This window comes from Bactrocera oleae, chromosome 5, assembly GCF_042242935.1.
Source record: "Bactrocera oleae isolate idBacOlea1 chromosome 5, idBacOlea1, whole genome shotgun sequence".
Taxonomy (NCBI): Eukaryota; Metazoa; Arthropoda; class Insecta; order Diptera; family Tephritidae; genus Bactrocera; species Bactrocera oleae.
Genome location: NC_091539.1, coordinates 28,998,422 through 29,070,510, shown reverse-complemented (window position 1 = coordinate 29,070,510; position 72,089 = coordinate 28,998,422). Strand labels below are relative to the sequence as shown.

The following is a 72,089-nucleotide window of genomic DNA, read 5'->3' as shown; positions in this document are numbered from 1 at the left end:
GAATATTGGAGTTTATCAACATGCTGGGGCTAGATGAGTCAATATGACTTAAGAGAGGGCACAATAGACCATAAATCGCGGTGCGTACCTCAAAATTAGTCTATCTATCTCCGTAGACCCGACTGTCGTAGAAACAGTAGGTCATGTTGTTGTTGTTGTTGTAGCGGCAGAATTTTGTCGAGTTGACAGTCCTTGGCCGGAAAAAATCCGGGTCCGTTCCGGTTACGTAGTCCCGACTGTTATGGAAACAATAGACCATAAATCGCGGTGCGTACCTCAAAATTAATCTATCTATCTCCGTAGACCCGACTGTCGTAGAAACAGTAGGTCATGTTGTTGTTGTTGTTGTAGCGACAGAATTTTGTCGAGTTGACAGTCCTTGGCCGGAAAAAATCCGGGTCCGTTCCGGTTACGTAGACCCGACTGTTATGGAAACGGTAACAGGTCATCAACTACTACGCTTCATAAAAGAAGTGGGGAGAGCCACTCTCCCTTGGGGGCATCGCTTTATGGTTATCATTTGAATAATTCCATATTCTCTCATTATATGCACCATCACGGATGTCAGTTGTTGTTCTTCGTTTTGTAAAAGTGCTTGCCATATACTATCTATTCCTGGGACATACATTTCTCAAAAGAGTTTATTGCCCACTTTACTTCTCTATGTATGTATGTACATACATATGTATTAACACATTCAAATGTGAAGCTCATGTAACCTTTTTAACTGTAATTTACTATAATTTTTCTACTTGAGAGTGCTGTAACCACACACCTAATTCATTTCAGTCGAGTTTATGGTAGCGTGCCGGTTGTTGCTTCGCTAATTTATAAAAAGCTGATTACTAAAAAATATTATCGCATTATACGTCATTTGTTGTTATTACAAAATAATGAAACCTATAGGATCAGGATTTTATAACTAATTTATATGTTCTTGTAACAATCTCTAAACATATTTAACTATTCCACACCTTTTCAATATACCTAACTTCATAATCATAATCTATACTTCTATACTAATATTATAAATGCGAAAGTCCGTTTGTTTGTTAAGCTTTCACGCAAAAACTACTTAACAGATCATCATGAAATTTTGTACATATACTCTTAGAGGTGTCAGAATGAACATAGGATACTTTTTATTACAAAATTTGTAAATTTTTTACGGATTATTAAAAAAATTATTTTGGAAGATTATATATGTTTGGAAAATAAATTTGAAAATTTTGAAATTGAAAAAAAAAAGTTTGGCAGAAATGATTGTTTGTCGAAAAAATTAAAAATGAAAGAAAACATAAATGTATAAAAAACGTAAATCAGAGAAATAACACAAATATTATTAGTTACTCTTATTAAATATAAAAATGCCTCGAAAGCGGAAATCGGCGCTGTCAAGAAATTCTACGCCGGTGCGTAAGGCTAAAGTTACACGAAATAAAGAATGTGAAGGTCAAGCAGAGCTGAGAAGGCAACAGCAAGCAGATCGACAACGTGTTTTGAGAGCAGCTGAAACTTCTCATCAGGCACGAGTACGTTCGAAAAGACAAGCTTAGCAGCAGGAAGCTAGAAGAGCAACGGAAACGCAAGAACAATTGCAGGCAAGAAGAATTAATGATGCAGAAGTAAGAACCACGCGTCGTCGTAATTTCATAACTAAGAATTGGAATATATATAAAATATATTCTTTATATGGATCCATATCTACTATAATGATATCAGTTATTTATTTGATGGATTCGATGCGAGCGAAGCCGCGGGTAAAATCTAGTAATATATAAATACTCTTAAGTTACATAAGCATCTTTCATACATCACATTTAAAAGCTTAATTTCGAACTCTTAAATTATAAAGAAAAGAATTATATATATATATGATATAATTTAAGTATAATTGCAAATTTTAAATATCTTTTATTACTCAATAGCTGGGATTAAAAACTGCGTTTAGCGCCCGATCTATGTATTTGTGATTCAAAAACGATTACATATATTGTATAAAAATAAATTTTTCTTTATTGGTGCATAAATTAACATCATATTATACCTGGTCTAACAGTCAATGTTTGTCAATGGCGGAAAAATTACGATTTGCCATTTATGAAAGTGAATTAATTAAATCCTTTATTTCATTAATGCATGTACCACGGCGTTAACGTTTAGGGCTTTAAGATCTGAATAAGTTTGTCCAGTTCCAACAAATACAATCGGCTGACCAGTAATATAGGTCATGGAAATGGCTGCCCCCACTTTATCATCGATTGTATCGAATTTTGTAAGGACAATTCCATCTATTATATGAGGATTCTCATTTGAAGAATAATCTGCTAGAGATTTATTAAATTTAACAAGTTGGTCAACAGCTTCATTCCCTACAAGTGCTTCGCCAACAAATAAGACCAAATCGGGATCGTTTATTCTAATTAATTTCGATAATGATCTCATAAGAGGCTCATTGTCTTGCATGCGACCGGCTGTATCGATTAAAACAATATCTATAGTTGTGTCATTGGCATATTTAATAGCTTCCATTGCAATCCCCGCAGCATCTTTCCCATAACCTTTCTCATAAAGTTGAACCATGGTTCGATTGTTATGTCTTTCTGGAGGGTGTAAAGCATTCAAATGGCGTGTATGTGTTCTAAGTTGTTCCACAGCGCCAGCTCGAAATGTATCGCAAGCTGCAATTAGAACACTAAAATCGTTTTCAATTAGCCAAAAACAAATTTTGGCCAAATTTGTTGATTTTCCTACTCCATTAACGCCACAAAATGCTATTGTATATGGTATGCCGTTATTTTTAGCTTCTAGTGCATCCCGTATAATATCTATTCTCCTCTTAGGTGACAATATACGTACTAATGAAGTAGTTAAAGAGTTTTTCACCAATGATGCTATCGAACCAAATGTACCCAGTGATTTGCCCTCCAAATTAGTAGCTACAGAATCGCACAACTTGTATGCAATGTCGGCAGCAACGTTCTTCGATATCAAATGATCTTTCATTTTCTCAAGTGCTGACTGCAGTTCCGCTCTTGATAAAGTTTTGGAGCCAACGATTCCTTTAAAGTAAGACAAAATGCCGCTAGTTTTTGCATAGCTATTGGGATTAACACCCTTTTTTTCGTCAATTTCTAATGAATCATCATCGCTGTCAACTTCTAGGTCTTGAATGCGGCCCTGCATTGTACCAACAATCTGTAAGGAAGGATAACTTATTAAATATTAGCATAACAAGAAAAATTGAACCACTTCTTTATAGTAAATATCGTAATAAGCTTTTATAAAAAAGTATATTTGTATATCTGTACTCATTAGTTCATTGGACATTAATTTTCGTATTGCTTCTACTAATTTGAAGATATATTTTTGGTAATAGAAAAAAATTGAACTTACATTTGTTTGTACTTTTTGATATTTAACATCCTGGGGCTGATCTTTTGATCTATCCAATATTACTGCATCTTTTGAACTACCTCCTAAGTCCCATACTCTTGGTTTTTTTCCAGCTTTTTCTGTTGCAGATGCTTTTGACTTCGGTTCTGTGGGACTTTTTCTAGCAGCCATTTTTTCTTTTAATCTCTTGCGGTTTTCCAAAATCAAATTTTCTGTTGTTAAATTAGAGTCTTTCGGCTTAGATGTTTGCTGTATGACAACTTTTTTTACATTTTCATTTTTGGTATTATCTTCATACATCGACGCAACACTTTTCTTAGACTTTGTGGACTCATTATATGAGCGCATTTGTTTCGGTGCACTGCTAACTTGATTTGCTGACTTTTCCACTGCTGCCAATGTATTTCGAAATTCTGCATTAAAATCGTATTGTGTAGGAAGTCTTCGCTCTGATGATAGAACCTCATCAAACTTTCTCTTAAATTCCTGCTGCAGTTTTCCAAGAAATGCATCTAAATAATTTAATTTAATAACTTTTTGAAAGACAGCCGCATATACCAGTTCCAATTCGTTATCAAGTTTGTATTGTACTGCTAAATTATCCTCTTCAAAATATTTAGATTCCGTATTGCGCTCCTATAAATATTTACTAATAATTAGGGCTTGAGACAAATACAATAATCAACATACCTCAAGCATGAAACTTCTAATAAGATTATTTATGCAGGCAGAGTAAGTTATTTCCGAGGAATTATACTCCCACAGGATTATACCCCCTTTCGTGAACACTACTACGTAATCCAACATATCAAATAAATTAAATATGCATCCCCTGACACGTCACAGCAAAAACAACCAATCTTCGTAAATTCATATAAACATTTCAATCACGTCAAATATGTCACTAAGTAAATCTTAACTGTCAGCTCAAGGGATGCCAGGTAGCTGATATACGAAAAGGCGACAACTTGTAAGAAATAAAGCTTGGTACTGTGTAGAAAACTTTAGGTATCGGGCTTATTCGATAAATCGTCTTCGTTAAAATCCTACTTTGAGTTTAATCATCATCATATATTTCTAATTCATACAATTTACTGCTTTAAGCATGATTACGATTTCTTTGGCGTCGCGATCTGATGGTATTATAAAATGTATACCCACCTCAGACTAATAGTTTTCGAGATATTTATATCTAAAGTTCAAAAATTTTAATAGTACTGCACGCTATTTCACTCTTGTAACACACTTTGCATACCTTTTTTATACGTTGAAATATATATCCAAAATATGGTTTTATTATGCGTTTTTTAAGAAAATAAATGTATTTTGAAAATTACTTGGCCCAATCACAGTTTCGCGAGATTTGTGTGTTTACATTTATAACACAATAGATATAAGTAAAATATTATTTCGCGCTGAACTCTTTTCTTCAAAAAAATAATTCTGGTCGGTTCAACAACGGGGTGTCTATAGTTCTTTTGCGTTGAACTTCTTTCTTTGAATTTCAAAATTTTAAACCTGATATAATGTAACGACAATACATTTAGAGTATTTATTCTGAATTTTTATATAAATTTACGGATAAATTTCTATGAAATAAAATGCAATTCAATTTCTGATTAACTTTTTTATTCGTGAGTGCAATACTGATAAATAATATTTTATAACAGAAATAATTGAATATTGATAAGCTTTTTTTTGGGAATTTTCAAAGCTCTGTTGATTTTTTGTATCTTTAGTAAAATGAATCTTTTATGTAAAACGCTGTAAAAATTGCATAATTTTTCTAATTTTCTTTTCGATGATTCCGGTGTTTTATAAATCATGGAGAATTAACATATATAAATTGATATTGAGTATACATTTAAAATTCATCTTTTTGTTTGTGTATAAAAATATTTTTTTCTTCAAAATGTTTCCTATAGAATAAAATAAATGAATATATTCATTCCATACCCAATTTTGGGAAAAATAAAAATAATTCAAAGAAAATGAAAATTTAATAAAATTGATGTTTTATTTTCGCAATATTGTTGAATTATATTGCTGCGAGCAAGCAAATCAACCAAATTCCAGGCGTAAAAAGAGAGCAAAGGGAGAACAAATCATGGATTTCATCAAACAACATCCTACAGCACCAATACAACATATCTTGGATACATCAATATGGCTGTCTTCACCTTTTAAATTCTGGGATACAAATAGTATTTTAATTAAAATTTGTATTAAAATTATAAATAATTGTATTAATAATTTATCATTTCAAGAAATATTTTTATATTTTAAGTCAATTGAACCACAAAATTTAATTTTTAATGCTCCTATTAATAATTTATATGATTACTATTTTAGTCAGTTTAGTTTCAATTTTCTAATAATGAAGTAGAAATAAAATTATTTTTAAAAAATTTGTATAATTAATTTATATTTTTATGAAATAAATATTTTATCTAAATAATATGAATGGACTCAAACAAATAAAATTTCTTACTTTGAAAAGGGCGGCTTATCAGACAGGGTAAAAACTTAATCCGCCACTGGTCAGTATGACCTTTTTCTATTAAAATCTGATTTACAACTGAATTACATTTTTTCCTTAAGGTAAAAAGTAACTACTTGTTGTTCTATCCCAAATTTGTATATTGCCGATTTGTTGATGCGGTGTCAGCAATTAGCATTTGACCGGGTACATGTGCAAGCGCTATTGCTGAAGTTGCGTCTACAGTTGTATCGACCGGATAAAAAGTTGTTGCCTGATTATTTTTCATATTCAACTTTATAGCTTTTGTTATATTAACTCCTCCGTCCTTAAATTCGAGAGTCCTAGTTCGATGAAGTTGAGCAAAATTTTGGTAAATCTTTTATCCCGATTTCTATAGTGTCTTGGTTGAGGTTTCTTTCTATATTTATTTTAAGCTTCTTTTGCTTAAGTTTACTTAGAACAATTATGAATACATTAACAATGAAATTTTTTCAGTCTCGTTTGACTTAAATTCTTTAATTTATTTTAAAGATTTTTTATTCTGCTGCATAGCCATTGGTTGTAATATTCCTGACAATTTTGTTTTCTATTTCAATGCTCGTATTGCAATGCTTGATTAAATACGATCCATTTAATTTAATTTTTTCACTTACAAATTTTACATAGCCATTAAATTCATTTAAAAATATTATATCATTTGTTACTTTTTCTATACTTTTAAAGTGTTGGTTATTTATTTTTGTGCAGCTGTCGAACTTACTTGTTAACAGATGTGCTATGCAAATTAATTTCCCGGCGTTGATCGCATAACATCATTTGTTGATTTAATATATTCATTTACAAAAAATGGCTTAAATTTTTCTTCTCTTAAATAATTAAAAAATTTTCCAGCAATCTATTGTTACATTATCTTCAAAATATTATGTTTAACGGATACTTTTATAGCTCTGTCTTTTACAATCTTTGTTGATTTATTCTACTTTAATTTTTGTACAATTAGCGTGTTTATTATTTAATATATCTGTGCAAGCATGTGTTATTCCTTTTCATCTTATAAGGTGCATTATTTAATTCTATTTTACAAAATTGGACTGAATAAAATTTTTTTTCGCATTTTTTATTTTTTCTGCAATTATCAATTTTCCGTCAGTTTGTGCCATAAAGGGGCTTACCTTCCTGTGATAACATAGCACCTAAAACTAATGCATCGATAGATAAAACAATTTTTTTATTATAGTCACGTTGCGTTAGCTCCTCCTGTTGAGATAATAAACTACGTTTCACAAGCAGCTATCCCTTGTTGATGAAGGTGTAACATTTTTCTTTTTGAGAGATATTAGGAAACTTTCCGTTTTCCCCTTTCAAATGTTTTGTTAATAGTTTTAAAATAGTGGCATAGTTTTCAATAAATTTCCTATAATAACCTGTTAATCCCAAAAATCCTCGCAATTGACGCAATGTCTTTGGTATATTGGATAATTTCGTATGTTATTTAATTTGTGGCTATTACATATCCTAAAAATTTCACCTCCCGTTGGTAAAATTTTGACTTTTCAGAAGTTATTTTCATATTTGCATTTAATATTTTAATTACTAAATTCAAATGTTTTTTCTGTTCCTCCAAACTTTTTAAAAAAATTATAACGTCGTCAACATAAACATGACAAAACTTTCCTATATAACCTCTTAATATATTATCCATAGCTCATTGGAAAATACTTGGTGCATTTTTTAGTCCAAACGGCTTTCGTCAAAATTTATATTTTTCATTGTTTATCGAGAATGCCGTTTTCTCTATAACTAATATATTACAAATCTCAATTTCGGGCTGCCGTCATCATTTATTCCCTTTTTTGGAACAACCCATACAGGAGAGTTGTCAGAACTTTTACATTCCCGAATTATTTGTTTTTGTAATATGTTTTGAATTTCGTTATTAACAAAATTATTTACAAGACATTGTATAAGGATATTGTTATTCTAATTTCCACTTTAACATCGGTACGAAAAGGTAAATCTAAATTCACTTCACTATGTAGTGTGAAAATTTCATTAGTTATTTCATCCTGTTAATTTTTAGGACTTTCTTGTCCCAAGGTGTTGGTTTTAATTAAATCATTGAGAAAATATAATTTCTCTGTTTTATTATTATTGTAAATCAATTTTCTACTTGGAAAATCGATTGTGGCACCGATTTTGCCATAATAGTCTATTAAGGATTTCGATCCTTGTTGCAAAACGCTCATTTCCTGATCAATGAATTGGTCTTCTATCAGCTTCTAGGTTTAGTACTGTCCCGTGATTCGTCAGAATCTCCTACAATTTTATTTCGTAGGATTGTCAGTGCATCGAAATATCATTCTATATAAAGGGTCATTGAATTCCTCCAATTGACGTACCAGAAAATTCTGGCAAATATTTGACAATATCTAATCTGTCGTTGCAAGTTATACAGTCAGTTATTGTTTGAGTTTCGTTTTCTGTCACCTGTGTAGGATTTGTCAATGTTCTAACTTTGTTTGTTAATTGAGCTGTTTCAGCTCTTATATTAGCCGTTTCGGCAGCTACTAACCTAGCTATGTCCTCTGGGGTGAAATTTCTACCTGAAATATGCTACAAGGCAATAATGCAATCTTCGAAGAAATTGTTCAGATCGGATCACTATATTAAATAGCTGCCATACAAACTGAACGATCGGAATCAAGTGCTTGCATGAAAAACTTTTTCATTTGAAGAGATATGCTTATGAAATTTGGCATGGGTTATTGTCTAAGGCAATAATGCAATTTCCAAAAAAATTGCTCAGAACGGACACTACAAACACAATTGTTATACAAACAAATATGTTAAGAATATATACATAAGAGTAAGGAACAAAAATATTATTTAATTACCCATAAACTAAATAAATCCCTAATTTTCCAAGATATATTCTGATATATTATTAATAATAGAAAACTAACTATGTAAACATAATTATCCAGTTTTAAAACCCTAATTAATTGCTGGGTAGGTACAAAACAAAACATAGGTAGAAGAGTAGGAAGGAAATAAACATAGTTCGAAGAGCAGGCAGAAAGTATAACCTAGGTAAAAAAAACCTCTACAATACACCTTTTGTAATTAAAGTCTTAATATTACTTCGAAAATTGCTTGATGATAGCAATAAAGTCAAAAGAGTTTACAGATGTGAGGTCGGGCTCAAAAACATTGAATAAATAGGGTGCAACACATCAACAACGAAAAAAATCCTTTTTAAATAATAAGCATTATTTTAATTATATAATTATTCTTTCATAATAAGCATTATTTTATTTACAATATATTATTATTCACTGTTTATTTTTAGTATAATATTGTATATGTAGTATATATTTAGCATTTCTTCATTACACAGTAGTTACGATTTAAGTATTCTATTGTAAAGTCTTATTACATTATGTTTAAACTCTCAGCAATATTGATTACTAGTCTTAACTAGTCGTAAATAAAAGCACAAAGCTTTATTTTTGCAATAACAATCTCACGCGTCTACGTAAGAAACCCACATTTTGAAAGATCTCACGTGAAATTGGGGGATCAGGGAGGGGGTTACGACATCTCCCCAGGGGACGAGGGAGGTACAGAGAATTAAAAAAAACAACTCACGTAATTTTTGGACGCCCCTAATCAGGATATGCTAAAATGACCTTTTTCGATGGCAATGTGGATTTTATTTTATTAAATGTTGCTTTACTTCATCGTTAATTGGATTTGAATTTTTTGGAAACATTTTTTGACATTCTCCTTCTTCGCCACGAAGTAGAGTGGTGGGTTGTTTCGCATAATCTTTTATAAAGCGTCTATCAGGATACAGTCCTAAAAAATTATCTAAGGTCTTTAAGTGTTTTGGGGTATGGAAAATTTGCAATAATTTTTACTTAAGATGGGGTTGTGGAAATACCGGCATCAGCAATTATGAATCCTAAAAATTCTACTTGCTTTTTATGGAACTCGAATTTGTCTGCTGGTACTTTCATATTAGCTTAACGGAGTGTATCAAAAATCATCTCGATATGCTCTGAATAAGATTTTTTATCTTTGCTAAATACTATTATGTTGTCTATATATACATAACATATTTTTCCTATTTATTGTCTCAAAATGTCGTTTAATATACGTTGGAAAACATACGGGAGTTTCTTCTTCAGTCCGAAAGGTAGTCTTGTGAACTCATATTTTCTGTTGCTCACTGAAAAAATTGTCTTCTCCACGTCAGATTCCTTAAGAGGAATTTTATGGAATCTTAATTTTTTCGCCTACACACCCATATTGGTGAGTTGTATTGTTGATCAACCAAGGAAAGAATGAAAGCTATGCGCGCTTTTTTAAATTGTTATTTAATTTTTTTATTTATAAAAATAAAAAATTATATAAATGTATGTATTACATGTTCGAGAGGATTTGAACTCAGGCAAAATATTTGATGCTGCAATAAGGAATTGTGCTATGCAAACAACACCACAAACATTATTGAACAAGGAGTGTTTAATGGGTGAACTCAAGAGCTATCATCTTTTCCTTGTTTCGAATGATCAATTTGTATGTGAATATTCCCTGAATTGCCTTTCCTTTATGCGCATGTCCAAATATGTATATAATATATAATTGCATGTATGTGCACATACATATGTAAGTATGTATGTCCCTCACTCAATATGCCATTTGTAAAAAATCAAACATTCGCGCAAGCGGTACAAAAACTCGCAGACGAACCATCATTGACCAAGATTCGAGCAAGCTTGCGACATATTTTCTAAGTAATTCATATTACAACGACAACATTTTTCATAAGAAACGCTCGTATGCTACAAAACAAAGTGCGATAGTTTATAACTCTGCACTGTGTTTTTTTTCACATTTGGTTTTCATAGGGAATTCCAACTCGAAAATGCTCATATTTTCATGTGGACTCTTCCTATATAATAACGGTACATGAAAATCGATTTTCCAAAGATATCTTAATTTATGGGTTATTAGTAAGTTATATTTCTATTCCGTAAACTTTCAGTCGTATTATTATATGACATTGTTGTTGAACGGTTTTCCAGACTCTGTTTGGGCAACAAGACGTAACTTCATTTTCATCAAAGTCATCTAACGGGCGGTTCAGAAAATAGGAAGAGGAGTGTTAGATAAGTAGGTGTCATAGGGTATGCAAAGAGGAGGTTAAATTCACGCGAGGCTTGTTGCATACTGAACATGGATTAAGTAAGTCGGGTCGATTCTGGAAATGGCGTTCAGTGCATATCTGAAATTCGTTGCCCCCGTAGTCTGGTCTCTTGATGCTGTTGTTGTTGTTGTAACGGTTATTTAGTCCCTGCTTGGATGATAGGTTATAGTTTGGTTTTAGTCGAGGGCATCTAACGGGAGGCCCAAGAAACAAGCTGTTTCGACGGGGTCGGACCATAGGGAAAAGGGTGTTAGATGAGTTGGGTTTGTTGGGCATGCAAAGAGAAGGTTAGTATCATGCGGAGACTCATTGCACGCAGGACATACACTAGGTAGAAAAAGTCTCCGCTCACTAACCCGTGGAATGTGTTTCAATAAAAATATTAATAAAATATATTCGTTTTTGAAGTTCTTTTCAGAATATCAGATACGCATGCTAATAGCGTTACAGTCGCCAAATATCATGGAATTCCTATGTGCGTTTGCAAAGTTAACGGCATATTTTAAATTCTACTAATGGAGAATAAGCAGAAAAAGTATCCGCTCACTGCTTATTACATTAGTTTATTGTAGTTTCTACGCGTTTAAGACCTGATAATTTGAAATGAGTGCAAAAGGCAAAGAAATATGTGTTGATGATAATATTAAAATTAAGGGAGGACGGTAAGAGCTTTCGTGAAATCGGACGAGTTGTCAACAGAACGGAGTCATCAGTGCGATACGTCAACCAGACTTTCAAAAAAACGGGAATTATTACTTCAAAGCCTCGATCTGGACGTCCGATAATATTTACTGATCGGGAAACACGCAAAGTATATCTCTTGTAAAGGTTAATCCGCGTTTAACCGCTTCCCAAATAGCAGAAGATGTAAAAATACGACTTAAAAAACCATATGCGAGGAACAGCAAGAAAAATATTAAAAAGAGTTGGATTTCATGGGCTCGTGGCACTCAAAACGCCATTCATTTTCTTAAAAAACCGCGCATTGTATTCGCAAACGAACGACTACCAGCATAGAAATGCTCAAGACCGTTATATTGGACGAATGGAGTAAAATGTCAGCCCAAGATACGAGAAAATTAGTACATTCCATGCCTAAACGTCTAGCAGAAGCTCTAAAATTTCGAAGCTACCCCACCAGCTAATAAACTTTTTATAATTACTTGATATTATTGTGTTATGGTTGATGAGCGGAGACTTTTTTTGTTCCAGTTAATTGTTTTTAAAATGAAAATGAACGCTGTGGCTTTTGTTTATTGAATAATTTGAAAAAAAAAGTAAATTATGTTAAGCGAAAAGATATGATTTAATAGCACAAAAAAAAATTTCTTAATTGGTCAACCTTTTTTGTTTGGAATGTCGGGGTCTATTCTGGATAAGTAGGAGTTTAACCTGCTACAATATCCAGAACGAAGTTGCGCGAGGGTCACTTTGGTTTCGCGAGGCAACTCGAGCTCTACGTCTGTTATGAGTGATGGTTTGACTCCTAGTACGCCATTCACTGAGAGGGATTCGATGAAGGTGTTGATGGCTCATCAGGAAAATCAAGGAAGCACCTCTTGATGTTCCTAGGAGGCGGTTTTTCTTCAAGCAGACGACTGCAGCAGAAACTGCTTGGAGAGGAGCTCGTTATATTCCTTAACTGGAAGCATAAGTACCTCACTGTGCAAGTGTTCTATTGGGGACATCAAGAGACATCCCGTGATAGTCCGGAGTGCAGCTTTTTCGCCTACGTTGCACTACATCCAGGCGACCATATTGGTGATGCATAGTTTAGGATCGGCCGGCCGATTGCCTTGTATGTTGCCAGTAACGTTTCTTTGTCTTTTCCCCAAGAGCTGCCGGCAAGCGATTTGAGGATTTTGTTGCGGTTCTGTACTTTGGCAGTTATCGCGGTCGTATGAGGAGTGAAGGAGCACAGGCTGTCGAATATTACGCCTAAAATTTTAGGGTTGTTGACTGTCGGAACTTTTGTGCCATCGACTGAAATGTTCAGATTCAGCCTGTACTCCTTCTTCTAGTTTGTGAAAATGGTCGCTGTGGGTTTAGTGGGGGAGAGTGTCAGACTCCTTGCAGAGATCTCTTGATGATCGCAGATGATTGCAATGATGGTTTCAACGAAAGCATCCTAGTATAAGTTGCTTGGAGAGAGTATATAGTGTTCCTTAACCAACAGGTGTTCGATGGAAGACATCAAGAGGTATCCTGTTTTTGTTCAGATGACCATACCGGTGATGGTAACTTATGACCGGCCGGCATTGCAGAGAGGAAGCCAAAAGGATCCGTGAAGGAGCGTAGAAGTTCGTTTTAGTGTCAAAAGCTTTTTGAAAGTCTTCCGGTACTAGAAAACTCTCACAGGTTGATTTTTCATTTAGACCACAATGACTCGGCGTTTATGACTGTAAGTGCTGCAGTGGTGCTCTGCACTCTTGGTAGTGCGCTGAAGGTGCTCTTAGGAAGTTCTGTGAAGCATACCCGTTTATCTTTGTTATAGTAAACAAAGGTGAGATTGTCCAGAGAAATAGCCGGGGGGTTTCTCGACCAAGGTGGTAATGGTTTGATGCGAGAGTTAGCATAGGTCGCTAAGTTTTACTATTTATCAGACAACCGCTAATGAGTCATAGGTGCCCATAATACTGATGAGGATTTTGTTATTTACAACCCTAGTGCTATACATTGTTCCAAGGATGACAAACTTGGTACTTACCGATCGAATCAGAGTAAGATCGCCGATCGCCCGCTATTGTGCGAACTGTCACCATCTAAACTATCTAGAGTTAGTATTAACCCTACATTTTTATACTCTCGCAACTTGTTGCTACAGAGTATAATAGTTTTTTCACTTAACGGTTGTTTGTAACACCTAAAACTAATCGAGTTAGATATAGAATTATATATATATAAATGATCAGGATGAAGAGACGAGTTGAAATCCGGGTGACTGTCTGTCCGTCCGACTGTACAAGCTGCCCCTTGAGTAAAAATTTAGATATCTTTATGAAACTTGGTACCGTAAGACGGTTGGTATTGCAGATGGGCGTAATCGGACCACTGCCACGCCCACAAAACGCCATTAATTAAAAACAAATAAATTGTCATAACTAAGCTCCGCAATAAGATACAAGACTGTTATTTGGTACACATGATCACATTAAGAAGCTGCATCTGTAGTTAAATTTTTTTTTAATAGGGCGTGGTCCCGTCCCTAATAGGTTTAATATGTACCGAATATGTGGACCCCAGTGCCTATAGTTGACTTTTTACCGAAAATATCGGTCAACATAGAACAAGGCGGCAAGATCCACAAAGAAATCTAAAACGAGTATACCATTTGACTTTGCGAGAGTATAAAATGTTCGGTTACATCCGAACTTAGCCCTTCCTTACTTGTTCCAATTGAGTTTGTCACTATACACTCATCTTAATTTGCTTTAGATTAAAGATATTGAAAAAAGTCAAATTAATAAAAAAAAAAAAAAAATTGTATATTGATCTTCCCCTATTAGAGATTGAGGAATAAATGTTTTATTGAATACATTGAAATGCATACATGTTTTTAATAAATAAGATACATATATTTAGCATATTTGTCGTGCAATTTTGTAAGCAAAATTTAATATTATTATTAATAATGAACGTCCTCACTTTATTTTTTTTTAAGAGTAAAGAAAGATCTGCGTTTTGGTTCATCCTTCTGAGAAGTAGCTGGTAATGTTTGGGATCTGCTTTCAGCAACGGTTGCTGAATCACTTTGGGCCTTCAAGGAAGACACCCACTGAGACATTTCATCATCATCATGCGCTTGTAATAAAAATTCAGCGCCCCCAGAAAGCCTTTGAAATATGAAAACACATACGAAAAATATTGCATTTATTTAATTAAACCCTTGTTTATACTTACTTTATTCTTAGGACATGCTTCTTTTTGGTATAATCGGTAGCAATTTGAATACCTGCACCTTGTAAATCATAACATGGTTCTCCACGGAAAGTCAATTCAGGATTACTTTTATAACCCTTTTGATCTTTGTAGAATGATAAATGCCCTATTTTTGCAACTACGTATACCTATAAAATAAAAATAATTCAGAAAAAAAACCTTGATATTTTTACAAAGCGAGTCATACCTTATCCCACGACCTATTTGAGGCTTTTTTCGTAGTAGATTCCCATTCATGTTTTCTTGTGAGATAACCTTCCTGTCCTTCACCAGCGGACAAAGTTGAATGTTCTGAGTATTAAAACAATTTCATTTTAGAGTTTTTACAAACATATATGTGCATACATATTGGATTTGAAAATTTTTGAATGAAAGTACATACATTTGTATATACGTTGGAAGCATAATATCTAGTTTACTTGTGGCCATACAAATAAAAACAATTTGGTGCCTAAAACCTTCTAAAAAATGCAGCAAAAAACATTTAAAGCGCCAATACGACACGAACGTTGTTGTTGTTAATCCCCGCTTGGATGATGAGGGTCAGGTTAATTGTCGTCGAAATCAACTAACGCCCAGAAAACGTGCTGTTTCAACGGGGTCGGACCATAGGGAGAAGGGTCTTGTTGTTGTTGTTGTAGCGGCAGAATTCTGTCGAGTTGACAGTCCTTGGCCGGAATAAATCCGGGTCCGTTCCGGATACGTAGACCCGACTGTCATGGGAACGGCGTTAGATGAGTGGGGTTCATTGAGCATACAAAGAGGTGGTTAATGTCATGCGGGGACTTATTGCATGCTGTACATATACGTATATGTATACGACATATACATACGTATATATATAAACGACATATATAAATATATATAGAGGCATCCCGTGATAATCCGGACTGCAGTGTTTTGACATGTCTGTAGCTTCTTCGTCTAAAAGGTGATGAAAATCTCTCTGGTGGTTGAGGAAGTTTCGAAATATAGAAATTAAACAGTACCGGGGAGAACATATTACCCTGCAGAACCCCCTGTTTAATTTTTCTTAGTTTGGAGTTATGACCTCGAGATAGTACGGATGATTGCCGATCGCACAGGTAATTCATAGTCTACCTCTTCAACCCTGAAGTGAGCGTGATTGTTCAATATCTTAAAGTAGCGTTATGTGCTTGACTGTGTCAAAAGCTTTTAACAAGTCTAACGCTACGATCGTCCTCTCACAGGGTGGCTTTTAGCTTATGCCATAAACTATCTGGGCGTTTATGAAGCTAAGTGCAGGGAAAGGAGAGTTATCAGGCGATAAGACTCCCCTTTGTTGACGGTTACCCAGGTTACAGTAGTGGAACCACTCCTCCGATAGTTAAAGAGTGGTCAGCGACAGGTTGAGGACCTTGATTCGAAAGCTTACTCCCGTCGAGCCTCGGTGCTTTAGCATCAGCATGTTTATTCCAGATAATTTTGTCTTGTTGATGACACTCCGAACCTCCTCATTGGTGAAAGGGGCGCACAGGCTTTTGGCATTTAGCGCAGCGGGTAACACACCGTTTGGCCTTGTTAGTCGAAGGGTGCAATGTAAACTACCGGCAAAGTCGGGAGGTTTCTCGATCGAGATAATTATGGGCAGATTGTCTGATGCGAGGGTTAGCATAAATGAGATAATGCTATTTATCAGACCACCGCTTGCGATGATAATATTGTGATCATTTGATAGGCAGGAATGCCAAGGATCGAGGTGCGCGTTAAAGTCGCCAAGTACCAAACGGTTTTCACCACGAAGTAGCGCCCCTGTAACATGTAACATAGGGGATGTATATATTGAATATTTCAAGCTCGACATCGCCTCACCTGATATTCATGGGTACAATCCCTGTGGTCGATGTCACCATCGACAAGACAATATTGCATGGTGTTGTGCAGTATAAAGGCTAGGCCTTCACCATTATCTCGCTCGCAATCCTTACATAGACTGGGAGTCGTGCTGCCTATTTTAAGTCCCTTGGGACCGGAAAAGTACTTTATTGACCACTCAACAGAAGTGGCGGCGCAGTACGCGAACAAGGTGCATTTTGCACAGCTGTTGAGGCAGGTGTCGCATTAGTGAGTGGTAGCATAAGGCTGCTGCTAGCAATGGCTTCAGTGAAGACAATCTTAACCTAAACTCACCGATCCAAACAGCGTTAGTTCCCCGCCAAAATGACAGCTCGGCTGTTGTGGGAATTGGCGAGACAAACGTTAAGTGTGGGTTGTTAATAGGAACAAGTGACTATGAAAATTGCGAACCATACGAACCAACATGCAATGCATCTAAAACCCAATCATTTAATACTTTTCCTATTGTACTTGCGCTACTAGATATTTCTTCTTCTTAGACCTAAACTTTAAATATATAGAAATATTACACTTTTTTAAATTACTTGAATGTCTTCACTTGTTTTAGTTATATGGTCAATATCTGAACACACTTTTATCATTGATTGATTAAAGTACCTGTTTGTTGCTCTACAGTACGTTCCATATCAACAGATGCATCTACTACGACTTTTCCAACGCAGCAAAAATATTTAAATAAAATATGAGACCGAAATTAAACAGTATATATAAGTAAAAATTACACATTTAGTTGACAATGTTTATACTTTCCTTGGTGCAAGTATTTGAGTATTTATTTGAGATCATCAAATAAAAGCGTATGCTTGTACTTGTATATAATGAATAAGACAAAACGTGAATCATAAACTCAAACATAAAAACGAGTTTAAGGTTTCTTTATTTCATTTTCATTTATTTAAAATATTTAATCTCAAGAATATTCATTTCTTTAATTTTCAACTTTTATTTAGTCTACCCGTAGTTCCTAATTGTTTGAGGTTTCGCGGGCAGAAAAAAAACCTAATTTTCTAATAACCACCGCCATTCGATTGCCAATATCTAGTAAAAATACATCAGTCACTCGAAAACAGATAACATCAAGATGCACACAATGAACTAAGAGAGAGTTTTGACCAATACTTAGCAAAGGTGCAATTACTTCTTCGTGGCATTAATTGAGAATATTATACATTTTTTTGCTATATGTATTTGAAATAAAGTTCAAGTAATGCTCTGAGAATAATTTCGCCTAGGTTAAAACCTTTATATAAAAGATGTGAGCAACAAAATAAAATTCAAGAATACAACTCTTTTAATAATCGTAAAAAATGTTAATTGGGCTAAGTTGTCTGAATAATATAGCTGTTATGAAATTTTAAAAATTACCTGCTGATTCTTCAGCCGCCGCTGCTGTGGCATCGACAATATCGCGTCTCTCTGCTTCCCGTTTAGCCTGTTCAGCGGCTTCCAAAGCTGCTTTGGCCTCCAATTCCTCTTTTACTCGCTGCCTCTCTGCTTCCTCCGCCAATTCCTGACGCCTCTTGATTTCCTTAAGCTCAAACTAAACAAAAAAAAAATATATATATATATACATATATATTTAAACAATATATATTATATGTCAAGTCATTGAGTAAAACTAAGTTATGGATAGTTCAAAGAATACTGTTTACAACGCTATAAACTATTCTCAAATACTAATTACTGATTTATATCTCTGAATAAAACGAAAATACCAACACCTTTGGTTATACATTTCACAATTCTATTGGCACGATTGCAGGACTACTCAATCTCATTCCTTATAACTTGTGCAATTCATTATTGTGGGGATGCGTTGTAAAAATACTTACTGTTGTTAAGCGCTCAAGAGCACTAAACCGTTCTTCTTGGGCAGCAGCAGATTTTTCGAATGCTTCATGTTTTTTAATTAGGTTCTCAACTTCATCAATGGTGTGACCCAATTCTGAAGACAAAAGATAAGGTTCTTGGGCAATAAGCCAAGCCTCAGCAACGGCAGCATCTCTGGCGAACTGGTATACCTCTAAAACTATATTTAAAAATTCCAAATGAAAAGAAAGAAATAAAAATCGTTTCAATTGTAATATAATATATAACCAATTTACTTAGTTGTAAATTCTCCCATCTCTCTTCCCAACGTCGTAGCAAGCCATTTCGACTGTTGTTCAACTGCAGAAGCCTATCTTTAATATCTGCTGATGCATAATGACTTCTTGCCAATAACTCTTTACCAAGAGATATACAGGCGGCAAAGTTATCTTCTCTTGTATCAATTTCAGCTTTAAGACTTTGGTGATTATTCATAAGTAGTTCAACCCCCGAAACATCTCTAGGTTTCTCAGATGTGTTCATTTGTCGCACGAGATCCTCCATCCATATCATTAATATACGAACCATATTGAAGAATCTAAATAGATCGCCAGTGTCAGCTAGTTTTTGCTTACGAGCATCACACATTGCTTGCAAATTAGACCAAGCGTGTAAAACCTCTTGCTCTCGGTTAGTGATTTCCTTTGCTTTGTCACCAGCGTATGAATCTTGCAGTTTCGCTGATTCGTCTTGAATTTGTTGTACTTGTGAATAAAGTGTCATAAGATCTTGCATGAAGTTGTGGTGTTTTCGTTGCAAAGTTGATACAGATCCTGCATCTCGTCCCAATTCATCCGAAACACCATGTTGCTTCTCAATAATACGACTAAGGATATCTTTACAGTCATGGAAGAATTTGTGAAGTTCCTTGGACGCAGCCAACATTTGAGTTCGTGTTTCAATCAGTTCCAAAAGGTCTTGCCAGGATTCATTCAAATTATCTTTCCACTCAGCAATTGTAGCCGAGTCGGAATGACCAGCTTGAATTAAGTTGTCAGCAATATTGTTAACCTTAGCAACTCGTTCGCCGCCAACGGCTTCAGTATCACGTGCAAATTCATCAAAGCGCTCCGAAAGTAATGTTACGTGATCATAATCTTGTCCAAGTTCTTGGGATCCAGCAACAACTTCCCGGTCTGTAATCCATTGTTCCAAGTCATCAACTTCTCTGCTCAACATAAATAGTTGTAGAGCTTCATTCAAGCGCGCCCGACGTTCGCCAGCCAAATCCTTAAGGCCAGCGTAAAGTTTGTCCAATTGAGATTGCTTAACGGACACGGCATCACCACTACCACTGTCCTCGGTATTGAATTGTCTTGCAACTTCGCCTAATTGTCTAATTGTATTAGCATAGTCTTCAACAGATTGTTCTAAATTTTCATGTTTTTTCATTAGATTTTGTGCACTGATCTCATCCTTTCCACGATCCTCCACCATCATGTACAACTCCTGTTCGCTCATCCACGATTCAGCCTCTTGCGCATCGAAAAAGTATTGTTGTACCTTCTCTGATTCTAAAAGATTTCTCTTACGATTATCAATAGCATCTTTAAGTTCTTGCCATTTTTGAGTTAGATCACTAATCAGACTTTCAAACTTTTTAGCATCTTCATGACCTTCATCTATTAATTTTCTGCCGTTATTGCATATAGCCATTATTCTAGGTTCGTGGTTATCAATTTCAGTAGCAAGAGATTGATTTTTCTTTTTCAATACATGAACATTAAATAATGAGTTACCATAATCTTTTGAAGTAGCTAAAGGTAACTTTTCGTCAATCCACAACTTTTCGTCTTCAACGTCCCGGCAGAATTGGAATGCTTCCTTCTTCTTTTCCAGTTGCTTTTGGCGTTCCACAAGTGGTGCTTTGATTTTCTCAAACCTATCAAGAACTGCCGTTTTCTTAGTAACAATTGGTTCGATCTTCTCTAATGGAGTTGTCTTTTGCAAATATTCAGTTTGTTTGTCGATCTCCTCTACCTGCCGTTCTTTAGCTGCCATTTGAGTTTGTATGACTTGTTGCTTCTGCATAAGAATATTAACTGACGTGAGGTCATTGCCTGTGTCAGCATTGACGATTTGTTTTTCCAAGTCGGTAATATAGGAATCAATATCGTCGCAAGTTTGTTGTACCAGAACTTCTCGATTTGCATCGAATAACATTGCGCCTTTCTCTTTTGTGTGCACCTCTAAATCTTCGAATTGCTTGGCGAGTTCTTTTAACTTTGGTTCTATAATATCTTTGAATTCTGGTTTCTCTTTAGACAAATCCTGAGCTGCCTTTTCCGCTTCAAATAAACGTTCTTTGTTGGCCGCAATCTCTGCTTCGAAAGCTTGATGTCGTGTCCATTTGGAATGAATTGTCTTAGCACTCCTGTAGGTCTCATCCTGGGATGTTACATATCTTTCCTGTACCCATTCCGCCAATTCTTCAAGATCTTGTAAAAATTCATGCAATTTGACTTGATTCTTTAACTTCTCGTGCTGATCCAAAGCTCGTTGGCGATTATCATCACGACGACTTGAAATATTTTCGGCTCGCTTTCCGATTTTCTCAGCGTCGAAATGTTCTTTCTCCACAAGGGTGTCAGCTACTTGCAACAAAGTATTTATCTTATCATCATTTGCCTCCATGGTAGTGAGGAATGCTTCATGACGTTTAAGTTGATTTTCAGCTTGCTCTAAATTAACTGGAGTATCATCCTTACTAAGGAAATGTTCTTGTTGACTTAATAGCACTTCTGTTTGACGTGCATCTCTATTGAATAACTGTTGATCTAGGCTTTGTGAGAGCAGAACTTGTCTATTTTCCCACATTTGATGCAACTCTTCCCAACCATCCTTCAAAGCATTTAATCGCTCACGAAGGAACATATATTGTGGATCATCCGACGTATTCGATTCTGATGTTAAACGCTCGCCATATTCCATCATGTTCTTATAATCTTCAGTGTAATTGTCAATTTCCTCGCGAATTGATTGATGTTGATTTAAAAGCTTCTCAGCTTCCGGCAAGGAAGTTGGAGTATCTTCAGATGCCACGTCAGTTTGAGTTTTAGTTAACCATGTCTGGAAGTGGTCCAAATCACGCAAAAATCTGTGCAAATCACCTGCTTCTTCCAATTTAGAGTCACGTTCTTTCAGCATTTGGGTTAGTTGCTCCCAAATAAGCTCAATTTGAGAAATTCTATCCCGGATTATTTGTGCCTCTTCTGGATGTTCATTCTCAATACTATCGGCTTCTTTGCTTAAGCTAGATAGTTTAGCTTGAATAGCTGCCAAATCTCTTTCCATACCACTAAGACGTCGTTGCAAAGTCATCACACCAGTCAAGTCCATTTCTAGGCTGTCGGTTTCAGTTAAAATGCGTTTTTTGTCTTCGATCCATGATATTGTTTCTCTGCATTCAATATAGAATGTTTGCACTCCGTGGGCGGATTTCAAATCATCCATTTTAGCTTCTGCTTTTTCACGTAAGGTAGACCACTCTTGATTAAGATGGTTCTGCCTTTCCAATATTTCATCCGAATTAGGGTGTTCAACATGCAACAGTTGCCTAGCTAATTGATTAACAACGGCAACACGAGAAGCATTGGCATTCATCTCTTTGTCAAAACCTTCGAAGCGATGCTTCATTATTTCGACATCTTCAATGTCTTTTCCAGGCGTCATTGTATCTAACATTTTGGTCTTTTCCTTTATCCATTGCTCAACACCGTCCGCTTCAGACATCAACTTATAGAGGCTGAGGGCATCTAATAGTCGTTGTTTGCGCAATTTTGCTAATTCAGTTAACTCCTTGTATCTAGTATCAATTGCTTCTAGACGCTTATCTACATTTGCCTTTTCTGTGTCGTTCAATTTAAGATCTTCAGCTTGCTTGTGTAAAGCGTTTATAACTTCAGCGTAATTTTTAAGTTCATCAGCAACATCCTTATGCTTTTTAAGTAACGACTGTACGTTAGCTTCATCGCGTCCAACATCTTCGCTTGAAACGATTCTTAGCGTATCAAGCATCCAATTGTCTACATCGTCAGCATCAGCAAATAATTGGAAGTATTCTACGGCATTTTCTAGGCGTTGACGTCTGTACTTAGTCAAATCTAGCAGATGATCCCATTTAGAAAGAATTTCCTTCAAACGATCCTTAATACGATCAGCTCCAAAGTGACCTTCAGTAATTAATTCGGCACCTATTTTAGCAATACCTTGCAATTGAGGATCATGCGACGTAATTTCCGATTCCAATGCCTTATGTTTGCTCAATAATAAGTTTACTGTAGTTAAATCGTGTCCAATTTCATCGGTGGATACAATTTGTTCCTTTTCTTTTATCCAATTTTCTTCATCAGCGGTATCCCAATAGAATTGCCACAATTTTCGACTTTCTTCCAGACGGCTTCTGCGCTCCACAGCTAGACGGACTAATTCAGCATATGCATCTTCTAATTGTTGCACACGACTAACAATGATTTCAGGGTCACACGGTTTATATGACTCTGGGTCATCACTTAAGAATTTCTGAGAATTTTGGACTACAACTTTAACACGCTCTCCAAGAATGTTGATATCTGCTTCGACAAGGGAATGCTTTTGAAGTAAGTCTTCTACACCCATAAGGTGTTTTCCATAGTCATCAGTTAAAAGTAGCTGCCTGATTTCCTCCATGTTATCCAAAATATATAGCATTTCTTGGAAGTTTTGTTGCAATTGCAACGATATTTCTAACCGCATTCTACGTGCGCGTAATAGTTCTAGCAAGTAGGTCCATAATCGCATAACGTTTTCCTTGCGCAGCAATATTCGCTTAACATCATGGTAACGTTCTGATTCTAATTCATCGCACACAGCAATGACTGCTTGTACACGTTCTTCATAAGCAAATATATCTGTTTCAATAGCTTCGTGTTTCTTTGCCGCAGCTTCTACCGCTGCTAAATCGAATCCAAAGTTATCCTGGCTAACTAGCCTTTGGTTCTCGGAAAGCCAGGTTTCCCTCATTGAAGCTTTTCTATCAAAACGAGCAGCCAGTTGTTCCAACTTCTCTTGGCGAATGAGCTCTTCTCTTAACGCTAACTCTCGCTCATGTTCTGCTTTTTCTAAACGCTCCCAAGCTTTATTTATATCAGAAATCATTTTTCCTTCTCTAGGGGTATAGGGTTTCTGATTGTTTGCCCGCATTTTCGATTGAAGCGTGAATAATAACACTTCTAAATTACCCTTTTCCACAAACTTTGGAGGCTTTTCAATAGTTCGATAATTTGAAAACTGCGCTAATTGACTTTGCACTCCCGCTAAGGAGTTTTCAAATTCTCTTTCTCCAAGGGCTTGGATAGTTGTTTCGATCCATTTTAATAAGTCACTTGTGAAATGTTCATAGTCATTAATCATTTTATCGTTTTCCATGGCAATTCCTACAACTTTTCCGATTCGTTTGCCTTGCACTGTCTCTTGCTTTAGCTTGCTGAAGTAATGATAATAGGTAACCACATATGTGATTATAGACTTTTCATCAGGATGGTCGACAAACACATCTTCAGCATCGAGTAACTTTGCAAGACCCAATTTATCTTCGGCAACGTCGAAGGCATTATTCAGATTGTACAGGGGGTTCGCTTTGGACAGCTTTTCAAATTGCACCAAATCAGGTCGGTGTTTATGAATTATTGCATTGAATGCGAGTCCGTCACGCCAAGAAGTGGTAAAGTTTCTGACATTCACATTATTGTATCCAGCAGTTTTCATTTGACACCACAAAAGTAACGCATCTTTAGCAGATTTAGTCTCCTTGTTGTCAACTTCTTCAATTGTAATATCTTGAATCTAAAAATTAATTAGTTGACACCATTTAGATATTTAGATATTAAAGTGTAAGATAATAATAATAATTTACCTGGAATCGCAAAATGATAGTCCAAATTAAACCCAAATTGAGAGAAGCGTTTCCATCCACAATGTCATGCGATCCTATGTTTTCTAAATGTACGCGTTGCTCACGTAAAAATTGCAGAGCTTTGTCCACATTTTCCAAACAATGGATCCTCATTTTTCCTTTTGTTGGTTTTGGTAGACGTTCACCAGATAATACTTCTAACAGTTTTATAAGATATTTTCCGTCACGCATATCTACATACAAATCCCCTATTCTGCAGTTAACTCTACACAAATGTGAATTAACCCACTTTGTAAACGTTTTCTTTTGAACGTTTTCTCGTTCTTCAGCAAGAGCCTTTATACGCGATCTTTCAAAAAGTCTAGAGCTGGAATTCCCTCCGTCATATTCGTATTCATCGATATATTCGTTTCCAGGACCCTGGCTAGGATCCCATCGAACAATTGAAATGTCGGTCGTCATTTTGTCGAGAATTTATATCTAAAATAAATATTTACCAATTTATATTAAATCAAAAAAACTTGTGTTCAAGTTGTGAGAAGCTGTATTAAAAATCTATATCTAAGTGGTAATTTACTTTTTTTCGTAATATTTCTATACTATAAACTTAAAATAGAGGAAATTAGTATTTCTCTATATGCCGTTCATGCTATTCTTACAAATTAATTAAGCGAATTATAGTTTGTACAACGCCCTGCTGTGCTTACGCATGTAGTATGTGAACGGTGTATTAAAATCAAATGTGTAACGCATAAGATAAGATATGGATAGGTACGTCAACAAACGTTTTAAGGCACATAAATTTTTAATAAAAAACTTCGCCAAGAATTAAAATTTGAAAATTTAATGAATTATTCTTATATTTGTATATATTTTTAAAAACTGCAATTACATATACATAAATTAGAAAATTGAGTAAATCCTGATGTACTGAATTTTTTTTATGACGCGGAACATGTTTAACTGCTGATGCCGCAAAGTTTGGTGACTTGAATACATAGTTGTACAAGCTCTTAATGTAATCTACAAGTAAATACGAATGACTGCGGTCATTATCAATTACGTAATTAAATATTGATCACTAGTGAATAAATGTATAACTCCTGTATTGATGTTTAGAAATAAGAGGAAATGAGGAAATCCGTATTTAGTTACATTTTCGACTGCATATGTATGCATACATAATTATGAATAATACCGAAATAGTATATGTATTTATATTTATTTAAGGGCTTTATATATCAGCTTTTATCAGTATTAATTTTAAAATTATCTATTCCGACCAGAAAACCACATCCAATTTCCACTTTATTTTAGTATTATTATATTTTGCCCAAATAAAGTTAGCACTTTCACTTAAGTACCTAGATTAAACTCACAAGTGCATTGGTAGATTTCTATGTGTAAATTTAAGCCCAATTATATTTTGATTTTCATAATTTATTCACTGTCTATAATTACCTTTAAATTTTTTTTAATAGAAACACTTTTTAAATTAGGGTTCCTAGTTCACCAATATTAAATATATTAAATGTTCACGACCCATGATAATATTACAGAATGAATAAAGCGAGGTGATGTCATCAATGACAGTGAACAATTTTATAAACACCATTCATTGCTATTACTATACTGTGGATATTACATACTTCTGTTCCAATTTTCTACCACCACAGCCTCTTCAACACTTTCCTGGGCGTTGTCTTTTTATGTTTTAATGATCAGCAAAACTTTTGAATAAACATTAACAATACATACCGCTCTCTGTCTTCTGTATTTTATGTATTAATTGTCACTTCGTTTGATCAAAATTTAAGCGTTTAATAAGGAAATATTCTTTTAAACATTCAATTTCTTATAAAAATTAATTTTCGGAAACAACAGCAGAACGACAACTAGAGAGAAGTGAAAAATTATGTATATGTTGTCTTTATACGACATAGTCTGCTTTATCGACAGTATCCATGGTTGCAATTTTTCAACCAGAATTATGCTTCAAACAGTCACCGACGCGAAACCGTGGACCGTATTAGCTGACATGACCTATCTTATGTAAGCGCAATGTAAATGTACACTCACCTGCTTGCTTCTACCGTCCGCTTCTACAGACCGTACGGTAGGATATCCGCGAAAATTGGATTTTTCCTATAGGAACGAGTGAGCTGAGAATGAGAGAGCAATCGCTTGCAACTTAGGGTTGCCAGTCTCAATATTTTGTAGGAATTAAAGAATAAACTTATATATATGTGATATTTTCTTTATACAACTCAAAATCACAGTCGAATATATTAATATATAAATCGGTACACTATTTTTAACAGTTGGATTCTAGTTTTGAGCTTTTACGTTATAAAAAAATTAGGGTCGGCTTTAGAATAACGTCCCACGCTTTTGTGGATAAAATGGGTATGGGCGGATAGAAGAGATCCTCCAGATCAAGAATATATATAGATATAGTCGCGGGAAACTTATAGTTTTCGAGATATTTACGTTTAAAGTTGAAAATTTCAACTATTTAAAGTACGTATTTTTGCGATTTAAAATTAATTATACACTTATATTTTTCACTTTTATATCCACTAACACTTGAATAATTCGTTTTTAGAAATTTTTTTTATATTAGATGCTGCAAAAATAGCTTTATTTCAATATTTAAATCATTCTTTAATTACAATATTACAATAACAAAATGGTTGTGAATGTCAAAACATCAGTGTTGCCATACTAATATATTTCGTAAACGAAGAAAAATAAAATAAACAGAGAGATTGTACCCTAGATACAGGAAACAACGCAAAAAGAATTTCTGCGCGTTAAAACTTTGGTACACCCCGGTGTTGGATCGACCAGGGTTATTTTTTTTTAAGCGCGGCCGAAGGCCGCCACCGAAAAAGAAGTTCTGCGCGTAAAATATTTTGATACACCCCGGTGTTGGACCGACCAGGGTTATTTTTTTTGAAGCGCGGCCGAAGGCCGCCAACGCAAAAAGAAGTTCTACAAGAAAAAAGTAATATTGTCATAGAGGGTATAACATAATACTTAACATCAATGCTTTGTAATAGTTCATTTCTCTAGGTTTTGGATTCTTGTATTTGGGGTATTATATGTTTTAATTTCTTTCAGTTCAATTACAAAAGATGTCGATAAGGTAACACTGGTTATTTGAAATTTTGCAACCCTTTTGCTATTGTCAGAAATAATAGTATTTAACTATTATTGAATTAAACTATTTTTGCACTATATAATGTAAAATAAATGTGTACAAACGAATTAGTGAAGTGTTAGTGGATATAAAAGTGGAAAATATAAGTGTATAACTCATTCGAAATGGGAAAAATGCGTACTTTAAATAGTCGAAATTTTGAACTTTAAACCCAAATATCTCGAAAACTATAAGTATCTATATATATTCTTGATCTGGAGGATCTCCTCTATCCGCCCATACCCATTTTATCCCCGAAAGCGTGGGACGTTATACTAAAGTTTTCCCAAAAATTGTAACTTAAAAACTAAATGTGTGCAAAATCGTATATACAGATAGAATAATGGCAACATTGGTTAAATGAAAACAAAAGAGAATCACCGATTTCTGCGTTGCAACTACAGGCATAACTTTTGACATATTTGGTTTGATACGGGCGGTAAGTGCGGAAGGGTGGAATGTCGGTGACTGTTTGAGCTATTAAAGCCAATACGAAAAGCCCTGTTCACGTGTTAATAAAAATATTCTTACCACAGTTTGTACAGGCAATATAAAATATCAATACATAAAACCAATGCTACGATTTTGTTTAAAATATTGCGACGAACACCGTGCCAGAACAAAATAGAATCGACCATAAATAGCCAGATTTAACTAGACAGCGATATTCGTAGTTGCCAGAATGTTCGACTGGCCAAGTTAAGTTAGTCGGCGTTCACATGCGGACTCTTTTGTCACTCATTATGGAGCGAAAAGAGTTCAGGGGAAGACTTTGGTATATCACCGTCCGGATTCGGGGAAAGTTTTGTTAAATTTTACTTGTTTACACAATAACAAAATGTTTCCATACCAATATTATGCAAATGAACAAAAATAAACAAAAAGGAAGAGATGAAACTGCAAATATAGGAAACAAGAGGAATTGTTATAAAGAGAGTTATACCCTCCCTGACCTTATAAGTCAATATTCGATCTAAACCAGGGATGTTCATACTTCTTACGTATCGAACACTTTCTGCATTGTCGGCCTTCGGCCGCGCCTCAAATAAATAACTCTGGCCGATCCAACACCGGGGTGTTCCGAGCTCTTTCGAGTCAAACTAGTTTCAGCTTTAGCGGCCTACAGCCGCGCTTCGAAAGAGTTACCCTGGTTGATACAACGAGATTTATCAAGAGAAGGGAAATACTGAAAGATTTTACATAAGCCATCACACTCTTGTTGTTAGTTATACAAGAATGAGAGTGTAACAGATTTTTCGATAAATCGTTTACCTTGTAACGTACACTTGAGTTTGATCACTGGGTTGTTAAATAAAAGTCCCAATTTAATGGCTATACACTTATCTTTATTTCTAATTCCAACAACTTAACTTTACTTAATCATCGAGTTTACAACTTATTGCTTAAAGCTCAATTTCTCTTTACACGGCAACACTCTAATTAAAGCTTGCTTGCTGCACAATTCGGCAGCCTCTACATAGTAAGTCGTTGCCACGCCACGCCACCCGAACATTCTGACTTGTGACGTAATCATTTTGAGTCGAGAAGAAGAAGCATGCAAATTGTAAACAAAAACGTAAACAGTTTTTTTATTCGTTAAATATACTTAATTTATTAGTTTGTAGTGAACAAGTTTTAGTGAAATTGATAGAATAATGTCGCGGGAAAATATTTTGGTAATTTTTTTATAAATACTTAAATCTATTGACAACATAATTGCCATTAAGTAAATGATTAAAAGGGATTGTGATTGTGATGTAGGGAAAACTCTAGTTTAGCACCCCACGATTTCAGGGTTAAGAGGGGTATGGTTGGATAGAGGAGATGCTCCAGATCTCGAATATTAGGGTTATTATTTGACAACATGGAACCCATTTGTTATTGTTCATATTACGAAAATTGTGTAAAAATTAAATGCTTATTTAAAGCAAATACTTAAATATTTAATATAAAATAAATATGTAGAAACATTGAAGTGAAAAGTTAGTGTATAATAAGTGCATAATATAAAAGAAAAGATAACCATAAATCGAGAAATTGTAAAATGAAGTTTGTGAAATTTTCAACTTAAAATGCAAATATCTCGAAAACTATAAGTTTCCGGCGGCAATAATTATATATATTCGTGATCTGGAGAATCTCCTCTATCCAACCATACCCCTCTTAACCCTGAAATCGTGGGATGCTTAACTAAAGCCCACCCGTGATGTATCCAGCAGTAGTTTATTTTATCATACACAAATATATACATATATTAATTATAGTTCTGATGTATTTAAGTGAAATTTTTCTAAAATTATAATTATTATGATTATGAAATTCACTTCGCCTACAAAAAACTAACCATTTATTGGAAAGTTTTATATCCGAAGGAAAACTGGAAAAACTAGTTTTTAATGCTTTATTTGCGTAATAGCTTAAACACAATACGGGCGATGACGTCGGTGATTAGAACACACGATTGTATACGAAGATACGCGACGGCGGCGAATTTCAACCACCATGGCGATTTTTGAGATAGAGCTATTTCTAATTTTATCGCAGATCGCGGCATCACCATATCAAAAAAAGATTATTTTCAGTGAAAATCTTAAAGGTTTTCAAAAAAAGATTTTAAAATATTTCTGCGTTGGCGATATTAAGATTGTTTATGTTTGGTTTCGTCATTTATTGTGATATTTTTGAGCGCGAAATACACACTAGCTGTAACGAAAATCTTCCGTATTGTGTTTTATACGGCGACAACACTCAGCGAAAATTATTCTGGCCTCGTCGCCGAGTGCGACGATAAATTGCTAGAGCAACTAGACAACGAATTCATAGTTGCCAGAATGTTCTAGTGGCGAACTTTTGCAGCAAACAAAAGTTGTTGGAATTAGATATCAAGAGTAAAGTATAGCCATTAAATTGGGACTTTTATTTAACAATTCAGTGATCGAACTCAAGTGTGATATACAAGGTAGACGATTTATGGAGATACGTTACAATAGTTACTGCAAGTCGCCACTGCATACTAAAGCTGCAAAACTATCTATAGTCGGATCACTCGATAGTTTATAAAATACTATCGACAATTTTTCATCATGAAAATTACTTACTTTTCGCTGGTATAAATTAAGAGACATTGGCTTTATACATTATAAAATAATATTTGAATTTATTTATTAAACAAACCATGGGCAATAAAGGAAAACACAAAGAGTTTAGTAAAGTTACATATAACATTTTTCATGTTACTATATAAACTGCTCTGAGAGCTAATAAGTTCTAAAAATGTAAATTTTTTTATACATTTACTAATGTATTATGAGAGCAAGAAATGTTTACTTAAAATACGTTTCGGTAGATTACTCGATTCAACAATAATGTACTTGTTTTTGTTTAAAAGTAGTAGTTTGTTGATGTTTTTATCCTTTAGTGCCGTTCTCCTATCAGATATTAGCAATACAGCCTGGTTAAACATTTTCTCCGACTCTGTATATCGTCTACCAATAGGGATAATGTAATTTTATAGCTCGGCGCAGCCATGTTTGTTAACGGATTTGGGTAAAATTTAGGCAGGGTGTTCAGTATTGTTTGCATTTTATTATGTCACGTTTCACTTTGGTACAACGATTGGAAATTGTCCAACATTATTACGCAAATTTACGTTCATCGAAAAATCATCCGCCCAGATGATTCTATTTTCTGGCTTAATTACTTCGTCAACAAACAAAATTGTCACTCTTGGGAGCACATGTCTCATAAATGGCACACAATTATCTGCATGACAAAAAAAACAGGACCAATTTTGATCATGCCCAACACACGTGGCAAAGAAGACATAGGAGTTATTTAACTCCCGACAGACTGAGTTAATTCAGTGGCCTGTCTTAAAAACAGATCTCAATCCCATAGAAGATCTATGGAGAATCCTTTCCGCCAAAATATTTGAATATTCGAAGCAATACGACAGCTTAAAAATGCCAAAGTAGATGAATAGGAAAAACTGATTTGTCTGCTCCAAAAAACAAACTGATGGAATCAAGGCCGTCGTATTCAGTAGGTAAAGATAATTAAGGATAGCACCATCTCATATTAATTTAAAAAAAAAATTTTTTCACATACCAAATAATTTATTTCACCATACTAAATATTTTCTATAGACCATTCAAGTATTAATGTTTTTAATACTATGTTAAGAAATAAATTTTAATAAAGTTTTGTTATACAATCCTTAGTTATCTATAAAAGCACTAACAAAAATTAAAAACTTGTCCAATTTTTTATTTATTTAAAACAGGGTTGCAAATAATGCATTAAAAAAATATTTGAATTAAAATTTGTTTTATTTTGTAACCCCAAATACCAGATTAAAAAAAATATAATCCCACAAACCAGATTGAAAAATAAACAAGCAAGGAAGGGCTAAGTTTGGATGTAACCGAACATTTTATACTCTCGCAAAGTCAAATGGTATACTCGTTTTAGATTTCTTTGTGGATCTTGCCACCTTGTTCTATGTTGACCGATATTTTCTTTAGAAAGTCAATTGTAGGCACTGGGGTCCACATATTTAGTACCTAGGGGCTTGAACAGTTTTGGTTCAATTTAGATAATTTTTGGTCACAAGGTAGCATACTTTAAACGTATTATTCACGCAAAGTTTTACGCCGATATAATCATTGTTGCTTGATTTGCATATTGGAAAGTGAAAAAATCAATATCGGAAATAGGCGGGGTTGTAATCCAATTTCGCCTATTTTCGCACTATAACATAGAAATATGAGAAGAATGTTATGTACCAAATTTAGTTGACATCGGTTAAGCAGATCTCAAGATATGGGCTCTCACCTAAAAGTGGGCGGTACCAAGCCCACTTTAAAAAAAAAAGTAACTGCAGCTGCCCCTCCCTAATGTGATCCTGTATACCAAAAAACAGTGTTGTATCTTATTGTGCAGCTTAGTTATGTCAATTTATTTGTTTTTGAATAATGGCGATTAGTGGGCGAGAAACATGTGTACCAAGTTTCATAAAGATATCTCAAGTTTTACTCAAGTTACAGCTTGCACAGACGGACGGACAGACAGTCACCCGGATTTCAACTCGTCTCTACATCCTGATCATTTATATATACTGTCAGCGTCAAAAGAAAGTGTACACCTTTTTCTCATACATTTCACTCTTTATTTCAATATAAAAATATTAAATTTTTTTCAAATCAATTATCATTTATAAATTATTGAATATTGTTCTTACAAAAACTTAACAGCAATCCAAAATAAAATCGACAAGTACAAAACAACACATACAAAACCAAATATATTCAATATTTCACGCGTCAAAACAAAGTGTACAGTTTAAGAAAAATTTAAAAATTCAAAAGCTAATACTTTGTTTGTCTTCCCTTTGCATGGATAACTGCTTCCAACCTCCTTGGCATTGATTCCACTTAGTTGGACACTACTTCCGGGGAAATTTTGGACCACTCCTCTTGTAAAATGTCCTTCAGAGAATTTTTACTGGTTATGCTCCTTTTTCTTACTTTCCGGTCCAAATGTTCCCACAGATGCTCAATGGGGTTTAGGTCCGGTGATTGTGGAAGACTATCCAGCTGTTTTGGTGTACGGTAAAGCAACCATTCCTTTATTATTCTTGCCGTATGCTTAGGATCGTTATCCTGTTGGAAGATCCAGGATTGATCTAAGTCCAATTTTTCAATACTGGGGAGCAAATTTTCTTTTAAAATGTTTAGATAATTTATTTAGTTCATTGTGCTATCAATCAGCACCAGCCTTTACACTCCACTTGCCGCCATACACCCCCAAACCATCACCGAACCCCCACCATGCTATACAGTGGATGTAATATTTTTCTGTTCAAACTCTTGATTTTTGTTTCTCCAAATTTTAGTACTTTTTTTCTTCCTGAAACCTTCGAACGTGCTTTCGTCAAAAAAAATTACGTTATTCCAAAACGATTTGTCCTTATTTTTATATTTTTCCGGAAATTGCAATCGTCGCTTTTGTTTCTGTGTAGAGATGTGTGGTTTTTTCCTCGGTACCCGGCCATAGAGAGCATTGGCATGCAACGCTTGCCTGATCGTGCTGGCATTTACGTTCAGTCCGGATATTCTGGACATTTCCTCAGACAATTTTACGGCACTGACAGTTGGATCTATCTTTAGCTCTCACAACTGATCGCATTTCTGTATCACTGAGCCGCTTTGGCCTACCCGAACGTGTCGGATCTTCTAATTCTCCAAACTTTTTTTGCTTATCAATAATTTTTTTCACTGTGTTATGCCTTCTTCCAATTATCGAAACAATTTCGCGGAAAAATTCTCCGTCTTTCCTAAAATTGATCACTAATTTTCTTACATCCAATGAAGTTTGCTTACCCATTGTCAAATTGATGTCCTCTTGGCAAATTTCCAAACGCAAATAAAATTCTATCTACACAAGGATACTAAATAACATTAGAATGAAGCAATTACAAAGAAAGAACTATGGATAACGATATATTTTTTTGCGTAAAATAAGTATGCGAGGCCTATTACCGTAACTGTACACTTTGTTTTGACGCGTGAAATACTGAGAATATTTGATTTTGTTCGCATTGTTTTTGTATTTATGGATTTTTTTTGGATTGCTGTTAATTTTTTGTAAGAACAATATTTAATCATTCATAAATGATAATTTATTTGAAAATTTTTAGATATTTTTATACTGAGATAAAGACTGAAATGTATGAGAAAATGGTGTACACTTTCTTTTGACGCTGACAGTATATAACCCTATATCTAACTCGATTAGTTTTAGATGATACAAACAACCGTTTGGTGAACAAAACTATTATACTCTGTAGCAACAAGTTGCGAGAGTATACAAAAATATTTAATCCCAAGCATATAAAATAATAATTACAGTTGAAGGCTTGCACATATAATGATTTGACTGGGGTACATATTATGACGAACACGGATGATAGAACAAAATCGAATCAACGAAAAAACTGCCAGAAGCAACTAGTTAGCGAATTCGTAGTTGCCAGAATGTTCTAGAAGCAATGTTTTGTTACAGATTTACTATATAAGGGCTGCCGGACTGTGCAGCAAACACAGTTCTAGTTGGAGTGTTGTCGTGATAAGAGCAATTAAGCTATAAGCAAGAAGTTGTAAGCTCGAATAACGAGCAATAAGTGTTAAGTTGTTGGAATTAGAAATAAAGATAAGTGTGTAGCCATTAAATTGGGACTTTTATTTAACAATCCAGTGATCGAACTCAAGAGTGAGTTACAGGTAGACGATTTATCGAGAAATCCGTTACAATATATTGTGAAATTCGACCACAACAGAATATTTGCATAATATTGTAACGGATTTCTTGATAAATCGCCTACCTTGTAACTCACTCTTGAGTTCGATCACTGGATTGTTAAATAAACAATTTAATGGCTATACACTTATCTTTATTTCTAATCAAAACAACTTAACACCTTACTAGAACTGTGTCTGCTGCACAATCCGGCAGTCCTTATATAGTAGAGATTTAACCAAAATTCCATATATGTAATTGTCTTAGACAAGGATAGTTAATTTCTCTTAAACACGGTATATTTCCTTCACTATGGAAACAGTCATTTATAATTCCGTTGCATAAAAGTGGATTTAGGTGGATTGCGATTGAAGCTATAGAGGTATTTAGGATTGAAAACCATAGAGGTATCGCAAAACTATCAGTTATACCTAAAATTTTTAAAGCTATCATCATTGTCCATATAACATTTTCGATTTCTCCGCTAATTCCCTCATCTCAGCATGGATTTCGTAAAGAGAAATCGACTCTAACAAATTTGCTTGAATTTGTAAACCACGTATCATTGGGTTTTAGGGAACATAAGCATGCGGATGTTATATACACAATCTTTAGCAAAGCTTTCGATAAAGTAAATCTCTCGATTCTTATACATAAGCTTAATCTGCTGATCTTTCAGGCAAGATTTCTTTAATGGGTAGATTCTTATCTTTATAATAGAACACAACGAGTGATATTGGAGGATACTCCTTCAGATACAATTAATGTCTCTTCGGGCTATGCTTGGCATAATATTCTTTATGAATTTCTTGATTGAAAAAGTTTGCTGTTATTTTCTCCTGTCTGAAATTAAATTAAATATCCCGGATCGCTTTTCGAGGCAGCTTAGACCTTTACGGTTAAAATCCTGTAGATCAAATTTCGAACTATTCCGCAGTATATGTCATGATTTTAATTCTCATTCCAGCACATTTAATTTATCTGATTCACTTTTCAAAATTGAAAAGATTTTATGAAAATATAACAATTTATTATATCGTAACTATAAATCTTAGCTGTTGAAAATTTTTGTTTCTGTAGCTGAGCAGTTTTAGATCTCAACACTTAAAAAACTTTCTTGCCTTTTCTGACTCGGCTAATTCCGCACATATGCGGATTGCGCCCCTCGCGTCCGTTGGGCGGTTATTCGAGTTTACAACTTATTGCTTATAGCTTAATTGCTTTTTACACGGCAACACTCTAACCAGAACTGTGTTTGCTGCACAATCCGGCAGCCCTTATATAGTAGATCTTTAACAAAAGTTCGCTACTAGAATATTCTGGCAACTACGAATTCGCTAGTAGCTTTCGGATATTCTTCTAGTTGCTTTTGGCAATTTATCGTCGGTTCGATTTTGTTTTTTATCATCCGTGTTCGTCACAATATGTTATTTTTGTGTGGCAATAACCAAGCAACCTGTTAAATAATATATCAACTTATTATGATATGATCGACTAAAAAAGAAGTTTGATTGTGATTGCCTTTTAAATAAAGAAATTATGAGTTTTCATGACACCAATGTTAATAAGAGTAAATAAAAAATCTGATATCACAAATAACCCACTGTTTTCGAAATTTTTTTCTGCGGGCTAGTTAGTGCCGTTTCAGACAGGGACGCAAAAGAGTCTGATGTTTTTCAAATTTTCTTTTGGTGTCGCTCTGGGCATTCACACGGTCAAAAAGAGTCCAGCAACTCGAGTCTAGTTTTTCTGCATTCCTTTTCACAAAATGTTCGTAAATATTTGTGCGGTTCGACTGCGCAACACCGCGCAACACTGCGTGCTGCGTATTTCATTTGTATGTTGAGATGATGGTCACACATTTTGCTTGCAATGAATTACCATGAATATGGTAGAACAATATGCATAATACAAGTACCTACCCGCTAAATAGTTTCAAAAAAATACTAAAGACGGGAATTCCCTAATCCACAAGAATGTATTGAATATCCGCTACTAATATTTTCAAGGCCAAATTTATAATAGGAATTTCCTAATCTTTAAGTATTAAAAACTCATAATTTCTTTACTCCGTATTAAAAATTCATAATTTCTTTACTCCATAATCTATATCTTAATTTTCTCCTTATTTACAATTTGTCATAATATTTCTATTATTCTATGCATACGTATTTGCATATTACATACAAAAATAGATAACAGAACTCAAATTTGCGATCGAATTCATTTGAAACCGAGCGCTCTTGCAACCATTCAAAGGATTTGAAAGTGAAAAGGAATGCTGAAAAGGGTAGCAGCGAGCTGTTACGAACAAGAACACAAAGCGTGCCACCCGAACACGAGTGGCACGGTCCCTTCGTCTTTCCTCGTCGTCCCCTCGCCCACAATAAACTGGTTTGAGACTCTTTTGCGTCCCAATGTGAAACGGCACTTAGTGGTAGTTTGTTGTTTTACTTGTCATCTGTTCAGTAGTACACATTGTATAACCCTACAAGAAACCAAAGAATCAGCAGTTTTCCTATGTGTGTGAAACAGCCGTGATCACCTGATCGAATATGCCTTTTTTTTGACACAGAGATGTAAATGAAAGGCTTGTTTGTGAACATGTATTTGTAATGGAGAATATTAATGAAAACTTTCAAGAATATTTTCGAAACAAAAGATTATTATATATTTATTGCTTTTCCTCACAACCTCTGAGCTTGCAATATAGGTGCGTTACCGATCATTTTTGGGTGTTCGGTTCCCCAGGAACTTAATATTCACCCATATAATATATACAGTTCTAAAACAATCTACTTTTCATAACAATTGTAACTCGAAAAGATATATACATAAAATTAGGTTCATGAATATTAATTATTTGATTTGAACAAAAAAGAAATAAATATAAAAAATATTCTAAATCACCGTTACACAATAATATATTTGATAAAATTGGAAACATTTAATAATATTTCAATACAATAAATGATATTTTAAATAATACTATGTAAATTTAATCTTTAGGAATTAAAACAACCCAAAAATATTTGCGTATGGAATAAAGAGAATTAAAGTTATAAATTTTAAAACATAACACGGCAACACACTAGAGCAGATTTCTGTCATTTGGACGTTTTAGTAGTAGAATATTGGTTGGCAGCCCGTACAAAGTGTGACTTTAGTAGCAGAATATTGGTTGGCAACCCGTACCAAGTGTGATTTTAGTAGTAGAATTTTCGAGGCAACCCGTACCAAGTGGGATATTTTTGCGTGTGTTAGTGAAAATCTTAGGATTAGTTACTTGTAGATGTATACAATGGTTTAAAGTAATTGTTTCTTGTTGTAAAGATTTACACCGCATTTAAAAACGAAATGGCAAATATAACATCAAGAGTTTTTGCGGCAATGCAAAATTTGGATATCGCCGCTCTTTCCACTTATCCATCTCATGAAATACGTCCGGTGTTACCTTCGCTAGTAAGAATGAGTTTGCTGTCCCCTCTTGATAATACGGAGTCATCAATGGAATCGCGAAAACAAATTTTAGCTGTTCTTATTGGGATAGAGGTTGTAAATAGTATAGTTTCATACTTGCAAGTGAATTACCATGAATTAGAACAGGAATTAAAAAAAGAGTTGCAAGCACGGCAGAAGTCGATGTACTTCGAAGGACAGCAGCATGAATATGGTTTACAAACCGGTATAGCTCTTGGATTTGAGCGCGCCGATGTTACTCGAAAGGTGCGAGTTGTTTTATCTGAGATTTTTAATATTCAATGGCAATTATCGGATCAAAAAACATTTTTGCAATCAGAGATTCTAGACGATGGAATCTATTTGGAGGAAGTTGTTGATATTTTATGTATTGCCTTGGCGGAACTTCCTTCATTATTGAATATTTTGGAATTAGCTGATGCACTGGTACATGTGCAAAACGGACAACGTATTATTTGCGCTTTAGTCGCAAATTTTCCTGATTGTTACAGGGATGTGGTGGCTCATGTTATTCTCAATTGTGATGAAGAAAGTAATGAAGGTAAACTAAAACTCTCATTATTAATGGCGCTAAACGAAATGAACCCATCCCAAGCATTGCCAACGCGGTCTATATGTGTAGAGATTTTAAAAGTTCCATCTTTTATGCTCAAACTTTGTTTAAAGTTTCCCGAAGACTTGGTAAGTAATAATTAAAATTTTTTATTGAGTTTTAACTATTCAAAAGAGCGGCCGTTCAGACAGAATTTGTCTAAAACAAAGTATTTATGATTCGGGGGAACGAATAATTTTTTCATATATATAACCTGGCCCCGTTTGCATGCTCACGCCTCCCCGGATCGACCAAGGACTTTGTTATGAAGTTTGACCACAGGCCACCAAAGCAAAAATAAGTGCTTTACGAAAGAACTAACTACTCCCCCAATCTTAAATACATTTTTTTGACATATGTATTTTAACGATTAAAAAAAAAATCGGTTTTTCCGCTCTCAAATAAATTAACACTTTTTCATATAAAATGTATAGTAATACAAAGATATGTAACATAAATTTTAATTGACGAAGTGGTGAACTTAATATTAATTAATATTTAAAGTTGGAAATATGCAGATATCTGGAAACGCATTTTCAAGTTGTAAAGTTTTAATTAGTTTATTTTTATGAAATATGCATTTGTACATAATATTCAATTTTTATCATTGGGAGTTTGTAATCTAATGAGAAAGAATAAGCTAATCCCTACGTCATTTAATATATTATATAATATATAAAATACCCCAAGAGTACCAAAGTTATCTTCATATGCCAATAACAGGTAGCCATGAGTTTACATTAGTTTAACTTCTTACGACTGCTACTTTCACAGTAGCTTTTTGGGGATGTTGTGAGAGAAAACTCCACTATAAAAGGAGAAATTATTTTGTGTATAAATGTATGTTTATTTCATATGTAAACGTACGTATATATTCTCTTAGGTGGCCTTTCTCACTGGTATGCTACTCGGCAACGATCAAAATATTCGGACGTGGTTTGCTATTTATATAAGGTCCAGCCAAAAAAGAAAGAGCGACGCATTGAATTTAGTACGAGCAGAGCTTTTGCAACAGTTGCAAAAAAATGTGCAAAAATCCTTAAATCCAGGAAGTGGGGAAGATTATACTGTCCAAGGCGTGGTGTTAATGCGTTTATATTGCGCCCTACGAGGAATAGCTGGATTAAAGTAAGTGTAGCATATGCGTATATATGTACATATGTATAAATATAGCAGTTGTCAATTGTAGTTTATCAAATTTAGGTTGCAGAAAGTAAATTTTTTTTTTGAATTTTTATGATTTGAAATTTTTTTATAGTATAGAAAGGAAGGCCTTTTCTCCCGCACAATATCTTTACCGTTATCATCAGACCTTGCATAAGACTTTATATTCATATCTGATTGATAAATAAATACAGTTTGGAACCAGTAAGGGAGGGCTAAGTTTGGGTGTAACCGAACATATCATACACTTACAACTTATCAGGATTAAAGTCGGGAAAGTACCTTGGGGTGTTGGTCAAAGAATTCAACATTCATTGTTCGATGAAATCGTGAATGGATTGCACTGAAATTTGTGTCTTATTAACTTAATTATAAGTCATAGACTAAACTAATTTTTTAACAATATTTTATTTCCCGTCAGCATCCTCAAATAAGGCTCATCTGACATAAACTCAATCGAAGAGATACCTCACATACCATTACCAGTATATAAGGAGTAAAGTCAACTAGATGTTTGGAAATCCTGATACTAGTTATATGGGGTCTAGGGCAAGTTTTCACCCGATTTTAAAGTTCGAAAATATTTCTATTAGGTATGGGTATATAAGGGCTAAGGGAAGTACTGACCCGATTCAAACCAATTTGACACACATGCATACTGTTCCAGCCTAAAATAAATTAATGCCCAATTTACAATTTTGCTTTTGTTTAAATTAAATTACATTTTATTTCATTACACTCCTAATTAATAATGTGTTTAATATTATACTAGTACCTTTTTTATCCCGTCTTGTGCCTATTTACTTAGTACCTACGTAAGTATGTAAGCATGTGCGTATATGTTTATGCGGACGTAGGTATGAAAATATGTATTTTTGTGTGTAATAAAAAATGCAATTATGTACAATTCATAGAAAACCGTAATATATGTATGTAGATGTAAATATGTGTGCATAAGCGGTGCTCTCACAGAAGTGAATAGCCTAATTCATGGTCACGGTCATCCGATTTTGCACAGGGTCATACTTCTAATCAAACACATACTATCATCAGGAAATGATTCTTTCCAAATTTCAATTATACATCTTACACATTGACCGATATTTTCGGTAAAAAGTCAGCTATAGGCACTGGAGTCCACATCTCGGTATGGGGGAACTTAAATATTTTTTTTCCGATTTAGACCATTTTTGGTCATAAGATGGCACACCTCAAAGGCACTGGGAAGTTGACGTGGTTTTCGTCTAATTTCGCACTGTAATGTAGAAATAGAAAGATAATATTATCTACCAAATTTGGTTACTGGAATTTTGGTAAGGTTCAGTTTGGTTGTCGTCGAAGTCATCTAACGGGAGGCCCAGGAAATGAGCTGTTTCGACGAGTTCGAAACATAGGGAGAAAGTTATTAGATGAATGGGAGTGAAAGAGTCGGTGAAGGTGTTACTAGCTCCACTGTGAATGGCGGTCAGTGCATGTCTGAAGTTAGTTGCGTCCGAAGTATGGCCGGTGTAATGTTCAATGGCGTCGACGTAGTCACGGTAGGCCCTCTTGATGTTCCTGGGAGGCGGTTCCGCTTCAAGCAGACGACTACAGTTTCTACGAAAACATCCCAGCAGAAACTGCTTGGAGAGGAGCTCGTTATGTTCCTTAACCTGAAGCATACGGGCCTCACTATGGAGGTGTTCTATTGGGGACATCAAGAGGCATCCCGTGATATTTAGAAGTGCAGTGTTTTGACAAGTCTGAAGCTTCTTCGTCTGCGTTGCACTACATTCAGGCGACCATAGTGATGCAGCATGGTTTAAGACCGGCCGGCCGATTGCCTTGTAAGTTACCAGCAAGCAATTTGATGATTTTGTTGTGGCTCTGTACTTTGGCAGTTATCGCAGTCGTGTGAGGAGTGAAGGAGCACAGGCTGTCGAATGTTACGCCTAAAATTTTGGGTTGTTGACTGTCTTAATTTTAATGCCATTGACTTAAATGTCTAGATCCAGTCTGTACTCCTTCATCCAGTTTGTAAATATTGTTGCTGTGGATTTAGTGGGAGAGAGTGCCAGGCTCCTTGCAGAAATGAAGCGAGAAAGGTCGGAGATATAGCTGTTTACTTTTGAGCACACTCCGTCGATTCCATTGCCCGACGTCAATATCGCGCAGTTATCAGCGTACGATGTGATGGAAATTCCCTCTGGTGGATTGCGGGAGTTTCGAGATATAGAAGTTAAACAGTAGCGGGAAGAGGACACCACCCTGCGGGATCCCTGTTTAATTTTTTTCAGCTTATAATTTTGACCTCGAAACAGTACGGATTAGTGCCGACCGCTCAGTTAGTTCATAGCCCACCTCTTCAACACTGGAGGGAGCGTGAATTGTTCGATGTCTTCAATTAGCGTTGTATGATTGACTGTGTCAAATGCTTTTCGGTACGTCATATCAGTTAAGTGCAACTCCTGTACTGGCTGGTGTTACTTTCCGTCGTGTTCCGGCCTGCGGAGTGGAGTGCGTCGCCAAACAACCGCCCCTGCGGTTATTATAGCTGCAACAATCACCACCTACAGGCACCTCCCTTACACCCAGGATTACCCCTAGACACCCGAGACAAACCCGACTCTTACAGTTAAACTGCAGCAGACTCCAAAGTAAGATCGAGGAGATAGTTGAATTCATAAGCCGGGAACACGTATCGATAGCTGCGAACCACCACTCAGGTCTTCTGAGTTGTTGATCGCTGCTGCTACCGCTCGTTCTATACCGGCTGGAAGAATCGCGAAACTCCGCTTTAATTTCCCAGCCGAAGCAGCTGTTTTAACCAACGAGCGCGGCCGATTCCTGTGAGCCTCGAATAAGGGATCTTAATTCTGAGATTCGGCACATGGTAAACAAACTTACGCAGACAAAATGAATAGAGCATCTGAAGACCTGCAACCTCTCCACCGGTGTAAGTACACTTTGGGCTACTGTCAATGCCTTGTCTATTCAATTCGATGGCCATGGCTTCTCGGACACAAAGAAGTGCGCGAGCTATTTCAGTGCGAGGAACCAGGAGTTGCTAAGTGGTTATCGTACGGCGATTGGAGCGGGATAAAGGTTGGGGCGTGAAATAGCTAATGCCATAGTCATCTAATACGAACGACTACTTAATATTTTACATGGAGAATTACATATGAAAAACTGTTTAAAAAGTTAGTGTCACATACGTTAACAATTCAACAAAAACTGGATCGAAAACAAATTTCTCAGCATAATTTTAAGCGTTCTAAGCAAAATAAAACTGATTTCTTGCTTCGTTTTATAACTGTGGATGAGACTACCACCATGATCCTAAATTGAAGCAAGAAGGTTTACAGTGGACTGAAGCTGGTTGTTCAGCTCCAAAGCAAGTGAAGTCACAACTGATTTTTTGTTGATTGGTTATCTGCAGAAAGGTAAAACAATCAACTCTGAATATTATTGCAGCTTTTTGGATCAGCTGGATGAAAAAAATCGTGATTATGGTTTGCAGCACAAAAAAATCATTTTTCATCAAGATAATGCACCTATTCACAAAGGTGTTGATACAAAGTCAAAATTTAATGAATTAAAGTACGAATTGCTCAACCATACACCGTGTTCACCAGATTTGGCTCCCAGTGACTACTAGCTCTTCAGAAACCTGAAACAATTCCTTGGTGGAAATCGTTTTTCGTTGAATGAAGAAGCTATTACAGCCGTAGACGCGTATTTTGCAGAGCTTTCGGAAAGTCATTATAGGGTTGGCATAAAATTATTGGGGGATCGTTGGAATAAGTGTATTGAAGTTAAGGGAGATTATATTGAATAAAAAAATATATTTCGTACCAAACACAGTATTTTTTCATTTCGAGCGCAGAAACTTTTCAACCAACCTGTATTATAGGTCATATACTCAAACCTTTGATTGATAATATAATTGATGTTGAAAACGTCAAGCAGAGGATCGAAATTCATTATGTATATTAGGAATGTAAGGTTTAGATCTAGGTCTAGACCAACTCCATTCATATTCAGCGATAAACAATTAATTTAATTTTATAATTTTTAAAAAAACATTATTTCATTAAAATACATTTTGACCAACCTAAGCGGTTTAAAGTTAGATGGAAAGTAGGAAATCACTATACAGGGTATATTAACAGACAGAGGTCAGTGCTTGTTACATTGCTTATTTATACATAAGAATATTTATCTTATCTTATTATATTATAAGAACATATTTTTAAGCAATTTTATAAATAAATAACTCATACGCTGACCGACATATTAGGCATAAGGTTTGTTAGATTAAGATATAATAAAATCATTATATGTAGGTAGGTAGAGTGGCTGTCTGACGACGCACCTAGGCTATAAGGAGGCCATTGTAATACCACCTGGACTAATATCCTCTCACTATATTGGCTCCTCTCTGAACCATCCCGTGCTTCTGATGAAATTCATCAGTACAGAAAGTTTTATTTGTTCAACCTCTGAAACTTCGTCAAGAATCCTTTGACCGACAGTTGCTATTCTTTTCCTGTATAGAGCGCTTTGCATAGAATATGTTTTACAGTCTCCTCTTATTCTACCTCCTGACAGCTTCTACAATAGGCTTTGTATGGTGCCAATTAGTCAGTGACCTATGAGTACTCCTACTTGAGTTCTTATGTTATTCCCTTTGAATGTGTTCCATTTATGCCACGTGGCTAAATGACCACTCAATCCCCCCTCACCGTAAGACACTGTCACACTACACCAATTCACATCCACATCACCACACCTACTTACCATACATTCCACACCTACATACCATACATTCCACATCACTACACCATGCACCAACACGCACACAAATACAACTTAACACCGATCACACCACCATGAAGACATCAACAGATATATAAGGGACCAAAAGAAGGATCCCGCTTCCCTTTTTTGTATCGACTCGCTAGCGATTAGTTCCTTGAGCACCCGCCGAAATCGACTCTCTTTCCTTTTAAATTATTTTTTGCTAACGGTGAGTGAAGTGAAAATTAATTTATTAATTAAATAAACACCACGTTTGCCTGCTTGTTGAGCAAGTCAGGGATTGACTCCACCGAAACTCATCTAAATTTATAACATGTTTGTCGATTAAATATTTACAAGTGGCCAGAGGCATATAATTTCCTTCTTTTCCAGAATCTAATTGTAGGGTGATGCCTGTTCTGGCTAGTTCATTTGCTTCACGAAATATCACTACGTCCTGGAATTCATTGCTTGGCAATCTGTATATACCATATAAATATATTCCTTGTTGTGACCGCACTCCTTGTCAGAACAAGAAGATTTTCTTTAATTGCTGTGATATCCGCTTGGAAGACACTTCAGTGGTTTGGTAAACGGAATGCGGTTTTGGTGTCTAATTTTGCTGAAAAGACACCACCTCCCACTCGATTATCTAGTTTGGACCCATCCGTATATATGCTTATCCCTGTGTTCCTATCCACCACGCCTCTTTTCCATTCTTCCGTGGTAATGGGGAAATGGAAACTTACTAAGTATCATAAAATACTTATACACTTATTACAGGCGACTAATTGGGAGGATTCTGACTTTGCTGTCAGTTGCTTACAGACAAAGTCTGTTGGCAGTATATGTAAAATAAGGTTTAGTGCCTGACTTGAAGTTGTTTAAAGAGCTCCACTGATGCATACACTAGCTGCCCTTTGTATGTTTTCCATATGTGGTCCTGTGTATTTATTTCATACTTGGTCTTGCAACTGCTATGTAGATTTGGGCTACAGCCTTTTGCAGTATTTCGAAAGTAAACTATAGTATATCCAATATTATATGTTCTGTTCACAGATTGATGTACGGTATAAAGTTTGAAAATCTTATATATATTATATATAACAGAAACAGATGCTCTTAAGTTTTTTTTTTTTTTTTTTGGTTTTGTTTTTCGGGGGAGGTTGAGAAAAATGCCTTCCGCATCGTCATTGTGTCGTCACAGCAATGGTATGTGGCAATTGCAGGTCACTAAAAAACTCTCCTCTAGGGAACCATCGCCCACCCCGGAACCGCTTTCGCATTACTTCAGGGTGGCGTTCCATATTTCTCGTCTTAAGACTTACATGTCATTACCTGCGTGCTGGTCCCGTTTTTTAATTCGTAGTACGTTGTCTATATAATTTTTCACGTTCTTCCAAGTCTTAAGTTTCGTTAAGGTAACTCACATACCATCAATAATATATAAGCAGTAAAGTCAAGCGGATCTTTGAGAATCCAGATATTTGTTATATGGGGGCTAGGGCAAGTTTTCAACTGATTTTATCCATTTTAGGCACAGAGATGCTGTTATTAGAAAAATACGCTCAATTTTATTAAGATAATTCACATGTTGGCTAATATATGCGGTATAAAGTCACCCGGAAGTTCGAAAATCATTTTTTATATGGTAGCTATTTAGGTATATGGGGACTAAGGGAAGTATTACCAGGATTTAACCCATACCGACATACTACTATCAGAAACGGGATCTCTCCGAATTTCAATGATACATTTCACACATTGACCGATATTTGTGGTAAAAAGTCAGCTATATTCACTAGGATTCACATCTTCGGTATCTTGGGGCCTGAACCTTTATGGTCCGAGTTTGACAATTTAAGGCTTGAGATGGCATAACTTAAGGTCACTATCGTTTGTTTATTCCAAAATATTTACTGGTGCTTGATTTGTATACAGGAAAGTGAATCAGAAATCAGAAATTTCGCACTGTAGCACACATAGGAATGTAAAGATAATGTTACCTACTGTATTTTGTTGAAATTGGTCAATTAGGTCCGGAGATATGTATATGATTTCGCCTAAAAGTGGGCGATGCCACCCATCGTCTAATTTTGATATCGGCTCTATATAAATTTGTTTTGTACCATCCAGGATGTAAAATGTAATGTTTCTGACGCATTTAGACATGGAGTTTTATTAGTTTTTAACAAAACCGTTATATGGGGAGTGAGGGGTTATCATTGGATTTTACGTATTTTCCCACTGTCGTAAGAGATACTGCAAATAGTTGCCCAGAGCAAATTTTTTGATATAGCTTAAATGGTTTGGGAGATATATGCATTAAACTTATTAGGTGGAGGGGCTATGTCTACCCAAATTACAGTTTTGTATCTTAATATGCGGCTTAATTATGGCAATTTCGATATTGGCGTTTTTTGGGCGTCGAAGTGGTCCGATTAGGCTCATCTACAATACCAAACTTCTTATAGTGTCAATACACATATGTACCAAATTTCATCAAGATATCATAATTTTTAGTCAGGTTACCTACAGACATCCGGGTTTCACTTCGTTTCGTCATCCTAATCATTTATAAATGGTATATAGTAACACTATATCTATCTTTATTAATTGTAGATGATACAAACAACCGTTAGGTAAACAAAACAATTATAATCTGTAGCAATACGTTGCAAGAGTATAAAAATGTTCGGGTATATTGGGATAGGGGTCTGGACTGATTACATTAACTCTTGGTATTACTCATTTTTCTATACTATTCTACTTATAATAATTTTCGTTATTCTAGTAGACTTTATACCGAATATCTCGGTAAATGTATGAGTTATCTTGCTTGATACTATATATATATTATACTTGACTCTACACTTGATTAACGCCAAAAGTTAATGCAACAAGCCCAGACCTTTCACTAGCTCTAATACAGCCAATGTAGAGATATGCGTCTTCTCAGATAACTTTAAATTCGATGTAGAGTTTTCTGAGTTTTCACCTTCCTTTAAGTCAGAACATTCGAAAAAATAAAATTTACAATTTTTGTAAATTGCTAGTACATTAATAAAGCACCAAATCGTAATGATAACCTACAGTGGTTTTGTTACCCTAGACATAAGATTGATTTCGGATATATTTGAGCCTCGTTGTTCATGAATCTAAGATAAGATGTAAGATTTGCTCTCGTTTATTTGTAAATCTTTATTTCCATTTTACATTCCAAAAACAGAAAACAGTTACATTTATAATGTCCGTTTTGTTTTGAAAAAAAAGGATACATTAAAAATAAACACAAAGAAAAGTGTCGAAAACTTGTGTTATATTTCAATAAAACGCCTTCTATGAGCTCTTATTTTATATTTTTCCAGGGCGTAATATCTTTTTAAGGACCAGCACTAATCTTTCATTATATGACGAGCTCAACAATTTTTATACTATTCTTCCATCACTTTTATGCCCTGGTTCAATCTCTGTTTCCTACTTTAGGTTCGATAATTATCCGAACATTTATCCAGATGTTTGCCGAAATAGTCGAAATTGATACTCAAATTTGTTTCTAGAGTTTGACAGTTTGCCAGCACATTTTGTACAATTTCTTCATAATTTGATTTTCGACCATCAACACAAAACTTTTTCACGATTTACTTTCTAGAACAGTCATAACTTTCATAAAATCTTTTAGTAATTGCTGTATCAAATATTCCACCTTTCAGCTTTTCCATACTAAGTTCGGAAATTTTCTACAAATCTCACTAAAACAATATCCTTCAACGTCCAGCGTTTTGACAAATTATTTATAAGTTCATGGCTAACTTTAACTGCGTTGTAATGGACAAAGAGTCCTACGTAAAAGGGGACTTAAAACAACTTCGAGGCCGCCAGTTTTCAAAATAAAAAGCTCGACAAAATCCCAAAAATGTCTTATTTGCCACTGCGGCTTTAAAAGCGAACCATTGGGTATGGAAGTATAAATAAAGACATTTATGTTATTGAGTATTTATAGAAGCGTCCATTGCCTTTAATTAAGCTTCATAAGGACCCACTACTCCTTCGGCCTTATTTCGCGACATGTTATTACGGAAAAATTGCTTTAAAGTGGTACCAAATCAATAGATTGGCTGTAGTTCCTAAAGAGGCTAACCCTCCAAATTGCCCAGAGCCAATTGGGACTTACTGAGTCATTATTAAAGCAAAACTGTTAAAGGCCCAACAAGTTGTAAAAAATGAAAGGCTTTTTAAAAATAAATGGCGAAATGTAACCAAATACTTCAGTAATGCCTTGATTATTCGCCTATAACAAAACAAACTGACTTTTTTTAAATTCGTATAAAGCTATATGTAAGCTATAACTTGTATAAGTATTTTTGAAATTAAATAATAAATATAAGTTTTATAACGTTATTGCTGCGACCAGCTTTTTTCGTGCTCATGTTTTATATCCCTAATATATTGATTTCCGATCATATGATTCACATTTTCCTGATCTCATTATTACATATGTATATCTCCTTTCAGTAAATTAGATTGATTCTACTATAAATATCTCGAACACGAAGTAAAGTGTTAAATTTTTTTAATTCGCTGTTATCGATTATAATGCAGTCCAACAAAAAAAAATTCGGCTTAAGTATTGTCGAGCTTTAACCTTTTTGTGTTAAAACACTAACATGGTTAACGAGAGTATCAAAACACTACAACTGCTACCAAGCAGTTTATTTCGAAAAACTTTTATTAAAAAATTAAAAACTTTGGTAAATAAACAATTTAAAATAGTTTTAAACTATTTCAATAAGTGATTGAGTGATTAAGAGTTGTACAAATAAACAGAAAAAACGTTAACTTCGGTTGCACCGAAACACGATAACACTCTTCACAGAACTTGATTCCGATCGTTCAATTTGAAGGGCAGCTATATGTTATCGTGATCTGATCTGAACAATTTCCTGGGAGATTGCATAATTGCCTTAGACAATAACCTACGCCAAATTTCGTGAAGATATCACGTCAAATAAAAGTTTTCCATGCATGCACTTTACTTCGATCGTTGAGTTAATATGGCAGCTAAATACTATAGTCAACCGATCTATTCAATTTCTTTGGAGCATTATTGCCTTAAATAATAATCTCTGCCGAATTTCGTAAAGATATCTCGTCAAATGAAAAAGTTTTCCATACAAGCATTTGATTCCGATCGTGGCAGCTATATGCTATAGTGATCTGATCCGAACAATTTCTTTGGAGATTACATGGTTGCCTTTGACAATAACTTATGCCTAATTTCGTGAAGATAGATGGCCCAATATCGGCCGTTCCGACAAATGAGCAGCTTCTTAGTGAGAAAAGAACATGTGCAAAATTTCATATCGATAGCTTCAGAGCTGAGGGACTAGTTCGCGTATATTCAGACGGACGGACGGACAGACGGACATGGCTAAATCAACTTAGCTCATTATGCTTATAATTTTTGTATATATTTTATAGGGCCTCCCGACATATCATTCTGGGTATTACAAATTTCGTGGCAAACTTAATATATCCTGTTCAGGGTATAACAAGCTTGCAACAAGTTAATGAACTTGTTGAGCTCGTGGCAAAGGGAGAGCGGAAACTCTTGCGAACATAAAAATCGATACAATCTACTATTCCTAGAAATGCATTTTTTGAGTAAAATTTAATTTTATAAGCTTCTCTTCGGTCATTTGAGTTTTAATTTACTACGCACAAATACGTGTTCATACATCGTAGGTTACGCCAGCACAACGTTAAAATCATTTTCACTGAATTTTTGATAACAATAATCAGTAATAAAATGAATTTATTTATAAAAGCAATAAACATTATTTAAAAGCCACAAAATTGTCAATAAAACTTTGGCATTCTTTGTGTTAGGAATTTCCAATAGATTTGCGTAATCTTGAAGCTTTTTAGTATGCGCAGCACATCTCTTTTAGATTAACAACATCAATGACTGAGTTGCAGTTCTTAATACTAAAAATAGATTAATTTATCCAAATTTCAACTGATTGGAGTTGCGAAATTGGGTATAAGCAAGTGTATGTCCTTTATTATAAGTTAATAGATACCAAATAACATTTTAATTCAATCACCAAATAAGATTTTAATTCATTCACAACTTCGTCGAATGCTGAACACTATTTAATATACAAAATAACAATACTAGCTGTCTTAATTTGTCCCTAGGAGAACAATTACTTGCTTGAACCCTTTTCATTGAACTCTCCCGAAACAGCTTCACCTTAAGAAACCCGGCGATTTCTATAAGCCCTTTTCTCTTTCCGGAGCTTTTCTCGTAATAGGCCCACAGCGAAGAACGGTTCCGGTTCTATTGGCTTGGTTGCTGCTGCTTCCTTCGTTAGAAGTTGACTATCACTGAGGATGAGAATACGTTCCCCGTAATAGCTTTTCTTTAAAATCTCTGCACATCTGCTAATGGCGAACATCTCTGCTTGAAAAATGCTTGGAAATTTGTCCACGGGCACTGACAGTTTGGTGCGTGGTTTCACTATCCCGGCCCCGATTTTGCTCCTGAGAACAGTTACTACCTTAGGTATGAAGATAACTAATACAGTTCTCCTGCGCAAGACTGTCGGGTTTTCAAAGATTCATCTGCATGTGTTGTAAATCTTCGATAACTAAAATCAGAACGTTTTAGATATAAATACATACATATTATATAATATAGTTTTTTATTTAATAATTTCTTCTAATTTATTTATATTTTTTTTTCATTATGACTTAGATTTAACGATGACGAAGTCAATATGTTAACTCAACTAGTTACTAGCCGCCCAAAACCCACACAATCTGGACTTCGATTCGTCTCACTGGCCCTTTGTATGCTCATTGCGTGTCCGTCTCTTGTATCTACAACTGCTCTTGAAAATAAATCAGTTGAATGGCTACAATGGCTTATAAAGGAAGATAAATTTTTTGGTAGAAAGTCAGACACGTCTGCATCGCTGGGTGAAATGTTGCTCTTGCTCGCAATACATTTTCATAGTAACCAAATAACTGCCATCAGCGAATTGGTTTGCTCTACTTTAGCCATGAAAATTCCTATTCGTCCAAATAGTACAAATCGTATAAAACAAGTTTTCACCCAAGATCTATTTACTGAACAGGTGGTTGCATCTCATGCTGTTCGCGTGCCAGTTACACCTAATTTAAATGCAAATATTTCCGGTTATCTTTCGGTTCATTGTATACATCAGTTATTAAAATCTCGAGCATTTCTAAAGCATAAAGTTCCTATTAAACTATGGATTTACAAGCAAATATGTAGTTCTGTGCGACCAGTTCATCCTGTAATGCCAGCTTTAATAGAAGTTTATGTTAATTCGTTAATAGTACCGAATCCGTTGGGGAAAATCAATGTGGATCACATGCATAAGCCGTTCTCTGAAACCGAAATTTTGCATATATTTAAATCATCGAAAGCTACTACTTTTGATAGCAAAAATCTCTTTGGAGCCACCCAAACTCTTTCGTTTGGTGCCACAACCGCAGAATTGGAGGAAATAATAGGAATTGAAGTAAAATGTAATTTAACGGCTCAACTACTTATCCTGTACTATTTGGTTCTTTATGAAGATACTCGTCTTTCTAATACACACAGTCAGTCTACCGCCGTAAGAAAAATAAAAGAGTATTCTAATAACTTTTTGGCAGAACTTCCTATGAAGTATTTGTTGCAGAAAGCGGAACAATATCAAAATGATTATGCTGGTCTATTCCATCCATTACTTCGCTTAATTATTTCCAATTATCCCCATTTGAGCATGGTTGACGATTGGATGGAGGAGCACTATATATCTAATCCGGTTTTACCGAATCTCATGGTAAATAAACAAATTGAACGTGCTCTTGTCATTAAGGCGCTTGAAAAAATAAGAACGAAACCGGCAATAGCAATACGGGTTTTTAAAGCTCTTTTAAAGCTGCCTGCTGAAGACCTGGCGCAATATACAGATCTAATAGTTGAAAACATGTCAATAGTGTTTCAGAAAAACGTTCCACGAATTATTCAAGAACTCTATAAGGATATATGGTTACGACTTAATTCTGTATTACCTACTAGCTTTTGGAAAATGTCCTTAAATTCTGTAATGAATGCGGATACTGGTGCTACAAGATGTACATATGTTAATGAAGATTTGTTGGATCCATTACAGGTTCTAAGGTATGCCTATAATTATTTATATAACTAATCTTTTTCTTACTCCGAAGAGATGAAATTGACAATTTACATATTTCAGGTGCGGTAAACATGTGTTTTACTCTCCCTACACCTTAATGATACTGCTGCGGATACTTCAAGGCAGCTTGGCCGCATCTAAAGCTTTTCTCAACATACAAATGCCTTCCAAACAGATATTGGATAAAAATATTCTGTTACAAAGTGATACCGATCGCGAGGAATTGAAGACAGCATTAATTGCGTCTCAGGAGAGCGCAGCTGTACACATACTTCTGGAGGTTTTAGCAGATATGAATAAAAATGCAAAGGACACGGTATCAACGTTTTCGTTACGAGAAACGCAAGGCATAATATGCTCATTTATACATCAGGCTTTTATATCCGAACCTTCTTTAGCTAAACTAGTTCACTTTCAAACATATCCCCGAGAAGTTATACCAATGATGGTAATGGGAGTCCCTTCAATGCATATATGTATCGATTTTTTGCATGAATTTCTCAGTATGCCGGAAATGGATAAACAAATTTTCACAATCGATTTAGCATCACATCTCGTTCTTAAATACGCTATACCCAAGAGTTTAAGTGTTTCAAAATTCTGTATTAACACAGTCCAATCTTCCTTATCCCTACTTTCCACGCATGCTAAGTGCAAATTTTTAAGCAACGTTCTTCCGGCCCTTATCCGATTCGCGGAAGCTTTCCCAATTTTAGTTGACGACTGTATTAATATTTTGATGTCAACTGGAAAGAGTTTGCATTCACAGGGAACTTTAGGTATTAACTCAACACAAATGCAACTTACATCAAATACAAAACAAAAATGTTTCAAGGATACACAACAATATATAAGCATGATAGAGGAAGCTTTTGAAACGCTGATTACTAAAATTGTGAATAAAGTTGAACTGTACTGAAACTGTTCCACAAACGTGAATAATCAATTCCATTTAAAAAATACTAGCAGTTAATAACAATAAATAAATAGTAAACAACAGTGACTACTTCGCTATTTTAAGGTTTCTTAATAATTTTAATAAAAAAAGATATATTAATTTGAATCTTTAGTTTTTATTAAAATTGTATTACCAATGTCATATAAAGGAATAACATCTATTATTTACACTTTCACAATTTGTTGCACATAAAACGAACCCTGATATATGTATGTATAAAGGATTGTCCGGATCCAAATGATCAGGATGATGAGACGAGTTGATGAAATTTGGATGTCTGTTATGTGCGTTATTTCGCTAAAGTAAAAAGCCAGAAGCCATAATTTTATTTAAATGTGGCCAACAGAGCTGTATGTGACTTGTTAAATTATTTGACAATCCATCACTTTTAGATGGAATGAAATTCATAAAAATATGAACATGAAAATATTGTATCCATAAGTTATAATTATATATAGAAATTTATATTTTTGAGACATGTACATTAGTATACAAATATACAACATATGTAAACCATAAATTGAATAAAAAAATACAGTCCACTGAATGTCAAGTGCTATGATAGGCTATAAAATTCGAATATAAAACTTTGCTAATAAAATTGTTAAAAACATTATTTATCGAAAGAAACACATAAATTACAGTGTACTCGTATACATAAATACATACAAACAAATTTACGATACATATTGAACATTAAAATATGAACTACACACATACACATGTATTACAAATAAAAACAACCGTATATTGTATGAAAATATACAAGATACAAAACATACATACACAAAATTAGCAACTGATAAAATGCGTTAGCTGCACTTAAGTCACACAGGGAACGTAAATATTTATAAAAGACCCATGCATTAGTATTTGAAGTACATCAAAATATGTACTCATATACATATATACGTAGTTCAGAAATTAGATTTAGAAAATGTATAATATGAAGAATATTTTACAAATATGTTTTGTACATTTGATCCTTTGACGCCTAAAAAAAAGGTGAGAAAAATTAATATAAAAGTAAGCCGGAATAACAAAGATTATTCGCATTTATATTCACATAAGCGAAAACCTATTCCGTGGAAACGGAAAAGCAAAAAAAGCATTTGTTGTTTTACGTTTGCGTTAAAAAAACGTCCATATGGCTATAACAACAAGTGGAAAAATATCAAAATTATGGCTAAAAAAAGTTAAGAAGCCGATGAATACATTGCCAAAAAATATTATGAGTATGTTATTCAAATAATGGAAAAATCCATTGAAAATTCAAAAAAATGCGGAAGATTCTTCACCAGTAAGCAGCAGGTGGGTTACTGGATCCATGCAACAAACAAGTCAAATGAAACCACCAGATTCTGCTTTCGATGATAAACTGAAATTTTAAAGTCGAGTACAAAAGCTAAAAACGATATTAGCAAAAATAAAAAAAATGAACTGTATTTTCTCGAAGAGAGAAGATCTTAAAATGAAGCTTCAAATATATTTTGAAAATGTTGAAAAAGCATTTGATAAAGGAAATAATATCCATTTAAAAGTCATAACGAAAAGCAGAATATAATATTTTCCTTAAAAATTAAACAACGACACTCCAACACAAGGAGTGTATTCTAACATAAATCTAAGAAATAAAAATTCAAACATTTTATGGAGACATGAAAAAATAGTCATCAGTTTTTTCACAAGTTTAGTGCATAATTCGAAGCACTTTACTAAAGTAGAAAATATGTTCCGACTGAAGACATTATTTGGTGGAGAAGCTGGTAGATTAATACAACATCTACCAGTTACGGAATTAAATTATATTAAACTATGATTAATTGGTTTGATCATGTATATGAAGGCAAGGGTAATAATAAGAAGAAAAAAAAAAAGAAATACGTGTGGCACTCGGGGAATGCCGCGGTAAAGCTATTGCATAGCATTTTTTTTTTATCAACTTATGCAATTATAATTATTTATTTATTTTTTATGCAGTTCTTTGATATTAATATTTAGTAAACAAACTTTTTTCTTTTATTGAATAAATGAGAAGTTTATATTGCTTAAAATATTTTTATTATCTTACAATACATGCAGGATATTCAGGAATATTTTATCATTGAAACCAGGAATAAAGGGATGCCCAACTTATTCCAGTGTTAGAGCAGAGAATGTATATCATATAGAAGGTTCAATTGCAGACCAGCGTGTGAATTGTCAAAACCTAACAAGATTTTAATAGTGGATTTCACCTCAGCTAGCTGGAAGGAGAAATTTTAACAGTGGAGAGTGAACAGAGCTGAGCATTGTATGAAAATTATGCTCAGAGACTTGCTTTGATATTACAGCTGCATGTTAGGCTTTTGGCTTATATAATATTTTTATACGCTTATATGCAAACATATTTATTAATATGAATATCTTTTTGCATAATATACTTTCCTAATAAATATTTTGTATTATAATAATAGAGATTAAATTTATTACAATATACATATATGTATACATGACATTACCCAACAAATATTGCATACACAAACCAACATACATACATATGTATATGCGTACACATGTAAATATGTCACCCGCAAAAACTACAAACATTGTTCTACAAAAACAACAATGTCGGCCAAATAGCCGAAGCCCAATTTTATAGTAAATCACACCACAACAACATTTTCATTCATGAACGCTGGCACACATGCAATAAGTTAAGTCGTTTCATTCATAAAAGCAAACGCCTTACACATCTCCCCGAGCATGCGCTTGCCTACAAGCGTCTTTTCGCTACGATGGAAAAAGCTGAAAATCATAAATTGAACAAATTTCTAATGTACTTCCGAGAAGGGAAAGTGACAACCCCGTAAAACCCAGAATACACAGAAAAAAATGGCAACAATGATTTTGTCGATTTAAAATATTTTAGAATTTTAAAATATTTTTCCGTACCTCACAAAAATTTGCGTCAATATGTATGCATATATGTATATATAAACATACATACATATATAGAACGAAGAAAAGCGGCGACCGTTCGTTATTTTTTATCGGCACAGCTCGGATTTTCTACCAACAACACAATGTTGTGACGCTTTGTCATCGCGTAAACAGTCGTCAATTTTTCAACACATTGACTCTTTGACATAAAAACAAAAACATGAGCTTTGCCATTGGTATTCCGCAGTGGCGGATCTATGGGGGAATAATAATAGTTCGGTAATTTTAAAATATTGAGGAAAAATTTATATAGTTAACAGATCGATTCACAGAGTCCGCTACTATCATAAAATCAGAACATATTAAAAATATGTTGGAAGGAAATAATTCCCTCCAGCAAGAAATTCTGTATCTGTCACTGACAACGGAGATTTCCTATGAAATAATGGGTGTACATATTTTCATACATATGTTGCATGTAGACAAATAATGGGTACTTTCATTATTGTTTATATGCACATATAATTATACATATACATATATACGTATAAGAATATTTAGGACCGCTTGGTTTTTTCTTATCGGGTTATGTCAAGCAAGAGGTGTACAAAATCAAACCCAGAAATCTGACTGAACTGAAGCAGCCCATTAAATAGATATTTGAAGCAATCCCGACTTCAACCTTCAGCCCGCATTAATTTTCTAATAGGTGTCGCATATGCGTGGCTGGGCATGGAGGAATAATTAATTGTATAAAATAAAATAAAGTTTTCTATACAATACAAAACAAGGAAAAACGTTAACTACGGTTGCATCGAAGCTATAATACCCTTCATAGGTACAAAGGTTCCTTACAATAACTTGATTCAGATCTAATTTCGTGAATCGGCAATAAAAAATAAAAATTTTTTCCAAGCAAGCACTTTACTCCGATCGTTCAGTTTATATGATAGCTGTATGACATAGCGATCCGATCTAAACAATTTTTTCGGAGATTATATTTTTGCCTTAGAAAATAACTCATGTCAAATTTCGTCAAGATACCTCGTCAAATGAAAAAGTTTTCCATGCAAGCACTTTCCCCGATCGTTCAGTTTGTATAGTAGCTACATGCTATAGTCATCCGATCAATACAATTTCACTATATGCTATCGTCCGATATCGACAAATGAGCAGCTTATTGGTGAGAAAAGGCCAGGTGCAAAATTTCAGATCGATAGCTTAAAAACTGAGGGACTAGTTTGCATATATACAGACGGACGGACGGACAGACGGAGATGGCTAAATCAACTCAGCTCATCATGCTGATCATTTATATATATTGTAACGGATTTCTTGATAAATCGTCTAACTATAACTCGCTCTTGAGCTCGATCACTGGATGGTTAAATTAAAGTCCCAATTTAATGCTTATTATACACTTATCTTTATTTCCAATTCCAGCAACTTAACACTTATTGCTCGCTATTCGAACTTACAACTTATTGCTTATAGCTTAATTGCTCTTTACACGGCAACACTCTAATTAGAACTGTCTCGGCTGCACAATCCGGCAGCCCTTATATAGTAAATTTTTAACAAAAGTTCGCTACTAGAACATTCTGGCAACTACGAATTCGCTGTCTAGTTGCTTCTGGCAGTTTATCGTCAATTCTGATTTGTTCTGGTACTCGTGTTCGCCACAATATATTTTATTGGGTCACCGACGTTTCCTTCTGGGTGTTACAAACTTCATGGCAAACTTAATATACCCTGTTCAGGGTATAAAAATTTATGTAATGCATTGATTAATTATTTTTGTAGCATGATTCGTGAGCCGCCCTGTATATGCAGAATATCTTAAAATTATATGCAAAGTTGTTTGCGCATTCTAAATATACAAATCTGTAAGCGTACATTTCTTAACATTGATTTTAGCTTTTTCATTTAACACTAAAAATGCTCAATTCTGTTATTTTGCGCTCCGCAGGGGTAAACTCCGGTTATAATTTGTTTGTGGTGAAATCCTTTTAAGTTGGCAAGTAACCCTCCGTCAAGCGGACCATTTTAACAATCGGCACACCATGAACCTTCTCTATGATATACGTTTTCTGGTTAAGGCAGTAAATGGCAAAGTACGTGGCAATGCGAGCTCTAATCGATCAAGGATTCCAAAAAATCAGAATTTCCGAAGAAGCAGCTCAAATACTTCATTTACCAAAAATACCTACAGGGCTTAGGAAATACTACAGTGGGAGTATCCAAATTCAAAATAGAAATTAAAAAAAGAACCGAGATTCCTAAGCGGCACAAAGTACAATGTGGATGCACTAATTTTGCCAAAATTAGCGAGTGTACAACCAGATAAAACGTTTAAATTGGTTATAGAACAATGCCAAACCTATATCTTAGCTGCACGCAATTTTTATAAATCGGATCGAATCGACGTCGTTATTGGAGGTGATGTATATGCTGACATACTAGAAGAAGGCATATTTAAGAAGGATGAAAGACTAAGTCAAGCCACAAAATGGGGCTGGATATTGTCGGGAATTTTATAACAACCGAGAAAATACCATAAAATTTTAGCGGCGGTACTGCAATATATGAGAAATTAGGGAATAGAAGTTAGTTTAACATATACTGAGAGATAACATATACATAAGATGATGATGAATGCCTGAAAATATTTGATAAAACAATAGTGAAATATAAAAATAATCGATTTGCCGTCAGTCTGCCTTTTAAAAAAGATAGAGAATTGGCCGACTCTCGCAAAGAAGGAATGGCGAATTTTCTTAATATTGAAAAAAGCAAGTGAAAATAAGTGCGGAAAATGCTATTATGTAGCAAATAGCCAATCAGTGATTCGAGAAAGTAGAGTAGAGACTTGTCCAATAGCACGAAGTAGGGGTAGAATTAGGCCACTGGGACTACTAATGGATACCCACTTCCCAGGTAGCTGTGAAAGTCATACTGTTGAATATACTCAAGACAGTGGAGCAGAAATAGACTCCACTCTTGTAATACTAGTATTAGAAAGCAATCGTACGCTGGGCAATAAATAGATTCAAGCCTTTCAAGTCGCCGGGACTAGACGGTCTATTCCTGTGTCAGTTTCAGCAGTCGCAGAATCGTTGGGCTGTATCGACTAAACTTTAATGCTGGTAGGATAGAGCTAGTATTGTTCACCAGAAAACATAAACTCCAGTAGTTACGGCGCCTGTATTAAATGGTAGCAGACAAACAATTGGAGATAAGGCAAGCTACTTAGGACTAACCTTAGACAGAAAGCTTTCATGGTAACAAAACTTGGATACTAGGGTGAAGATAGCAGCTACGGTACATCTGTAAAAGGATGGTGGGCCCTAAATGGGGGCTAACGCCTCGGAAAGCTTATTAGCTCTACACAGCAGTTGTCAGACCAATAATGACATGAGGTATATTGGTATGGTGTCCAATAATGGAAAAGAAATACGCGGTGAGGCTTATGGAAAGTATACAAAGAGCAGCCAGTATATGCATTAGTGGAGCTCTTAGAACAATGCCAAGCCAGGCACGAAACATCATTCTACATTTTTTGCCAACAGACCTGTTCTGTAAGCAAGTGGAAGCAAAGTCAGCTCTCAGACTAAGAGTATCCTCCCAATTAGTTGCCTGCAACAAGAGGATTCTAGAATAATTATTTTATTCCCGTTTCTACCAAAAACCGCGGATTTCCGTAATCCAATAGAATTGAAGCTAAATTCGGTTCACAATATTGCCTTCACCACCAGAAAGGAGTGGGAAAGGGACGGGGTAGATAGGAATGCAGGAATTAGCATCAACACGGATGGATCCAAACTAGATAATCGAGTGGGAGGTGGTGTCTTTTCCGCAACTTTAGACACCAAAATCGCATTCCGGTTACCAGACCACTGCAGTGTTTTCCAGGCGGAGATCACAGCAATCAAAAAAAGCCTTGTGGTATTGACAAAAAGTGTGCTCACAACAAGGAGCATATATAATATATACGTACCTATATACGGATAGCCAAGCGGCCTTGAAATCACTCAAGTCTCCTATGGCCTCATTAAAGATACTGAAAGAATGTCTAGATCTGTTAGAGGATCTAACATCCTACTTAATATACTTAATATAAACCTGCAATGGGTTCCAGGGCATAGTGATATCCCTGGTAACTCCGAAGCAGATGAACTAGCCAGAAAAGGTACCACTTTACAATTAACCCCTGAAAAAGAGAGAATTTGTATGCCTCTGATAACTTGCAAACACGTAATCAGCGAACATGCTATAAATCTAGCTGAGTCTCGGTGGAGATAATCAAACTCGCTCAACTAGTAGGCTAACTAGTAAGTAGCGAGAGTCGCACAAACCGACTATTAAAATTCAAAAGGAATGACATAAGAGCTCTGATAGGAGTAATAACAGGCCACTGTCTAATTGGTAGACATGCCAGCAGGCTAGGTGTACCTTACAACGACTATTGTAGAAGCTGTCAGGAAGTAGAAGAAGAGGAGACTGTAAAACATTTTATATGCGAAAGTAAAACTCTATACAGTAAAAGAATCGCAACTAGCGGTCGATGGTTCCTTGACGACGTATTGGAAGTTGCTAATATAAAACTATTTGTACTGATGAGCTTCATCAGAAGCACAGGTTGGTTCAGAGAGGAGACGATAGAATGAGGGAACATTAGTCCCGGTGGTATCACAATGGGCCTCCTATAGGCCTAGGTGTGTCGTTAGATAGCCACTCTACCTACCTACCCACCTATAATTTAGCTCGAGCTCGTATATTTTCAAGGCTGTATCACCAAAACTATTACTCGGATCAACTTGAGCATTTAGTGCAATATTCTAGAGATGTTATAAGAATTAAATAAGCCAATCAAAAATATCGACTTTATGAAGCCGTGAAACCCATGTACCCCCGTAAGTTACCTCACAGATTTTTATAATATATTATATATGGTATAAAGTCAACTGGTTGTTTGAAAATCCTTATATTAGGTATATACGAACTAGGAGAAATTTTAATCAGATTTGATTAATTTTAGGCACAACGACACACTGTTTGTGAATCTCGCATAATGACTGGTGTTGAAAGTTTTGCCTTCACGACATACTATTATCAGAAAGAGTTTCATATTAATAGATATATTATATAATATTATGTATGCCTATGGGATACTACTACTACTTCCTCTAGTAGTATTTACCCGTGTTTGCACATTTTTGCCAAATTTTGATACAAACATATATTATTATCAGGAAAAGGCGTTGATTCCGAGGAATTTGAGAATTGAATTTTCCGAATTTTAGTAATTATTGAAAAGAAATTTTAAAAAGCAACAATACTTGTATGTGCTGTTTATTTCACAGATTTTTATATCATGTTTTGATGATGGATTTCGTCTCAGCAGGGTATCTCTTAGAGTACCACATTGCTAACGTAGAACTTTCTGCACCATTTGAGCAGCTTAATGCGTGTAACTTGTTCAAAAGTTTTGAATTTATTATTGGTTTTACTGTTTTGTGTAACACGTGGTTATTTTGTTTTTCACACTGACTGTGTGGATAACTAATTTTTAATAAAATTGTATCAAATATAAAAGTAATGATTTCAAAAATTATAACCGCAAACTGTTGAAACCACTATTAAACGTTACACATATTACCTACTTATTTAAGCAGTAGGAGCGCATTATCTTTCTGCATCATAAACTGCTAGAAAGAAGTGCTTCCACAAAGTTTGGAAGTTATAGTTTTGGAAGCTTGTGAGATGTTTACTAGCCCGTTAATGGGCGCGTTATTATCTAGTTTTCAAAAGTTTTAGCAACGCATATTTCATTTCTTTTTGCTAAATGTGAGTTTTCTTGCTTAATAGGCTACATACTTGTAGTTTATATACGGACAGGTACCATAAACAACGCAAGCTTTTTCAGTCACTACTAACTTAAATTGTAGGCGTGATTGTGTTTCGATTTCGCTTATTTTAACACTGCAACTTAGAAATGTCGTTTACAACGGACGGACAGACAGTCACCCCGATTCCAATTCATCTTGTCATTCTGATCATATATATATAAATAGGTATATATGGGTCATTCCATGTCAAATCGACAAATAGTTGGACGCGACCCCCACCGAATCGAATGAATCTTTAGATATGTTAGTATAATATAAAAAGTTTTGAAGCCAAAATTTTCCCGCGATGGTTACTTTTTACGATTTTCCATTTTACGATGAAAAATGGATTTATTTTAAGAATCATAAATGGAGGAAATCTTGAGTTAATCCGGGATAACCATCAACATCGACTGCAAAAACTGTGTTTGGTGGGATCAGAAGGATGTGGTATATCATGAGCTTCTAAAACCTAGTGAAACTGTTAATACTAATTGCTACAGACAACAAATGATCAATTTGAACCATGCATTGATCGAAAAACGACCGGGATAGGCCAGAAGACACGGTAAAGTAACTTTGTTACACGACAATGCACCTTCACAAAAAGCAAAATCGGTTCAAAATACAATTGAAGCACTTGGCTTTGAGCTGCTACCCCACCCGTCATATTCACCAGACTTGGTCCCTTCCGATTACCATTTGTTTTAAACGATGAGACTCGCATTGGCTGAACACTATTCTCGTACGACAGAAGTCGAAAATTGGGTGTCTGATTGCTTTGCTTCAAAAGACGAACATTTCTATTGGCATGTTATCCACAAATTGCCAGAAAGGTGGTCAAAATGCGTAAAAAGCAATAGTTAATACTTTGAATGATGTTTTTTACTTTCCCATTCAAAATAAGTATTTCATTTTCACAAAAAAACGCTAATTTTATACCGGTACACCCATATAACTCTAAATCTATCTCGTTTAGTTTTATATGATACAAACAAATGTTAGGTGACAAAACTATTGTAATCTGTAGCCGCATGTTGCGAGAGTATAAAAATGTTGCGTAAAAATTCAACCTTCATTATACGACGAAACCGTGAATGGATTACAATTAAATGTAGTATCTTATTACTTACTTTATATGTAGGGCATATATTCAATTTATTTTTTACTACACATATTTCGCTTCGTGCTGCGCTATTTATATTAAAATCTACCACAAATGAGATATTGGTGGTATAAACTCAACCAAAGAAGTTAAATTTAACATAATGTTATATGAGAAAAAACTCAACCGAGGGATCGGACTAAATAACATTATCTTTAAGAAACTCTATCTAGTTAATTTCATTAAAATATTATACATTTTGACCAATATAAACGGTTTAACGTCAGTTGAAGGCCTGAGCTGATTATGCTGATTATTGCCATTACTTAGGTATACTTGAGAGCATGTTTCTATTAAATTTTATGGGGTGGACCGATTTTATTCAGTATGTCCAATACTATAGTTTAATGCAAAATCGGGGTGTAATGGGGTCATGCTTCTGGATATGCAGATGCAGTCGTAGGGCTATACTCAATTTCTACTCTTGCTTCCTTCTGTAAGATGCGGTAACCAACTCGTGTGGAGCTTGGGGTCATGGCTGAATGAGAGGAATTTTCGGCTTTGACGTATTCGGTTTAAAGTCCATGTGACATTTACTACAGTGGCCTTATAAAGGAGCTGAAATTCGGTGTGGTATTCGTGGCGGGAGAAAGACTTAGTTTTCGGCATTCATTTCGGTGGATGAGCGTCTAGCCACAATCCCCATCGAAGCAAAATTTTTCAACATAACATTGATTTGCGCCCACGCCCGAACAATATGACCAAAGATGCTTTTTATATGCGTTTTGAGCGCGCTTATGATAACTGCTCCCGCTACGATGCCAAAATTGCCATTGCCGATTTTTAAGCCAGGGTGGGCAAAGAAGGTATCTTTGGCATAACCGTTGGAAAATTCAGCCTCCATTGCGAAACTTCTCCAAATGGGCTGAAGCTGATCGACTTCACCGGGACTCGAAATATGGTTGTCTGTAGTACTAGATTCCATCACAAGAAAATTCATTAAGCCTAGTAGCTGTTTCCGGATCGAAAAGTTCACATACACATCGATCATGTCGTGATAGATAGACGACATGTCTCCAGTGTTTTTGACGTGCGTACGCTCCGAGAACCTAACATCGACTCGAACCACTATCTTGTTGTAGCAAAGAAACGTTCCACTGAGCAGCAAAGTATGCCTGTCAACAAACACAAGGAAGGTTCAATGTCAAGACGCTACAATCACAATCGACAGCTAAACGGTTTTCTACTCGACTTGCACTCCTGCTCTCTGAGAGCACTCATCAGCAACTCGGTATAAGAGAACTGTGGGAAGGTTTTCAAGCTCTTTACGTACAACTGCAAGCGAAACCATTGCTGAACGGCAGTGAAAGTGTGACATCTGGAGATGGCAAACCCGATTCGTTAGTCGATGACTATAGAATAGATGCTCCATTGCCCGTCTATGAAGAGCTTCGAATAGCAATTACCCGACTGAAGAACAACAAAGCGACAGGGGCCGTTGGATCAGCTTCTTTGTAGGATATGGTCGGATGAAAGCATGGCCGATGATTGGAACCTAAGTGTGCTCTGCCCTATCCACAAAAAGGGGGACCCCACAATCTGCACTAATTACCGTGGGATATGCTTCCTTAATATCGCATGTAAGGTCCTATCAAGCGTAGTATGATAAAGACTGAAGCTCACCATGAACAAACAGATTGTACCTTATCAGTGTGGCTTTAAACCTGGAAACTCTACTATCGACCAGCTTTTCATCATGCGCTAAATATCTAAATAGACCAGTGGAAAAAAGAGCGACGCATACCACCTCTTTGTCGATTTTAAAGCCGCCTGCGACAGCACGAACAGGGGCTGCCTTAATGTCTTGAAATCCAACGCAGAATCACTATTGCTAACAGGTGCTACTTTGGACTTAGTAGGCAATTGAAAAGTAAAGTCCTCTCTCGACGAACAAAGACCAAACTGTACAAGTTTCTCATCACTCCCGTCCTGCTATATTGAGGAGGCATGGACAATGACAACATCTGATGAGTGTTCGAGATATTTTGTGTTTCAGTAACAGCGAGTACCATATCGATGGAACGATGAGCTGTACATCATTGACATAGTTCTGCAAATCAAGAGACAGCGGCTAAGTTGGCTAGGTCATGTTGTCCGGATAGATGAGAACACTTTAGGTATGAAAGTATTCGATTCAGTACCCGCCGGTAGAAGCAGAGGAAGACTTCCACCCCGTTGGATCAGGTTGAGAAGAAAGAATATCTAATACGAAAGTTAATTTTATTATATTTAAAATTAATACCTCACAAATTGACTCATATATATGGTATAAACCAGTCAGTATGAAATTCTTATATACATACGTTATATCGGTGCAAGGGAAAACATTCACCTGAATTTATCCATTTTAGACACAATGTCACATTTTTATTAGAAAGAAAAACTATCTGATTTTAATAACATACCTCAAAAATTGACCGATATTTTCGGCAAATAGTCAATAATAGTTACCGGGTTCCACATATTAGGTATATGGGTTCTTGAAAAGTTATGTTCCGATTTGAACAATTTTTATGATACTATTTGTGGAAAGTTTAACTCCGATATCTTTATTAGTGCTTGATTTGTATATTGCAAAGTGAAAGGAGGCGTGGTTGTAGTCCGATTACCTACGCCCATTATCCAATTTTTATAGTGCCTCCTGAAAATCCTTTCGTACTATCTCGAGTGTAAAATTTATTGTTTTATCACGCTTTTAGTAGTTTTCAATATAATCGTTATAAGGGTAGGGGGCGCCAACTCGTCTCATCCTGATCATACATAACTCTATATACATGTATCTCGATAAATTTTAGATGTTTCAAACAACCGTTAGGTGAACAAAACTATTCTACTTTGTAGCAGCATGTTGCGAAAGCATAAAAATAATAATATAATAATAATAACCCAACGATTACCCTCCTCCCGCCCAACCGACGCGAGGGGCCCAATCCGCATACGTGCGGAATTAGCCGAGTCAGAAAAGGCAAGAGAGTTTTTTAAGTGTTGAGATCTAAAACTGCTCAGCTACAGAAAGAAAAATTTCAACAGCTAAGATCTAAAGTTACAATAAAATAAATTGTTACATTTTCATTTATTAAGAGAAAACAATAAAGTCTTTTTAATTTTAAAAAGTGAGTCAGATAAGTCAAATGTGCTGGAATGAGAATTAAAATCATGACATATACGGCGGAATGGCTCGTTTAGTTCAAAATTTGATCTACAGGATTTTACAGTAAAGGTCTAAACTGCCTCGAAAGGCGAACCGGGATATTAAATTTAATTTCAGACAGGAGAACTGCAAAACAGTTCCATTCAAAAGTTTCACTAAGAATATTATGCCAAGCATTTCCCTACGACTAGAAAGTGTAGGTAGATTAATAAGTTTTAAACGACTAGTGTATGGAGGTAGACTTACCCTAGCATCCCATCGGAAATGCGCTAAGGCGAAAAGTAAAAATTGTTTTTGAACCGACTCTAACTTGTCAGAATGGATTTGGTAGCTAGGGTTTCATACCACAGAGCCATATTCCAATATAGGTCTAACCAAAGTTGTATAAAGTGTTTTAGTAATATACGGATCTCTAAATTCTTTAGACCAACGTTTAACAAAACTGAGGACAGCTTTTGCTTTCAAGACCATGGTATCAATATGAAGACTGAAATTAAGCTTATGGTCAATATTAACTCCCAAATCAACATAGTTAAAAACTTGCTCTAGAATATGGTGTTTTATTACACACACAGATTTTCGGGAAAAGCACATCGTCTTACATTTATTGAGATTCAATGGCAAATCATTTCTATCACACCATGCAACCAAATTGTTTAAGTCTGTTTGCAACAGACACCTTTCCTCAGTTGAAGTGTATGATTTAAAAAGCTTTACGTCGTCAGCGTATAATAAAATTTTTGAGAATTCTATTACTGAAGAGATATCGTTAATAAACAACAAGAACAGAATCGGGCCAAGATGACTACCTTGCGGAACACTTGAAGAAACATTAATTGTATCTGAAGGTGTATCCTCAAATATCACTCGTTGTGTTCTATTATAAAGATAGGAAGATACCCATTGAAGGAATCTTGGCTGAAAGCCCAGCAGATCAAGATTATGTATAAGAATCGAGATATTTTCTTTATCGAAAGCTTTGCTAAAGTCTGTGTATATAACATCCGTATGCTTATGTTCCCTAAAACCCAATGATACATGGTTTACAAATTCAAGTAAGTTTGTTATAGTCGAATTCCCTTTACGAAATCCATGCTGAGATGAGGAAATTAATGGAGAAATCGAAAAGGTTATATGGTCAGTGATGATAGCTTCAAAAAGTTTAGGTATAACTGATAGTTTTGCGATACCTCTATAGTTTTCAATGTTGGATCTAAATCCACTTTTATGCAAAGGGATTATAAATGACTGTTTCCATATTGTAGGAAATATACCGTGTTTAAGAGAGGAATTAAATATCTTTGTCAAAGGCAGGTAAATATATTTGGCACTATTTTTTAGGAAGCATGAGGGTATCATGTCTGGGCCATAACTAAAAGATGGTTTTAACTTATTTAAATTAAATAGGACGTATCATGTCTGCGCCATAACTAAAAGATGGTTTTAACTTATTTAAATTAAATAGGACGTCTTCTTCAGAAATAATTGGAGCGTTAATTAAAGTATTCGAACACAGCACTTGCTGATAACAAAAAGTTTTGGAAGAATTATTACAGTAGTTTGACTTGAAAAATTCTGCAAACATATTGGATATAATATCATTGTCACTTGAAAGGATAGATTTGTATTTCATTGCGGACGGAAATTTGGAAATCCTGCGTTTGGAGTTGACGAAATCATAAAACGATTTTGGATTACTTACAATATTTTTTTTTACTTTATTTAAGTAATTATTATAACATTTTTTGTTTAGGTCAAAATATTGTCGACGCAATAGAGAATATTTAGAATAGTCGACAAGTGAACCGGTTTTTTTAAAATGTTTAAAGGCTCGAGTTTTTCTGTTTTTCAATTTATATAACTCTTTCGAAAACCACGGACTTATACTTTTGCTTTTATTAACAATTACTATTGGAACATACTTTTCAAATAATTTCATAATAATGTTTTTAAAATGACAGACAGTCAATTCAATGTCACCATTATAATTAGGCCATGTTATTGTAGAAAGTTCTGTATTTAACTTTTTAAAATTAGCTTTTGCAAAGTTAAACCGAGTACAGAAGCACGAAGTTTGATGATTATTATCCCGTACAATGCCTGAGATTTCGACAGATATTTCCAAAGGATTACTCTGAATAACGGAACACTTTGCAGAGGTATCAACGTATACTAAATCTAAGCATTTACCAAATTTATTCGGAATCAAATTAATTTGGTTCAGACCCAACTCGGACATTTTTTCGAAAAACTCATTAAAACATGACCGATTGCAAATCGGCACGATATAGTCATCGAAAGGTTTCCACGAAGCACACGGTAAATTGAAATGAACTAATACAATTATTGAATCTGCATTATTTGCCATCGAGGTAGCACTATTTATTAAAGAAGCATGCTGCATGTATACAGATAAGTCCGAATGGGGTGGTATATAAGATAGGGTTAAATAAATAAAGCAACTATTAACGTATACACTAATACAGTGTTTTTCAATCTTTTTGATTTCGCGACCCCTTTACAGGTTGAAATATTCTGGCGACCCCCTTCTGTCATAGTAAGTCAAAGAAATAATTTTATTTTAATTAAAAGACTACATACGTTAGGTAATAAGTTTTTCCTATTTTGGCAAATTTATCTATTATTCGCGCGGGTCATACTGCATCGGCGACGGCGACGTTGCCACACCGCAAGACATGATTGTCGTTGCCGTAACAGCAAGCGTCCTGCGCGCGCCACCCGCAATGTTCTTTTGTTTCAACTCTCATCACTCAGTTAAGCGTAGTCGTCCATGAGTTCATAAAAATATAAAATGGATAAATTTCTCAAAAGATCGCAGCCTTCAACATCTGGTACGAGTATCAATAGCGGTGGTGGTGAATCGAATCCGAAAAAAAATATACATTATGATGACAGTTATTTGAAATACGGGTTCACAGTCGTAAATAATAAACATCAATGTGTAATATGCGGCTATATTTTATTACGTGAGAGTATGAAACCGTCAAAGCGTATGCGGCATCTCACAACCAAGCATCAAAAAGAAGCTGATAAGCCGTTGGATTTCTTTGAACAAAAGTTGAAAGCTCTTAGTCAGCAGCAAAATACTATAATTCAGGTAAGTAAGAGAATAATGAAAAAAGCGTGGGGTGCACTATAAATCAGTTCTTAAAAAGCGCCCCACCCTTTTTTCACAATAGTAGTTTTGTTCACCTAACGGTTGTTTGTATCACCTAAACTAACTACTAATCGAGTTAGATATAGGGTTATATATTATATATATAATCATCAGATCAGGATGAAGAGACGAGTTGAAATCCGGGTGACTATCTGTCCGTCCGTCCGTGCAAGCTGTAACTTGGGTAAAAATTGAGATATCTTTATGAAACTTGGTAGACATGTTTCTTGGTACCGTGAGACGGTTGGTATTGCAGATGGGCGTAATCGGACCACTGCCACGCCCACAAAACGCCATTAATCAAAAACAAATAAATTACCATAACTAAGCTCCGCAATAAGATACAAGACTGTTATTTGGTACACAGGATCACATTAGGGAGGGACATCTGCAGTTCAAATATTTTTTTTAAAATGGGCGTGGTCCCGCCTGTAATAGGTTTAATGTGCATATCTCCTAAACCGCTAATGCTATTATAACAAAATTCACTGGAAGCAAATGTTTTTAGCACTTCTATTGATGGTGTGAAAATAGTTGAAATCGGGTGGCAACTCCGCCCATTCCCCATATAACGGTACTGTTTAAAACTACTAAAAGCGTGATAAATCAAGCACTAAACACGCCAGAGACATTAAATTTTATCTCTGGAATGGTATGAGATGACTTTATAGGAACCGCGTTCAAAATTAGGCAGTGGGCGTGGCACAGCCCACTTTTAGGGGAAAACCCATATCTTGCGATGTGCTTAACCGATTTCAACCAAGTTCGGTGCATGACGTTCTTTTCATATTTCTATGTTATAGTGCGAAAATGGGCGAAATCGGACTACAACCACGCCTATTTCCCATATAACACCATTTTCAATTCCATCTGATTCTTTCACTTTCCACTATGCAAATCAGGCAACAATTATTATATCGGGATAAAACTTTGCGTGAATGATGCGATTAAAGTATGCCACCTTGTGGCCAAAAATTGTCTAAATCGAACCAAAACTGTTCAAGCCCCTAAGTACTAAATATGTGGACCCCAGTGCCTATAGTTGACCTTCTACCGAAAATATCAGCCAATCCACAAAGAAATCTCAAACGAGTATACCATTTGACTTTGCGAGAATATAAAATGTTTGGTTACATCCGAACTTAGCCCTTCCTTACTTGTTTTATACTATATTTTTACTGTTGGAGTTTATTTCTTTGTTATTTGTATACAACTTTTGATTATACTTAATTTCGGTGTGCAAAGGTTCCGCGTCCTTCATTTTTATTGACTGTTCACTTGTATATTGTTTGGTTTATTTTCAGGCATAAAAATTGTGAATTCTATCAAAGGTAAAGCTTTGCAAACCCGGCTATTCAGAATCGTTTGTGAAGATATGGGCTCGCTTCATCAAAATCTCCTTTATCACACAGAGATCAGGTGGCTATCC

The 72,089-nt window shown here is 35.1% G+C and overlaps 3 protein-coding genes, 3 long non-coding RNA genes and 1 pseudogene across 10 annotated transcripts; 3 read left to right on the top strand and 4 right to left on the bottom strand.

The window, feature by feature from the left end:
• Positions 1–1,989: 1,989 nt before the first annotated feature.
• On the bottom strand, positions 1,990–4,312 carry SrpRalpha (signal recognition particle receptor alpha). The gene is made up of 3 exons (XM_014242786.3): positions 4,087–4,312; positions 3,397–4,032; positions 1,990–3,198 (listed from the first exon to the last, which is right to left on the bottom strand). Exons 1-3 carry the CDS (start codon positions 4,201–4,203, stop codon positions 2,125–2,127), a joined length of 1,827 nt encoding a protein of 608 aa, XP_014098261.1. The 5' UTR covers positions 4,204–4,312; the 3' UTR covers positions 1,990–2,124.
• Positions 4,313–14,571: 10,259 nt separating this feature from the next.
• Positions 14,572–26,583, bottom strand: beta-Spec (spectrin beta chain). Of its 5 annotated transcripts, none has more exons than XM_036368719.2 (9): positions 26,428–26,583; positions 24,670–25,149; positions 19,013–24,599; positions 18,740–18,936; positions 18,273–18,447; positions 17,505–17,555; positions 15,217–15,320; positions 14,991–15,157; positions 14,572–14,923 (listed from the first exon to the last, which is right to left on the bottom strand). In XM_036368719.2, the coding sequence occupies exons 2-9, from the start codon at positions 25,129–25,131 to the stop codon at positions 14,737–14,739; spliced, it is 6,930 nt and encodes a 2,309-aa protein (XP_036224612.2). In that variant the 5' UTR covers positions 25,132–25,149; positions 26,428–26,583; the 3' UTR covers positions 14,572–14,736. The 5 variants fall into 5 exon arrangements, with proteins under 5 accessions (XP_036224612.2, XP_036224615.2, XP_036224613.2 ...); XM_036368722.2 differs by having other exon boundaries at positions 17,505–17,549; XM_036368720.2 differs by having other exon boundaries at positions 26,319–26,568.
• Positions 26,584–29,195: 2,612 nt separating this feature from the next.
• On the bottom strand, positions 29,196–30,609 carry LOC138857378 (uncharacterized). Its single transcript, XR_011396445.1, has 2 exons — positions 30,216–30,609; positions 29,196–29,389 (listed from the first exon to the last, which is right to left on the bottom strand). It is a non-coding gene; the product is annotated as an uncharacterized lncRNA (long non-coding RNA).
• A 391-nt stretch (positions 30,610–31,000) lies between these two features.
• On the bottom strand, positions 31,001–37,697 carry LOC118682045 (uncharacterized). The gene is made up of 2 exons (XR_004977710.2): positions 34,778–37,697; positions 31,001–31,633 (listed from the first exon to the last, which is right to left on the bottom strand). It is a non-coding gene; the product is annotated as an uncharacterized lncRNA (long non-coding RNA).
• A 717-nt stretch (positions 37,698–38,414) lies between these two features.
• Positions 38,415–54,957, top strand: IntS2 (integrator complex subunit 2). Its single transcript, XM_014242793.3, has 4 exons — positions 38,415–39,328; positions 40,123–40,367; positions 51,943–53,382; positions 53,459–54,957. Exons 1-4 carry the CDS (start codon positions 38,525–38,527, stop codon positions 54,315–54,317), a joined length of 3,348 nt encoding a protein of 1,115 aa, XP_014098268.2. The 5' UTR covers positions 38,415–38,524; the 3' UTR covers positions 54,318–54,957.
• A 3,900-nt stretch (positions 54,958–58,857) lies between these two features.
• Positions 58,858–60,043, top strand: LOC118682044 (uncharacterized). Its single transcript, XR_004977709.2, has 2 exons — positions 58,858–59,164; positions 59,248–60,043. It is a non-coding gene; the product is annotated as an uncharacterized lncRNA (long non-coding RNA).
• Positions 60,044–60,629: 586 nt separating this feature from the next.
• On the top strand, positions 60,630–68,124 carry LOC138857500 (craniofacial development protein 2-like; annotated as a pseudogene).
• The last annotated feature ends 3,965 nt before the right edge of the window (positions 68,125–72,089 follow it).

Coding starts and splice junctions, on each gene's coding strand:
- SrpRalpha (XM_014242786.3), bottom strand. CDS start 4,203: ATGTTGGATTACGTAGTAGTGTTCACGAAAGGGGGTATAATCCTGTGG. Junction 4,033..4,086: donor TTAGAAGTTTCATGCTTGAG/GTATGTTGATTA, acceptor AAATATTTATAG/GAGCGCAATACGGAATCTAA. Junction 3,199..3,396: donor ATCAAAAAGTACAAACAAAT/GTAAGTTCAATT, acceptor CCTTCCTTACAG/ATTGTTGGTACAATGCAGGG.
- beta-Spec (XM_036368719.2), bottom strand. CDS start 25,131: ATGACGACCGACATTTCAATTGTTCGATGGGATCCTAGCCAGGGTCCT. Junction 15,321..17,504: donor TACTGTAGAGCAACAAACAG/GTACTTTAATCA, acceptor TTTAATACTCAG/AACATTCAACTTTGTCCGCT. Junction 14,924..14,990: donor AAGCATGTCCTAAGAATAAA/GTAAGTATAAAC, acceptor CATATTTCAAAG/GCTTTCTGGGGGCGCTGAAT.
- IntS2 (XM_014242793.3), top strand. CDS start 38,525: ATGGCAAATATAACATCAAGAGTTTTTGCGGCAATGCAAAATTTGGAT. Junction 39,329..40,122: donor TAAAGTTTCCCGAAGACTTG/GTAAGTAATAAT, acceptor ATATTCTCTTAG/GTGGCCTTTCTCACTGGTAT. Junction 40,368..51,942: donor CGAGGAATAGCTGGATTAAA/GTAAGTGTAGCA, acceptor ATTATGACTTAG/ATTTAACGATGACGAAGTCA.